The sequence below is a fragment of the Pituophis catenifer genome, unplaced genomic scaffold, assembly GCF_029215685.1.
Source record: "Pituophis catenifer annectens isolate HBS135680 unplaced genomic scaffold, rPitCat1.0.hap2 SCAF_14, whole genome shotgun sequence".
Classification (NCBI taxonomy): domain Eukaryota; kingdom Metazoa; phylum Chordata; class Lepidosauria; order Squamata; family Colubridae; genus Pituophis; species Pituophis catenifer.
This window is the reverse complement of record NW_027256894.1, coordinates 1,269,600-1,338,018: the sequence shown is the minus strand read 5'-3', so window position 1 is coordinate 1,338,018 and position 68,419 is coordinate 1,269,600. Positions and strand designations below refer to the sequence as shown.

Here is a 68,419-nt window from a genome sequence, read left to right as displayed (position 1 = left end):
GCGGCCGGGCAGCGAGGCCAGGCGGCGGCGGCGGCGGTGGAGGCGGCAGAGCGGAGGTAACGTGCCATCGCGGCGGGCGGCGGCGGAGGAAAGGGAAGGCGAGGCGAGCGGCGCCGCGAGCGCAGCAGCCCTGGAGCCGCCCCCGCCCCCTCCCTCCCCCCGCGTGGGCCCTCCCCCGGGCGGGGCGTCCCTGCTCGGCGGCCACGTGCGCCTTTGTTCCCCGCCCGCGCCGCGTCCTTCGCGCGCCCGCCCTGAGCCCGGGACGGTCCCTGGCCCAGCCGCCGCCCGCGCCCCCCCTTGGAGCCGGCCGGGGCCTTTCGGCGGGAGGCGAGGCGCGGCGCGGCCGGGGGCTGGCTGGTCCCAGCTGCTGCCTCCGCTGCACGAACGGCCGGGAGGGAGCAGCTCTGGGTTCATCCCCAAAAGAGCTGGCCCGGGAGAGGCAGGTAACAGCCCCCCACGCGGCCCCCAGAGCTTCCTCCTGCCCGCGGTTGCCGCGCCTGGAAGTTGTGCATCGGGACCTCAAGCTGGTTGGGGACAGACGGACCCCGAATGTTGAGGCCACTTCTGGAAATGCGGGCCGGGGGTCAGGACTGTGGTACTGGAGGGGGGGCTTCTCCCCTGGAGCGGAGAGAAAGCCCCTCCGGCGCCACTAGTGGCAATGGGGAGGGCCGGGGGCCATTGGGCAATGGGGCTGAAAGCCACCGGATCATCTGCTCTTCATGTTTTGGCCAGTGCTGACTGGACCCTCTGGCCTCCCAGACACAGCCGGCCCTGCTGCTTTTTCTTGCGCTTTCCCAGTCTGAGGGCTGCAAGTTCTGCAGAAGGCTGTCCAAATGCGATTTAGGAAAACCCGATCACTGCTTCGATTGCCCTGGGGGTTTAGTGCGAAGGCCTTTATGATAAAGGCCAGGGGAGGGGCAGCCAGCAAGCCTGCTTGCAGGCCAGGCGACTTTGACCTGCTCCTCATGACCACAGCGGCAGAGTCCAGGACAGCATAGTGGCCTTCCAGAGGGACTTAGCCAGGGAGGCCCTTCCAGACCAGAACTCATGGCAGGCAATTCCCACTTTCTGCAGAGATGAGTCATATCATGGCTAGTAACTGCCAGAAGAAACATTTCTGTGTTGGGGTGCTTTGACAGGAAGAGTCCAGAGTGGGGGAGTTAGAGGTCAGCCCCGCTTGAGTCCTGTGTCCTATTCTGGGCTCTGGAAGAAGGTGGAGCAACTTTGCTGAGAGCAGGTAGCGAAGGGGCCAGGAGAGGGGATGAAGTAAGGAGGCACTCTTAGGTTGTTGCAGCATAAAAAGGGAGGGAGTTTATTCTCTTGCTCCAGATGGGCAGGACCAGGATCCAGAGGTCAAAACTGCAAGGAAGGGGACTGGGCCAGAGGTCAGCCTCACAAACCGCCAGCAGTTGCAGAGGCTGCCCCATGAAGTGGTGAGGCAATCAAGACAGGCTGGATGCTCGTGCTCAGATGGATCCCACACCAAGCAAGTCTAGATGGCCTCTAATATCCCTTCTAACTCGATTCTGTCTGTTCGAGAAAAGAGGGTACGTATTTGTTCATTCCAAGTGTGTGTATAAACTTCAAAAAAAGGGATCTGTGTGGTTTGCAGAAGCAGTAAAGAATAAATTGTAAGATATAGTTCTGTTAATAATCCTCATTATAAAATCACAATCATCACAACATTAGCAGCCACCAACTGCATTCCACCAGGTGCTTATGTGAATCAGGACGGTGTCTCTGGGGTGCTGAAGGTCAACTTCTGGCCTCGTTTCTTGGAGCCAGTAGTCCCAGAGGAGGGGGCTCCAGCCATGGCTCACCTGCGAGTCCCTTCCACTCGTCCCCAGGGGCACCTGGCAGGGTTGTTCTTCCTGTGTGCCCAGGGCAGGCAAACGGGTGTAGAGTCAGCAACTCCACTGAGGTCCAACTCCTCAGTTCAGCACTGGCATCTTGAATTACCCCAGAAACAGACCAGGGCTAATGCAGCTCCAAAAGACTGGAGTTATATGGCAATGCAGGGATTTCCCATCAGTTACATGACCAGCTGCATCCAGCTGATTTTCAGGGCAGTGCCAGCTTGTCAGGTGACAAAGCCATGAAGCTGGCCAATCCCTCCTGTTGCAGGATGGGTCATACCTGCTGCACCAGCCGAAGCTCAGCAGACTGAGTCCAGAAGTTTACTCAGATTGCAAACCAGCTCCTTCTGGGGGAGCACAATTCCATCAAGAGCTAAAATTGGAAATAAGTCACCACCTCTTCCATCCAGAGATCTTCAACCTCCTAACACAAGTCAGGACTCCAGAAGAGATGTGTAACTGGATTTCATCTGTATGTTGCCTCTGTTTAATAATCTCTCCCCAGGGTAAAGCCTCATTGCTTGAATTCGCCACACTGACTCAGCTGCTTGTGGAGGAATGAGCTACGACGTCATAGGGAGGGAGCATCCAACTCCAATAGATGGCCAGAGGGTCAATGGTACAGAAAGCCACCAGGAGATCTTACAGGACTCAGAAGATTGTACTGTCCCATCTAAACCTAGAACTACTTTTACTGAGATTGGTTATAATAACTTTTGTTTTTTTTTAAATAAGATTTTTAAAAAACGGACACTAGAGGGCATTAAAGATTACAATTAATTATGAGCCATGGTGACGCAGTGGTTAGAGTGCAGTACTGCAGGCTACTTTTGCTGACTGCCAGCCGCCTCCAATTTGGCAGTTCGAATCTCACCAGGCTCCAGGTTGACTCAGCCTTCCATCTTTCCGAGGTGGGTAAAATGAGGACTCAGATTGTTGGGGGCAAGAGGCTGACTCTGTAAACTGCTTAAGGCTCTAAAGTACTGTAAACCGGTATATAAGTCTAAGTGCTATTGCTATAAAAGTGAAGAGTACTTAAACTCAATTTACTATTATAGAATAAAGCAAAATACTTTTAACATTGAACATATTGAAGGCTATTTTTGAACAATAGACTTGGGAGTTAACTTTAAGAGCGTCTACCTCTATAGACAGATGGTGTCTAAAAGATGTGGAAGTGGAACAACTTCTACCCAACAATATCAAGACTCATGGATAAAAGGTGTTTCACTGGACCTGCAAAAGAAACCAACTGATGTCCTCATAATTAGAAGGGCTATGCAAACAACAAACCAAGAGAGCAGCTTGAATAATTTTCTTATGGATTTACAATAGAGGCTTACTAAAAGTTTGAAGAATTTTGTGAAAAGGAACAAAAAACCCGAAAAGGTATCAAGGACATTATTTGAAGGGATTAAAGCTCAAGATTATTAGAAAAAAAAGGAATGAATATAAAGTTGGTTTATTTGATCAAGGTTAAAATACGTATGTTATCTCTAGTATCCTTTGGACCTTTGCTGACACGAAGACCAAAATGACAAGGTTTTATGGATGTGTTGATAGATAACACGGGATATGGGAAGAAGAGAAGGTTTATCACCTTCTCTTAACTAAAATTAAAATTAAAAGTAAATAATAAAGGTGGGAAGTCAGTTTATATATATTTCTTTTTTACTATATTATTTTTCCTTTTTTGCATTTTATCTACTTTCAACTCTTCTTTTTTATTTTTCTATCTTTTCAGTTTGTATTAGTTTTCATTTTTACAATCTTTTAATAAAATTACTATATATAAAAAGATAACAGTTTTAAGAGCCAAAATTTACAACTTTGATTTATCTTGTATTTCCTCTGGCTGGTTACATTTCAGTGAGTTAGGGTGGTGCCTATCAGATTTGCTTTCAGATTATCTGTTTGTTGTGGACTTAAAATATTTGTCACCACTCATTATCTTAGCAATGGATCTTGCATATCTTCAGCAAGACATCTTCCCTATCTCTACAACTTCACATTCAGTTCTTCACTTCAATTCAACTCTCTTTTCTATTATTTGTCAGGCACAAACAACCAGATCTACATGTGAAGAGTTTAATTAGCTGTTTTATTGCTAAAGCCTATTTACAGGAATCTTTTCAGAGTTGCGTTTGGGTAAGACTAGATAAAATTCAAGGAGAGTCAGACTTTGCCCACTTATGCCCACATAGGGATTCCAGACTAATTTCCTGCTTGGCTCTCCCTGTGGCTCAGCCAGTCTCCTACTTCTGCTCCCAATTAATATCTTTTCCCTCTGGTAACCAATCCACCCAAATATTTTTCTGCCATTTTTCACTCATTGACTTCTCCAAATGAGAGTAGAATTCCAGTGGCAACCAGTCAGGCTTCCATCTGCATTTCTGAGTGGCCCTCGGTCCTCTGATGCTCTGCACAGTATCTTCAACTCCCCTTCGGCTCCTCAGATCGTAGCAAATCTGCATAAGATGTGTTTTGCTTCTGCTTTTTTGGCATTGCTCCCACTGCCAACAGTCTCCAAAAGTGGAGCAGCTATTGCGCATCAAATGGCAACAGTACTCTTTCTTGCGGTCTGCAGCTCCCCAGTCCCTGGCAGCCCCGAATACCAGGGCACAACACAAAGCCGTCCTCTAATGATGCTCTCTAAGCCACTACTCCAGTTGCCCACAATGTTCTGGGATGGCCCAACTCTAACGACTGCTCCCCATCTCTCCAGTCAAGACAGCTGATTTAGATCCACCATCACAATGGCTGACTTTTCTCCTCTGGAACACTGAGTGATAAATTGGGAAAATATTAGTGTAATACCAATCTATACATAAAATAATATATTATAATGAGCACATTAAGGCTGGAAGTTGGAAGATAAAAATTCTGTATATATAATTGTATTATTACTGTGAGCACTGAAAAATACGTCAACCCAGTCATTACACTGTCCACAAAAAAATGTTGGTAGTTAAAGAAAAACTAAATAAAAAATATACCAAAAAAAAGATTTTCCTTTAGTATCACCAATCCACATCCCTTCACAGACCTCTTAGTACTAAGAAGATTCCCTGACTATCTTACACAGTATTTAAACTCTAACTTAAAACTGGCTACACTTACAACCTAAGATTAAAAGACTTTCTTTCCTTGGCAACATTTACATGTTTAATGTAATGGATTGCATATTTTGGATGCACCAGGTGCTTTGTTATGTGCTCATCCATTGTTCCCTTTCAAAGATACATCTACAAACCTCAATGGGTCTCCCTTGGTTCAGAATAGCAGTTGCTCCCTCTGGGCCTTGGGATACAGCAGGGGTGTCAAACTTGATTTCATTGAGGGCCGCATCAGGGTTGTGGTTGACCTGGTGGGGGCGTGGTCAGCTCAACGGCACTCGTGTCGGGACACTTTTGGTGGGGTTGGGGGGGATCCATTGTCTCCAGCAGAGGAAGGCGAGACCAGGGCAAGCGCCAAACCCTTGTCCACCAGTGGAGCCTCGCCGTCTCTCTCTCAGGTCACACAGAGGACCCCCAGACAGTGGTGAAATCCTCCGCGGTTTGCCACCGGTTCGCTGCCCAGGCATGCACAGGAGAGTTAGAACCCCACAGCCCAGCCCAACCCCCCTTCCCTGGCCTCGCTTACTTCCTCCACGAGGCTGCTGCTGCTGTGCTCGCTCTTCTTGGCCAGATCATTCATGGTGTCTGTAGGTCTGAAGGAGGCCCACTCCCTCTCCACACAAGGAGATCTGGCTTTCTAACCAAGGCATCCTCAGCTATAGGATGGGAGACCACAAGGAGAGGAGGGGGCAAGGGAATGGCAAAAGGGCCACAGGGGCTGCTGGTGGCCAAGTGCTAAGGCAGGACTTCCCTCAGACCCTCTCATAATCTTCCTCCCTCCTCATCCCCATCTCCTTTCTTACTTTTTTTTTTTTTTTGGAGTGCTTGTTTCTTTCTGTCACCTATTACAACTTCAATGCTGTGTGCTCAAGACTGGACAGCACATGCCCCCCCCCCCAAACTGCCACCAATTGCATAGTGCCCTGCCCCCCCCAGCTCCTGCCCCCAGCCCCATGGAAGGCTGCAAGAAGCTCCCATCCCAGCTTCTCTTACCTCTCCCATTCCCAATGTCATGTGCCCCAATGTGCACCCCGAAGGATGGGGCTGCAAGGGGGAAAACCCCTGCGTGCACGCACATGCACACACACATAATGTACTTGCCAGTGGGCAGAGGATTCCCATTTTGACCCCTTCCCCTGTCATTGCCTCTGTTGTCTCCCCCCTTGCAGCCCCACGCTGTGACATTGGGGAGGAAAAGAATGGGAGAGATAAGAGAAGCTGGGATGGGAGCTTCCGTGGGGCTGGGGGCAGGAGCTGGGGCGGCAGGGTGCGATGCAGTCAGTGACAGGTTGGGGGGATGTGCAATCCACCCTTAATCCCTTGAGTACACACCCGGACACAGAAACAAAAAACACCTGCAGGGGTCTGGGGGAGCTGAGCTGAGAGCCACGGAGAGGCCCATCAGGCGCAGAGGCAATGATGGGGGGAGGGGTCAAAATGCCCACCGCTGCCTGCCTGTTGCCAGCTCTGCCCGGAGACTCCGCCAACTTTAAAAAAAAAACTGTAGCAGCGGATTCCCTTCCCCCACCCCCTTTTGCCTCTATGCCTGGACTGACTACTCCAGATACCTAAAGGGCAGTTCTGCTTCTGCGCTCCCCCAATGCCAGAAGCCACACACCACCATGTTCACCTGCCGTGTCCCCCACACAGCCCCAAAGCCCCTGCCTATCACCCATCGCACGCTGGCCACCAGATGCACCATGTGTCAAGTGTTCCAGAAAACCCCCAACTCCAAGTAAAACTCTGAAGCAAGCATTTTTTGAAGTTCTATTTACTAGAATAGGTAAGCTGGCTCATGTGGGAAATCTGAGAGGTCCAGGTTTTCCCTCATAAATCAAACCCCCCAAAATCATTCCCTCAGTCCTCAGTCGATCACATGCTCCAATCAACCGCCGTCCCATCTCGAGACCTCACTATGACCACTCCTTCTCCAGATGCAGGATCACCCTGACCTTGACCAAAAGGAAGAATGCTATTATGTCTACAGACAACCCCTCTACTAAATCCCCCCTCCTACTCTCCCAGCATGGAAGTTTCCGACCTAATATGGCTTCCAAAGCTGACACCATGGCTTCTGCCTGCCACCCGATTGGCCTAAAGGTCCCATTCCGTTCCCATGCAGGGGCAGGGGAGGTCCTGGCAAAAGGGAAGCCTTGCAGGCTGTGAGGCCAGGCCGGTGAGCGGGGCATGAAAGTGCGGGAGTAGCGCTGATCTATTCCACAACTTGGTGTGGCCATGTGGGCCAGAACATGATCAGCCTTAGATCCAACCCGCCCTGGAGCCAGCGAGGGGCAGCACTGCTGCTTCACCCCTGCCCCCTGGGCATGCACACAAGAGGCAGCGAGCGGCTGTGTCCTGGGTGAAAGGGAAGCGCTCAGAACACACTCAGCCTACAGGGCAATAGCACTTAGATTTATATACCGCTTCATAGTGCTTTACAGCCCTCTCTAAGCAGTTTACAGAGTCAGCCTCTTGCCCCCAACAATCTAAGTCCTCTTTTTACCCACCTCGGAAGGATGGAAGGCTGAGTCCACCTTGAGCCGGTCAGGATTGAATTCCTGGCAGCCAGCAGAATTAGACTGCAATACTGCATTCTAACCACTGCGCCACAATGGTTCATGCAGGAAGGAAGGGAAGGAGGGAGGGAGGGAGGAAGGAAGATAAGGAAGGAATAGCAAAAGCACTTAAGACTTATATACTGCTTTCCAGTGCTTTCCAGCCCTCTCTAAGCGGTTTACAGAGTCAGCCTCTTGCCCCCAATAATCTGGGTCCTCATTTTACCGATCTCAAAGGATGGAAGGCTGAGTCAACCTTGAGCCTGGTGAGATTCAATCTGCCAAACTGCTGGCAGCCGATGATCAACACCCGGAAGCTCCAACTGGTCCAGAATGCAGCCGCACGAGTAATTATGGGAGCAACATGGCGCTCACATGTAACACCTCTTCTACGCGAGCTGCACTGGCTTCCGGTGGCCTTCCAAGTGCGCTTCAAGGTGTTGGTTCTTACCTTTAAAGTGCTCTATGGCTTAGGACCTGAGTACTTATGAGACCACCTGCTGCAACCGATAACCTCCCACCAACCAATACGCTCTCACAGAGTAGGCCTACTCATAGTACCATCATTAAAACAATGTCGTCTAGTAGTTCCAAGGGAGAGAGCCTTCTCTGTGGGAGCACCTACTCTTTGGAACAAAATACCCCCTGGAATACGAATAATCCCAGATCTTCGCACTTTCCGATGTGCCCTGAAGACCTTTCTGTTTCAACAAGCAGGCTAGCATAAACATCTAAATTCTATGCCAAGGTCTTAGCAGATACACCAAGTTGACTCAATTTATTATTTACTGTTTATAAAAAAAAATAAAAAATTATATGTATATGAAATCTTATTCTGTTCACTGCCCTGAGTCCTTCAGGAGAAGGACAGTATAGAAATTCAATTAATAATAATAATTATAGCATAGGGTTGTTGCCATCGCTGAAAAGATTAAAAGGTATGAAAACCGAGTAACTCAGTTCAAGGAAAACTCACAGTTCAGAGCAAATCAGCACCAGTTTTATAAGAATTTAGAAAATGGAAATGGAGTAACAACAAATGAAAAGCCTGATAAAGAGAAAGCTCTGAAATTCTGGAAGAATTTGTGGGAAAACAACAAAAAGCACAACAGAAATGCAAAATGGATCAAACAGGTTGAGGACTCTATTAAAATGCATAAAATGGAAGATGTGAAAATAACAAAAGCAATGGTGCAAAGACAGTCAAGAAAAGTGAAGAACTGGAGTGCACCTGGACCGGATGAGCTGCATGGCTTCTGGTTAAAGGCACTTACAAGTCTGCACAAAAGATTGGCAACCCAGATGAACCAGATCCTAAAAACACCTGAAAATGATGGATGGATGACAACTGGAAGGACATTTTTGATCTAAAAAGATAAAGAAAAAGGAAAGGACCCTGGAAACTATAGGCCAATCACCTGCTTGCCAACAACATACAAGCTTCTTACTGGTATCATTGCAAACCAAATCTATGGATACCTGGAAAGAAATAACTTGCTTCCTGTAGAACAGAAAGGATGCTGCAAAAACTCAAGAGGAACAAAAGATCAATTGCTGATCGACAAGCTAATCCTAAAGAACTCAAAGAAAAGACGAACCAACCTGTTCATGGCTTGGATAGACTATAAGAAAGCATTTGATTCAGTTCCCCATAGCTGGATCAAGAAATGTCTGGAAATATTAGGCATCAGCAGCAACATACAAAAATTCATGGAATCTTCAACGAACCTCTGGAAAACAAAACTTATGGCTAATGAAGAAGAACTGGGTGAAGTTGAAATTAAACGAGGCATTTTCCAGGGCGATTCCTTTTCACCCCTACTTTTTATACTCTCAATGCTACCACTGACAATCATTTTGAAGAAGATGAACTGTGGATACGAACTTGCAAAGAAAGGACTGAAAATCTCGCACTTGATGTACATGGATGATTTGAAGCTGTTTGGTAAAACAAAAGCTGAACTGAATTTATTAATTGAAAACACAAAAGAATTCAGCCAAGACATTGGTATGCAGTTTGGAATTGACAAATGTGCAACAATAGCAACCAAAGCAGGCAAGATCATAGAAGAGGATGGAATAGAACTAGAGAATGAAGAAATGATAAAGGCAGTAAAATCAGAAGAAGGCTACAAGTACTTGGGGATTTTAGAAGCCTCTGACTTAATGCATAATAAAGTCAAGGAATTAACTTCAGCCAAGTACATTCGACGAATTCGTAAGATATTAATGTCCAAATTGAGTGGAGGAAACATCATAAAAGCCATAAATACCTGGGCTATACCTGTGATTAGATACTCTGCAGGAATAATTGACTGGACCCAGATGGAGTTAGACAATTTGGACAGAAAAACAAGGAAGCTTATGACAATGAATCATGCCTTGCACCCTAAAAGTGATGTTGACCGATTATATTTACCAAGAGCAGAGGGTGGTCGAGGACTCCTACAAGTAAAGCAGACTGTGGAAGAAGAAAAATGCAGCTTGAATGGTTACATCCAGAAAAGTGAAGAACCAATGATTAAGGAAGTAAATAAAGGAGGCCTTTTAAAGACAACTAAAACAAAAGCAGAATATAAGAAAGAAGTAATTGAGCAGCGAGCTGAAAATTGGAAACACAAAGCTCTGCATGGCCAATACTTGAAAAGTATTGAAGGCAAAGCTGACCAGAAACTAACTTGGAACTGGTTAAGATCAGGAGTACTGAAAAAAGAAACAGAAAGCTTTATTTTGGCAGCTCAAGAACAAGCCCTAGCCACAAACTGTATGAAGGCAAAAATTCAACGTTACCACCAACAGCAAATGCCGCCTCTGCAATGAGAAAGATGAGACAGTCGACCACCTGATCAGTGGGTGCAGCAAAATTTCACAAACTGACTACCTACAACGCCATGACTGTGTTGCTAAAATCATTCACTGGAAATTGTGCCAGAAGTTTGGATTTGAGTACAGCAAAAACCACTGGGAACATCAGGTTGAGAAAGTTTTAGAGAATGAGAAACTCAAGATCTTGTGGGACTTTAGGATTCAGACTGACAGGCACTTGATCCACAACACACCTGACATAATAGTTGAAAAGAAAAAAGTATGGTTCATTGACATTGCAATACCTGGTGATGCACGAATTGAAGATAAGCAGCAAGAAAAAATCACAAAGTACCGGGACTTACAAATTGAAGTTGAGCGACTGTGGAAAAAGAAATCGTGTGTTGTCCCGATTGTAATTGGAGCCCTCGGAGCAATGCCCAAAGGGCTACCCCGCTATTTAGAAATTCTAAATTTGCCAGACTTGAACATTTTGACTCTACAAAAAACCACCTTACTCGGAACAGCTTACATCCTCCGACGATACCTTAACAGTTCCTAGGTCCTTGGTTAGGACTCGAGCTGCTGAGCTATTAACCAGCCTCAAAGGCTGTGAATCTCACTAAAGATTAACCAATAAATAATAATAATAATAATAATAATAATAATAATAATAATAATAATAATATGCCAGGCTCCGTGCACACTCGCCACCTCCTCTGCACATGCCCAGGGGGTGGCCTCTTGCTGGCTCCAGGGTGACCCCGCAGGGCCCTGACCCAAGAGCACACCAGCCACTCTGAAGATTTGGGGCAAAGGGAATCAGGTCTCTTGAAGGAGCGGGCAGCATAACCCCAGTTGAGCCACATGCACCTCCAAAGCAGCCGATGGGCCAATGTCCCTCCATGGGGGCCAACTCCCGGGCTTGGGTTATTGGGGTTTGTTTTTGCTAATGTGCATGTTGATACTTAATTTAGAAGGTGCAGGATGATCACCAAAGAAGACTACCAAGAGAGACACAAAAATTTCAACAAATCTTTAAAAAAGTTTATTAAGAAATTGCCCCTAAATACTTACCTGTCAGGAGGATACAACCCCAATCATCCAGGTGAGTAGAGAACAGCAGAGAAGGTTCATATTCTGGAATTTGACTCACGAGAAAGTTTGGAAAAGAGGGTAAAATAAACCCTACAGCCCTCTTCCCTGCTCCCCCACCATTTGTAGTCGTCACCTTGATGCTAGAATAGCAAGGTGAAAACAATGTTTGTCTTTACAACCATTGGAGGGGAAGACAGCAAGCAAGGAATGCTTTGGCGCCAGCCTGCTCCCCTAGCTTAGAACACCAAAGGAAGCCTTCGGGGTAATCTTGCTCTGGATCAGGCCAATTTCAGATAGCAGGACTAATTAACTAATCTGGCACAGAAAAGCAGTTTAGGAAGAGATCGCTTGGACTCTTCCTTCTAGAAAGTGGGAATAAAATACAAAAAAACAGGAGCGGGGCAATCAGGCACAGGATGGACTCTTGCAGCCAGCCCTGCCTTCGGAGCCTCAATCGGGCAGGGGCAGCCACTGTGGCCCCCTGTCCTTTACTCACAACTCACAACTTACAACTCACCTTGCAAGAGCTTGGTAAAAAGCTCTGTCAGGCCTGGAAGCCACCTTTTGCATTGGGCCGAACCCACCTTTTGCATTGGGTCAGCTGGGATCGCCAGAGACTTTTAAAAGCATTTTTTCGGCCGAAGAGGTTGCAGGAAAAAATGCTTTTAAAAGTAAAAAAAAAAGCCTCTGATGATCATGCTGGGCAGGGCGGGGGCAGGGATTTTTGCTACCGGTTCTCCGAACCACCCCCCGCCATTGCTACCGGATCGGGCGATCTGGTCCAAACTGGGAGCATTTCACCCCTGGGTAGTCCTCAATTTACCACCACAACAAAGCCCAAAATTTCTGTCGTTAAGTGAGTTTTGCCCGATTTTATGATATTTCTTGCCACCATTGCTAAGTGAATCACTGCAGTTGATAAGTTAGTAACCCAGCTGCTAAATGAATCTGGCTTCCCCACTGACTTTGTTGTCAGAAGGTCACTGCAACCACCATAAACATGAATCAGTTCCCAAGCGTCTGAGTTTTGACCGCATGACCCTGGAGATGCTGCAATGGTCATGTGAAAAATGGTCAGGTCACTTTTTCAGTGCTATTGTAACTGAATGGTCACTAAATGAACTGTTGTAAGTCGAGGACTACTTGTAAAGGATCCACTCTGGCTGTCATCTGCTTTCCTGACTTAATTCAAGATGTTGACCGCCTACTCTGGAAGCTTTAAAAACAGGCCTTGTGTGTAAGAAGAGCTCAGGGGTCTGGGTCCAGAGGAGAGGCTCTTTTGCCTGTAAAACATCTGGGGTGGGGTGGGGGGGCTTCCCTAATTCTTGGACGTGTTCCTCTGATTCCCAGTCTCGCTTCATTGATGCTTAGGGAGATGTGAATTAAAAATTGTGTTTAATCAGGTTCAATAAAAGGCTTTCTATGCTATCATAGCATTCTAATATTATCTTGTTATCTGTTTATTATTGTTTGAATGGGAGAAATCCACTGTACATTTATCAACATCTATTGATTCAGAAGAAGGTGACAGTGAATAGACTTGAATTATGAAATGCTTCGTATTATTATGGAATTGGTGGTGGGATGTGATAAAAGTGGTATATGAGGGAACTAAAGCCTGTGGAACTGTAAAATAAATGCTTAGCAGGTAGCTCAGCCTGGAGCCCAGAACAAGAGAAGGTGGGTGATCTTTCCTTGGTTGTTTAAGGGGTTAATGGCTGAACATATAAAGAGGGGTTTTAAAAAAATCTATATACAGTGTTTATTGTTAATATACTGAAATACAAAGCAAGAAGGCTTTGTATTATTTTTACATAGAAAAAAATAAGCTTGTGAAGACAACGAAAGTGTCTTGGTTGCAGAAATGACTGTGTGTCTGAACCTGAGTGACAGTTTCTGTGACACAACAAGAAGTTTTGATCTAAATGGCTTCTTACCTAAAAGACAAATTAGAGATAATATGAGGATAATTTTGAATACTTTAGAATATTATGAGAAACATCCAGAAAAACAAATGGTGATGATATTTCTAGATGCTCAGAAATTATTCGACAACGTGAATTGGCAATTTATGATTAATCAATTACAGATAATGACTTTGGAGAGAGATTTACAAACATGATAAAAACAATTTATGATAAATGGCAAAGATATTGATGAATGGAGAAATGACAGAGAAAGTTAACATAGCGAAAGGAACAAGACAAGGATGTCCGTTATCACCATTGTTATTTGTGTTGACCTTAGAGGTTCTAAATAGAAATATTAGACGGAATGAAGAAATAAAAGGGATGAAAATTAAAAAAGAAGAATATAAACTACAAGCATTTGCAGATGATTTAGTGTTTATATTGGAGGAACCTCAAACAACAGGCCCTAAATTATTAAAACTAAAGAAGACAATGGAGAGATGGCAGGTTTAAAGATAAAGAAAAAACAAAAATACTGGTGAAAAGATGACAGAAAAGCAAAAAAGAGACTTAAATGAGAAACTAGCTATACAAATTGTGAAGAAAGTGAAATACTTAGGAATACAATTAATGTCAAGATGTGTAATGATAAAAGAAGATAACTACTATACCTTAAAATGACAAATCGGGAAAGATTTGGAGAAATGGAAGAACTTACAGTTATCAGTCATGGGAAAGATTGCAACAATCAAGATGAAAATACTACTGAGACTTGTTTTTATTTCAAACAATTCCGATAAAAGTTGAAAAGACTTACTTTGAACACCTCAATAAAATAATAAGAAAGTTTATATGGCAGGGGGAAAAAGCAAGAATCAACATTAAAATGTTGTAGGACGTGAGACTATGTGGAGAATTTGGACTGCCGAATTGGGAACTATATTATCAGGCAGCTGCGTTGACTTGGATGAAAGAGTGGATTGAATTAAGAAATTTAAGATTATTAACTCTAGAAGGCATGATTTACAGTTGGGATGGCACACATTTTTATGGTACGGTAGAAGTAAGATGCATATATATTTTTACAGACATTATGTAAGAAATGCATTGTTATTGGCGTGGGAGAGGGTCAGAGATAAATATTATTTGAAAATACCAATATGGTTATCAACAATGGATGCACTAATACACCCAAATATTATTAATTTCAAAAATATTTTTAGATACAAAGATATACTAACAGATAAAGGGGAACTGAAAGGGAAACAAGAATTAGAAGAACAAGGGATTAAGATGGATTGGTATACCCACATGCAAATACAAACAAGGTATGAAAAAGATGCGAAATCATATGGTTTTTATTTAGAAATGACAGATCTGGATAGGATACTCACAGGAACAGATGATAAAATAATCAAAAAAATATATAACTTCTTACTTAATATTGAATTGGAGGAAGAACAAGTAAAGGAAACGATAGCTTGGGCAAAAAAATTTGAATATTCAATTGAATTAGATAAATGGCAACAGCTATGGGAAAGGAATTATAAATTAACAATGTCTACTGCATATAAAGAGAATCAATATAAAATGTTTTATAGGTTGATCAGGTTGATCATTCTGCATTGCAGTAACTGGATTTGATTATGCCAGCTGATTGAAATAGCTTGTTGCTTTTCCTAACTTCACCAACATTCTATACTCGCAGCACAAATTGGACTTTGCTTGAACTTCCACTCAGTTTGGGGGTTGTTACTCCATCATGTAGAGCAATATCTGAATATTGTTCCAAATTTGCAGATCTAGAATTAATTTAAGTTTATCGGTTTAAAAGGGGACAACCCACTGATTCCTAAGGGGGAAAAACTCATGAAGAATACTTTTGAGTCATTATAATTTCTGAATTCCAATAGTGTCTTCTCTGCTGAATAAAATTCAAGGCCCCTGATGGACCTGGGCTATGTGTTCTGACCCAGCCTTAGCAGCAGCAAGAAACTCTGGTCCCATGATTCTCTTTTCAGGGCCTGGTGCAAACAGAGCAGAGCAGTGCCCCACTGGGTCACGGCTGAGAAGAGCAGCCAGGAGGCCCAGAAGGCGCTCAGCTGGACTCTTCCTTCCAGGTGACCTGAGGGAGGGGCCCCAGGGGTTGCCTCCTCTCTCCTTCCTTTTGTAACAGGTAAGTATAGGTAGAGAGTTGAGGCCTTTGAACTATCAATAATTCTATAGCTAGAATTGAGGCCTTTGAACAATGGTGCTGGAGAAGACTCCTGCGAGTCCCTTGGACTGCAAGGCGATCCAACGGTCAGTCCCAGAGGAGATCAACCCTGACTGCTCTTTAGAAGGCCAGATCCTGAAGATGAAACTCAAATACTTTGTCCACCTAATGAGAAGGACGGACTCACTGGAGAAGAGCCTAATGCTGGGAACGATGGAGGGCAAAAGAAGAAGGGGACGGCAGAGAATGAGGTGGCTGGATGGAGTCACCAAAGCAGTCGGCGGGAGCTTAAGTGAACTCCAGAGGATGGTAGAGGACAGGAAGGCCTGGAGGAAGGTTGTCCATGAGATTGCGATGGGTCAGACACGACTTCGCAACTAACAACAACACAGGCAGAGAGAAAAGGCACTTCACCCTCAAAGTTTGTGAGGTAGATGTAAAGGATGGGGCGAGACCCCTTCCTTTTTTTAAAAGGCCTGGGTGATCCACTGCTCAGCACCCCTTTGGCCCCTGTCTCCTCCCCCCAATTCCCCTGCTGGTGCCAGCTTGGCTCGCTGACCCAAGGGTCAGGGCCATTCTCCTAGGCTCCAGATGCCATGGCTACTGCTGGGAACTCGTTGCTATGGAAACAGTGGGAGTGTTGCCTGCAGGGAAGGGGAGAGACTTACACCATCCTTCCAGCTGGCCATGGAGGATGGCTCAGCAGGGTCCTGCAAGGGGCTCCGTCAGCCCTGTTTCTCAAAGCAGCTGTTTCCACAGCTTGTAGTGATCTGGTACAAGCCAATCAAGTTGGCAAGGATGCACTCCTAGGGGGTAACAGGAACCCCCTGTCTATGGAAGCCTACCTTCCATGGAAGATCTGTAAATTGTGTGGGTCAGGAGGGCTGAGAAGATATCTGCAGACCCCTCACATCCTGGACATAAACTGTTTTGACTCCTTCCCCTCGGGGTGCTGCTATAGAGGACTGCATGCTAAAACAGACACAGGAAGAGTTTTTTTTCCCCTTCTGCCAAGACTCTGCTGAACACTTAATTCCCACAGTTTTATCTAATATCTATGCATACTTACTCATGTAGTATGGCTGTAAAATAAATTATTTACCTTTACTATCTTCTTTACTCTCTTCTTTTATTAGGATGATGATGATGATGATGATTCTGTTGCTTTGCATGTACACCGAGAGCTTCTTCATCAAGAGATAAATTCCTTATGTATCTAATCACACTTAGCCAATAAAATATTCAATTCAACTTCTGGGTTGCAGCTGGCCGCAAGCAGGTGGAGAGGCAGCCTCTTAACTCCACCTGGCTGGCTGATGCCAGGATTCCTGGCTCCCATTTCAGCTGGAAGAAATCCAGAGAGCAGCTCCAGGTAAGGGGGCAGGTGCAGTAAAGATCCCAGGAGGCCTGGACTCTGTCTGGGCAGCAACAACTCTTGGTGACCCTTCCTGGTCTGTGCCTGGCACCAGCGGGCATTACATCTGTGGCGGGCGGGGGGAGCTCCTCCCCGGCCAAGATGGGCCAAAGCTGGAAGTCTTGCTTGCCTAAAGGACGGGGTCTTGTGGCGAGGTTGTGGGAGCCAGAGGCTCCCCCCCCCACGCTGCCATTCTGATGGGGAGGGCCAGGAGGCTCCTTTGCAACCTTTTCCTGTTTCTGGTTGTTCTGTCACTTTGATGTACCTGCGAGGGAGAGGGAGGGGGAGGGATTGGCTGGGGCCATCTCTTTTGTCTCAGCTGGGAAGGAAGGCCAAGTGGCACCTGAGAACAGCTTCTTATCACCTTCTCAGCACCTGTGGATTGGCTCGCCTGGCCTTGCTTCTGACTGGGCACAGGGGAGGGGTTTTTGCAACGTTTAGTCTAAGGGTTCTGAGCGGGAATTTCAGATCCTGCCTTGCTTTCCTCGCTATCACTTTCTCCCAATAAAAGTTTCCTTTTGTTTCAAGAGTTCGGCTTTCCTGCCGAGAGGCCAGGCCTTACAGCCGGCTCCTGGCGTGGTTCCCGAGAGCGCCTCCAGTGGCGTGCTTAGGTAGCGCATCTGCAAAAGGAAGCAATCGGACAATTCGCAACTCTGGGCGGCTGACGCTGGAAAGAATCGAGAGCGCTCCGGGGGAAAACGGGCTCCGAAGGAATAAGAAGGGGCCGGACTCTGCCCGTCCCGAAGGGCTCTTAACAGGCGCTCCGCAGCGGCCTCGCTTTCGCCTTCTGCAGCCCCGGGTTCTGCGCACGGCTCACGGGTGAGCGACTAGCGGATCTCGAGGGGCCAAAGCCACGAGGCCGGCCAGCGGCCGCTACGGCGGAATCGCCCTGGGAGGCGGGCAGGTGCACGCCAGGTCCCCGGCTCCGCCCTCCCCGCAGGGGCGGCCGGGCGCGGCTGCTGCTCAGGTACGGGCCTGCCCGCCACGCCCCGAAGGCGGAGGCGCCGCCACGCCCGCCCCGGCCAGCTGGAGCAGCGCGAGCTGGGTTGGGCGCCGCACTCGCCGATCCGCCGCGGCCGACCTCGCCGCTTACCGGGCCCCCCGCGCCATGGGGCCGTCGCTGCTGCTGCCGCCGCTGCTGCTGCTGGGCTCGCTGCTGCCCTCGGCCGCCCCCGGGGAGGCGGTGCCCCGTCTGAGCCTCGGCCACGGTAGGCGAGCCGCGTCCGGGCGGGCGGGGCGGAGTTGCGGCCTCAACCGAGTCGGGGCGCGAAGGAGGAGCGGCGGCTGCGGCGGGCGAGGGTCGGCCGGACTATGCGCCCCTTGCGCGTTTGCAAGCCGGGCTCCGGCAACGGGGCTTGGCGGGTTGGGGCCGCGGGAGGTGAAACTCTTAGCGGCGGCCCGGCCTTTCCCGCTTCTCGGGGCTTTGGGGACCCCCGGCCCGGCCGCCGTTTGGGGACGCGCAGGAGTAGCAAAGGGGCAAAAGGTCCCAGATCTTCGGGAGGGGAAGCCGCTGGTCCCGCTTCCCACTCGGCGCAGCCTTAACACGCGTGTTGAGGAGCCTGGATTGCCCCCGCCCCCCCGTGTGCATTTCGACCCTCCTGAGGCCCGTCCACACAATCCTCTCCCGGCCGTGGCGCGAAGGGGGCTCTGGCCTTTCCCGCGACGGCGCCTTCGCTACCGGCAGGCCTGAGGAAGCGCCACCCGCGACTCCCTGCTGAGCCTCTGCCGCGCTCGTCTGGGGCAGCGGGACTACCCACCCAGCCCGGTCGGCCAGGAACGGCCGAAGAGGCCGGGCGGGCGAACCGCTTTGCCTCGCTTTAAAGGGAGCGGAGAGCAAGAATGGCGGGCGGTGAGGTCTTTGAGGGGCTTTTTAATCGGCAGCCTAAACGGAGTGGCCTGTAACTGCAAGAACAAGACAAAAGAGGGTTTTTGAGAAGGACTGCCAAAAGTACAACTTTTATTCCATGAAAAAAGAATATATAAAGTCTCCAGGTTTTCTTTTTCTGATGAACTGACATGAAATATTTTTCAACACATCAATGGAACTCTGTATTTCAGGCAGTCAATTCTTTCCAGAGGAATCCCATACAAAGCCCAGGTTAGAGTAGAACTGTAAATCCACAGAAGCTGAACCCGAAGAAGGCTGCCTTCTCAGTCTTCCCAAAATGCTCAGCGGCAAGGACAAAACACAGTTAAATATCACAGAGAAAGAGCAGGTTATAGTTGCTTTTGTCCTGTCCAGGTCTCCATTTCTTATGCACTTGGACTATCCGCCCAGGACCAAGAAGAACAGGCTATGAAGTGTTTACTTTAATGCACTCCCTGAATCATCATGCAACAAAGTGCACACCAACAAAACCAGACTTGAAACAAAAGGTTCTCCTGAAGGGGTTTCTGACCTGCTGGTGGTTGGGATGGGACACTTAAACCCCGGGGCCCCATGATTTGGGGGAGTGGGGGTGGGCAGGCTGCTGCCTGTTCTTGAATTGCAGGCTGGTGTTGAAGCTTGTTTCCCTCCAGGATGTGAGGGGGTGGGGCCAGTGGGAGTAAAAGTGGCTAGTGCAGCTTCAAGTGAGTGCTTGCCCATGTCACACCACAGACAATTTGCATGATCCAAGGAGAGTTCAGACAATATTTCTCAGGGAAGACAATTCCTCGCTTCTCTGAAGAATTCTCCACAGCCACTTTGCACTGTCATGAGTTCACTGTAATGCCAACATTGCCTTGTTGCTAAAAGATGAGGACTCTCCCTGCCATTCATGCAATTATACAGTCTAAGATTGGAGTCCAGCCCCTCGCCCAGGACAGGTGTCCTATATTGCAACATCCTGGCTGCTCTTTAAACATCTCTGGTGAAGGAGAGTCTACCGCTCCCAAGGCAGCTGATCACTGTGCAGCAGTAGGTCCTCCTGGAAAGGTGTTCTGATGCTTCCTTTGTGGTTAGAAACCCCCCCCCTCGTCTTGTCCTGGGTCTGGGAAACTCAAAATAAGTTCTGCCCATCTTCTGTGTTCCAGATACCTCCCTCTTTGCAGGCATCTGCTGAACTTGCTTGCTCAATGAGTATTCATTGAGAGACCATTTGAAATTACAAGGTGCTGTACAGGTGGCAGTGATCATCAAAGTTACTGCAGCAGTACCAAGGTCACATAATAAACATTGGGGCACCTAGCAGCTGCCTGCATTTACCTCCTCAGTGGGTGTTTCAACTTCCTGACTTGCCTCTCTCCCCCCATCTCTGCCCTTTGACTTGTCCAGCCACCCCCAGTCAACCGTTGCTGTCTTCTTTCTCCAGCTGCTGCTGCGGCCTGCCTGGCCAATACAACTGCTGGCCTTTTGTGATGCCTTTGCACAATCCTCTACTCAGTACTTTCCTCCACTGAAGTGGAGCCATTGAGAACCACTTTTGGGTAGGGTCACTTAGCTAACTGAATCTGTTTAAGAGGGATACAGGTAGTCCTCGACTTACAAGGTGACCGTTCAAAGTTACAATGGCATTGAAAAAAGTGATTTATAACCATTTTTCCCCACTTACAACTGTTGCAGCATCCCCACAGTCATGTGATCAAAATTCAGGTGCTTAGCGACTGACTCATATTTATGACAGTTGTGGGATTCTGGATCGTGTGATCACCTTTTGCAACCTTCTGACAAAGTCAATGGGAACATCTGTGTCAAAGGTTATAAAATGGAGCAAAATTCACTTTAACTATTTTGCTTAGCAACAGAAATGTTCTCAATTGTAGTTGTAAGAGGACGACCTGTATCATCTAAGCCATGTTTTACCCTGTTTTGAAGGAGAACATCATGGAGGTTGTGGGAAGTTTTGGTGAGATTCAAATACCTCTGTGTCATTCCCCTGATCTGATTTATTAATCTAGCCACTTAATAAGTAAGCCTGGCCCAATTCGTTGGAGAGAAGTCCATGCTAGCTCCTGCCTGTCCAAGTGGACACAGACCTGCTGCTTGATCATCTGTTTGAAGACTTTGCCAAGATGGGCATCAGGGTGGCAGGTTTATAGTTTCCCAAGTTGTCTCTTCCCCGCTTTTGAAAATTAAATTGACATTGTCGTTATCTGGAACCTCACCAGACCCCCCCAGGAGTTTTCAAAGACGACAAAGAAGGGTTTGGTGATTCCTTCAATAACATGGGAGGGAGACAAGCTGGCCCTGAAGACTTGAGTTTATATTGTAGTTAATTTCTCTCTTGCCCTCTCCTTGCCTGCAGAATGGCATTGGCATTACCATCTAGGACTCCATTTCCTTTTTATTAAATTCTAGCCCTCAATCATGCCACAGCGTTTCACTGATGCTGAAATACAGTGCTTGCCCTTCTAGGTGTAGTCAGACCAATCCAGAATAGAGAGGAACTTGATCTTGATCTTAATGCTCTACTTCCGTTGAAGCAGTCTGGGGTTGTGCTGGCTTGTAGACTGAATCACATTGCATCATATTGTTGACTCGTCTCCAATTGGTGATCCATCGAATCATTAAATGATTTTCGTAAGTCCTGCTGTCTGTTGTGGCCCCTTCATAGCCCTGTAGTCATAGAATCATAGATTTCTCATAACATCCCCCAGGTCTTCTTCTTTTTTCCAACTGAGCATCCCAGATTCCTTCCGTCTGTTCTCATAGGCCAAGTCCTCAAGATCCTCTATCCTCTCCATTGCCCTCTGTGAACCTGCTAGGCAGAAATCAAATACCTTGATTACGGTCTTTGACCAGCCAGACTTTGCTAAAAGCAGAGTTGATGATCACAGTGGAAGGAAGATCCAGCAAGTACAGGTAGCCCCCGACTTAACAACCATTCTATTGGCCATTTGAAATTACAACGGCACTGGAAAAAGTGATTTATGATCATTTTCCACAGGACCATTGCAGCATCCCCATGGTCATCTGATCAGAATTCATCCGCTTGGCAACTGGGTTCATAGTTATGACATTTGCAGTGACCCAGGGTCACGTGATCCCCTTTTGCAACCTTCGGACAAACAAAGTCAATGGGGAAACCAGATTGACTTAACAACTGCGTTACTAACCTAACAACTGCAGTGATTCACTGAATAACTATTTGTTTATTTGTTTATTTGTTTATTTATTTATTATTTATTTATTTATTTATTTATTTATTGGTTCGATTTATATGCCGCCCTTCTCCGGAGACTCAGGGCAGCTTACAATGTGTTAAGCAATAGCTTTCATACTTTTATATATACCTGCTTAGTAGGGCTTTCGGCCCCCTTAAGCCGTGTTCTTTTTTTATACAAAGTCAGCTTATTGCCCCCACAATCCTGGTCTTCATTTTACCTACCTCGAAAGGATGGAAGGCTGAGTCAACCTTGAGCCTGGTGAGATTTGAACTTGCAGTAATTGCAGACAGCTGGTGCTACTTAACAGCACTTTAGTCTGCTGCACCACCAAGGCTCTTATGCAAGAAGGGTTGTAAAATGGGAGAAAACTCACTTAACCATTGTCTCGCTTAGCCACAGAAATTTTGAGCTCAATTGCGGTCATAAATCAAAAACTACCTGTACTCTACCAGCTCTTCATAATTTCTCTGGATTGAGATTGCCTACAAGTGCTCCAGGCAGCTACTCCTCATGAGGAGATCACAAGATAGCTGTCATCTCTGGATGTGGAGTTCTGGGAGATGAGAGAATAACCAGCTTGCTCAAAGCGCCGTGGCACCTTTGAAAGGTTACTGGGTTCACATACTCCCTTTTCTAATAACTTTTGGAAATTCCTTGTTAACTTCTTTTCAGCTGTTAGAAACCTTTGGATTTATATATTTTACAGCTTTGGGCAAGTTTCCTTTAATCCTGAGCACGAGAAGTTTTAAATACATGTTTAGGACTTACTTTTTTTTCCCTTTAAGACCTCTTCTCACAGCTGACTTGCACTACTGATTCAGTGCAGCTTATTGTCAATGATCCCAAGATCTTCTCACACTTATTGTTTGTTTCCAAACCATGAATACCCCACCTTGTATATACACGTACCTAAACTGAGCACTTCTTGCTTCTTGTTAAAGGATGTCTCATTCCCTTTAACCCAAGCGTGGACAATTAATTTTCCCATGAGAAATCATTGTGGAGGGTCACAGTTGCCCTGCCCCCTTGCTGCCCTGTCAAACCCACACCCATCCTGCTCCCTTGTCAATGCTGCTACCCCGAAGATACCGCTCTGCCCACTGCCAATGCTGCAGGCCGCACAGGGACAGCTGAATGGCTGGATGTGGCCCCCGGGCAGTAAATGCCCAGGTCTGTCTTAGCCTGAACTTCCAACATTAGATTACAGTCTTGATATATTGTGCTGGGCTTTGGCCATATGTCCCAATTTTGTGTACAGGTAGTCCTCGACTTGTGACCAGTTGTTTAGTGACTGTTAGGACTTACCTATAAAAGGGGACTTAAGACCCGGATCCAGAGTTCCAATGCCCTCCCCCCATGATCCCATGACTGCGTTTTGGGTGCTGCATAACACAGCTGCATAGCTATTTGCAGCATCCTGCAGTTATATGACCACATTTTACAATAATTTTGCCAAAAATCAGCAATTGCTCCCAGTTTTCAGCAAAACTTTAATAATAATAATAAACAATGAGTTTATGTGAAAACTGCAGTGTTCGCTTTACAACTGCTGCATTATGGTCATCATTTGAGAACTACCTAAAATTCACAGATGTGATAAGCAGCCCTTATTCTGGTCATGAATCGATAAGTTAAGTAATAGTGGCTCAAAGACAAATAGTTGTGGGAATCCCTTGGCTCTGCCTGCCCTGCTCCACCTGGAGCCTTCCGAGTACAGTTGTGAGTGATGCTATACAAAGCAGTTTGTCTGTGAAAATATCCTGTGGAACCTTCTCAAAAAAATTGCTGGAATCAAGGTAGATAATATCCTCCTTTGGTCAGCAAGATGGGGGTGTATTTGTCTCTGTCAGAATTCCTTTTGCTACTTTCGATATCTTAAAATTTTCTCAGTCTTGATCCATCTTCTAAAATGTTTGTGATCTTTTTTGTCTTTGTCATCTGCAAATGCTATTATCCTATTTTCCAGTCCCTCATCCAAGTCCTTGACAAATGTGTTGAAGTGCAAAGAGCCTAAAATGGCAACACTCTCGTCTCGTTCATAGAGCTGCCAGGCTGTATCTACCCATCTCATGTAGCAAAGTCCAGCCCATGTTTTGCCTTGTTCTCAACTGGGATCACTTGAGAGACTGTTAAAATCTTTGCTGAAGTCAAGATATGTTATACCTGTTGCATTCACATGAGCAATTAAACTGGTCACTGGGTCAAAAAGATTGAGTTGGCCTTACTTATTGTTGAAACACCCAGGCTGAATCCTGCCAAGCCATGCCTTCTGTTCACAACTGAAAAAAACCGGGAGACCTCCCTCCTTGTTCTCCTTTATCGTTAGAGGAAGAGCTGAGGATTCGGCCTTCTTCCTGCCTCCGCCTTTTCCTTGTGCCTTCCCTTCACTCCCAACAGAGCCCCAGAAGCCTCTCCGCTGCTTCCACCTTCCCTGCTTCAGCCTTTGGTGCTTGAGCATCTGCAGTTTACACCTGTTTAATTCTTACCTCGAATAAAACGAGCAATTTAATTAATTAAATTGCCTTGGACTGTTCCTGAGATGCTTCGCATTGGAAGGACGAGCAATGAGTTCCAGGTCTTATTTTTTGACAGTTCTCTTTACCTAAAGAATTTCTGCCCGTGAAATGTTCCCTTCCTTGGTCTGTAGCAGTGCAATCCTAGGAAGCCTGTGAGTTAGAAAAGCAGACAGGTGGAACATCGGTGGTCAGTGGATTCAGCTGGCCTTCCTCGTGGAGGGACCTTTGGCTAAACACCCCCAGTTATTCTCACGAAACACAGGTGTGGTTGGACACTTCGTGGTCACCATCACACAATCTGGATCTAACCATCCAGTGCTGCTATTGTGTGTGTGTGGGGGGGAGCTTCTGGAATCTGGTTGGAGGTCTTTTTTGATCTTGCTCCTGGTGCAAATCTTTGCCTCCTGGTTGAATTTGGTGTGGCTGAGGCTGCCAGTTTCTCATTGGGGCTGTGGAGAGCAGTGAAGGCCACTGTTTGCATTCTGTGCCCCTGTAATAGATTAAACCATCATTGAAGAGGCCCCCGCAGGAAGCTGGGAGAGAGATCCATTTCTTGCTGTGGGAATCCGGCCAGCTGCAGGGTGCTTCCAGGATGGGGCTGTGCCACCGTCCTTTGGCATGCACAAAGCTGCCTGACTTGCCTGGCTTTTGCCACCCATGCTGGGAGAGCTTCCGGCCTGGCGTGCCAGCCCTCCCTGGAGCAGAGCAAGCTGGAGCCCATCCAGGCCTGTCACCAAGCACAGACTTGCTGCAGACAGTCCCAACAGGTTCCAGCCCAAAGCAGGATTGGCGTAGAGCAGGTCTGCCAAGGTCAGTGGGCAGGCCTCCCCTTCCAGGTGAGGCAGTGCCGAAATCCCGCTGGGTGGGACTCAAGCAGGCTTCAAAGCTACCATGTTGCTGGCGGAGTCTGCCCCTCCCCTCTGTTATTTTGAATGCCAGGGAGTGATACCCTCAACCACTCCTTGCCAGGTGGCCGTGAGGCTCCACCTGGAGCAGAGGCACCGTCCTGCAGTGTGTGGATCCAGCTCGGGGTGGATTCCACTTACCTTTACTACCGGTTCACAACGGGAGTGCACGTGCGCAGTTGCTTCACTCACGTATGCGTACTTCTGTGCATGCGCAGATCCTCCATGACGACGTCCGGGCGGGTGGGCGGAACTTCCCATCACCATTACTACCAGTTCACAAGAACTGGACCGAACCGGGAGCAACCCACCACTGATCCAGCTCTGAAAAGCATTAGAGGCCCAGCTGCCATCCCAGCCAGTTCCTGAGCTACTGCTGCTCGGCTCCGCTTGGCATCTGGGCTGGCTCAGTTGATCCGAGGCCAAGACCACCCTGGGGCTTGAAGCGCTAGTCCAGGCATCCCTTTTGCTGAATTAAGTGATGAGCCAGGCCATCTCTGAGGAGGAGAGGGGCAGCAGGCCATGTAGGCCCTGCCTGAAGCCGACACATATCATCCCACAGGAGCCTGCAGTGGGGCGAGCAAGAGCTGGGGCAGGGGCAGGGGCTGCATTTTGTTCAGCATGAGGGAATATAAATAGTGTCTCTTAAAATAAAAAGTCATTTTTATGTTAGCTCAACTGCTCAGAGAATTTGAGGTCATCTGTCTAGATCTTCCCTCTTTTGGTCTAATAATTCCAGAATATTTCCAAGCTTAGCTGGAGTCGTTTTCATTGATAGCTGCTTCTTATATAAGCAAGGGGTGCAGGACTTGGGGGTTGGGGGTCCAAAGGATGAGACTTTGCCTGATGAGTGAGGATGTCTTTTACTCCTGTTGTTCCTGGCACACAAGGGCAGGGGGTTGGGTGGGAAGAAAAGAGACCCTGTACGTCACCAAATGATTAGGGGCAAAAGCAGCTCTCAAAAACCCGTGAAGTAATTCTCCTCAGCAGTATTAGTATTGGCAAAGGCTCCTGTGGACACTGTGTGCGTCCCTGAAAGTGAAGAGCAGCAAAGAAAATGCAAGACTTGACAGTTGTGTCCAGGGAGACAAGCAGAAGCTCCGGGGAAGGTCAGGAGCCACCATCTGTGGACACAGAAAGTAGCCCCAGAAGTCTTGGGCACAGGTTGTAGCTGTCTGGATCTCATGTAAGCAGGAGGAAAAAGTTCCTCCGAAGGAGAGCCCTCCTTTGCAGAGAAGAATTTACCTGTGGAAGTTGCAGGTTCGCCATCTCCGGAAGTCTAAAAGGTTTTTCTGCACTTTGCAGAGGGCTGGACTAGATGATCCTTGCGGTCCCTTCCAACACTATAATTTACTGAGGAAAATGGCTTCAGGTGGGGGAAGAAACCTGTGAGAGAGCTTTGGGGTTTTGACCAGCTCTTCTAATCCATCATTTGGGCAGATTTTTGGAAGGTGCTTTGCTTTATTTGAACTATTGATTTTCTGTTTCACTGACAGAATAATCTCTCTCTGGGTTACTGCCCTGATTGCCCCTGCGTTATAGTGCCTGTGAAGTAATTTCATAAGCCTACCTGTCCCCTGGGAGATCAATAATCCTATCATCAGAAACACACAATAATAAGAATTAAATTAAACTAAATAAATAGTAAAACTTGGATGCCCAGACCTGGGGCTGGTTTCTCTACCACATAACATGTTGGGTGGGGGGAGGGGGTGTAGGAGAGAGATGGGCAGGAATCCACCCATCTCTGCCCATGTGAAAGAATGTGAGGTAGCATTGCGGTCTGGCCTCGGAGCGAATGTGGGCCGTGGGACGAGGGAAAAGTTCTGAGGGCTAAAGTCCAATTAGGGGATCCCCTTGAATTGCTCTCTAGTTTCCTCGGAGCCCTGCACGAAGGGGACCCCATCTCCTCTCTCAAAGGTTCTTCCTCAAGCCTCAGCCTTTGGGGGCTTCTAAGGCTGCCTCTCTGCAACCCCCATTCCAAAAAGAGGCAGGAGGCCTTGTTGCGGGGGGGGGGGGTGACATTCTTGAGGGTCCACCCTGAGGGCTTTGGTTCCCTTTCCACAAGGCTAAACGTGCCCCTCTCCGCCCCTCTTCCTCCACAGGCTCCCTGGTGGCCCAGCCAGGGTCAGTTTTTGTTTTCCTGCCTTCACTAGACTTGGGTAGCCAGAGCGGTGTCTTCCATTGCCCCTCTTGTCATGTCTTGGCAAAATAGTTGCAGTGGTGCTTTTTCTTTTAACTCTTCTTGGCTTCTCTTGTCAGAGGATCCAATGGCTCCAAGCTGCTGCTGCTTTCCTCATCAGAACCCCTACTGGATAATGCATCCATTCATAGGCAGATGAAACACACCCATTGAGTGGTTCCCTTACAGGAGAGGCAGAGTTATTCAGAGGACAGAAGAGCAGCAAGGAATAGGAAGGCCAGGAGAAGTTGCAGTATGAAATAGGAAGAAAAAGTGGCAGTTAAAAGGTAGTGAGCACCAACAGCCTTCGCTAGACGTCCCCTTTGTGGTGGCCAGGTCTCTTCCCAGCCAGCCTGTGGCTAGTCAGCATCACTGGCCTCCCTCAGGGAAGGGCAACCATTAGGGGGTCTACTTGGGGTGCTTTCCAGCTGGGCTTCAGCAGCCTCTCAAGAGCACCAGCAGATGAGGAGGCCTTGGAAGGGTCTCGGAGAGTTTGGGGGAGGAAGAGGAGTGCCGGACAAGGCCAGACACGGGTGCAAGTGGGGAGAAGGGCTGGAAGGCTGCTCTGCCCTCGTTGCATCTCAGGCTGTTATGCAGCCACTTGGTTTCAGCCTGGAAGAAAGGAAGGGGCCGGAAGATGTTTCTTCGGTGGTTAGCTGAACTCTTCCATGGTGACATGGATCATGTTTCTTCAGATCTTGACCCCAATTTAGCAGAACAAAATTAACGTTGCGAGGAGACTTGGGACTCCTTTAGCTCCTGTGTTCTGATGAAGTGGGCAAGGCTGGATTGGGAAGGCCATCGGTCTCTGAAGTGTCAGTCTAGGGGCTCCTTGTTTCCCTGAGGAAGATATGAAGCAAACTCCTAGAGCACCAGGTGGATGAAGGTTCTCAGTCGTCCAGGTGGAGTTGTCTGGAAGTTGAGTCATGGCAACTTGGTTTTCTTTTTTGGTTTGCAACATTTAGCTGCTTATCCTAGTGGCTTCTTCAAACTGAGAAACTTGGTTAAGGGATCCCACAGATGTCCTCCAGGGAGGTCTCATTTCTCGTCTAATCTGGAGAGGCAGAGAGTCGTTGGGCTGTAAATGTTCCAACTCCTAAATCCTGAAGTGTTAAGTCTCCCTGGTGTACAAACTGCATATGTCTGGAGGACATATATTGGGTCCCCCTAACCAACTTGCTTGGGCTGAAAAAGCTACTTGGGTAAGCATTGAAGCGTTTTAATCTCCCCGCTCTCCCAAAAAGTCCAGGTGCCATGACTCAGCCTCCAGACCTAGGGCACCGCTAGCATCAGGTGATCAGACTGAGACAGGTAGGAGCCCATATGCAGCCCCCTCCCCTTTTTTTGTTGCCCTCTAGTCAAAGTTGCTCCCAGCCACTGCTTGGAGTAGACCCTACAGTTTTTTTGACAAGGTTTTTTGGAAGTGGCTTTCCCTTGCCTGTTTCTTCCAAGATCTGAGAGATTGTGATTGGCCCAGGAGCTTTGAGCCTCAGGAGGACCTGAGACGCAGGATCTGCCGGTTTTTAGCCTAGTGTCTTTAACCACCACAGCACACTGCCTCTCCACATATGCACACAATGGTAATAAGTGTGGTGAAACATTAATATTCTCTGCGTATTTCCTTACGTGACTGATGTATGGTTGGGGGAATACAAGTTAAAAAAAGGGAAAACAAAAGCCATAATGCCAGTAGTGTACAAAGAGCCGAGATCCTCAAGCCTTTTGCCCCGTGTGGTCAGCCAGAGAGATGACCTTGGAGAAGGTACCCGGAAGCCCTTAGATTGCATTAAACCCCTCCAGCAGGCAGGCCGTCTGCTGGCTCCTCCTTGACCAGCTGGACGGTCAGAGGGAAGGGGAGGAAGTTCAGGCAGGCTTGCAAGCGTCTGTGACTGGAGCCTCCCTCAGCCAAGCAGAGACCTGGTCGGTCTGTGGAATCAGTTTCCTGCTTTGGTCTGGCCTTTGAGGCTTTGATGGCCTGGGATGAGCTTCCTCCTAAGGAAGTACCAGCCTCCTGTGCAGTCCTGGCACTACCCCATCGAGTCAAGAATCAGAAGGCTCCATGGAGAATGCGGCAGGGTGGGAGGGCTAATACATTTTGAAGCGGAAGGGGGCCGCCATCTTCCAGAAGAGAGGCAGTGGTGGGCCCACACATAAAAATGCCATCCATAATGAATCTGGACAAATTAGTCCAGATTGGTCTTCGATTCAGACAAATCTAGAGCAATCCCCCGGGAAGATTGTTGAGGATTGCAACTTCAGACAATTCTACAGCAAATGGGCCTATTTCAGCCGAGTTTCAGGCTTGGACACAAACATGACAACAATTGTAGCTGTGGAGGAGGAGGTAGGGAGGGTGTGTGAACCTCCTGGTATTGCTTGCTCTCTCACTGGTGGTGATGGCTTCCTTGGGGATAGTTCTGCTTTATATGCTTTGGGGCTTTGTGCCCAGCTAGTAATGGGGACGGGTGGACAGAGAGTGAGCTCTTGGTTCCTCAGTTGTGAGGTGCTGCAGGGCTCCTATTCCACATTTGCAGGAGGCCACTGGGGAAGGTCATCTGTGGATACAGGGTGAGGCATCATCAGTATCCTTTTCAAATACAACTTGATGTTTTGACCTCAGTTCATTGAAATGCTGTCTGGGTCCCTGGAGGCTGTTTAGGTTTGATAGAGGAGACAGGTTGAGGCTCAGTCCCAGCATGATAGGCCATCCCACACACACGGTGATTCTGGGCAGCTTCCAGCACAAAAAATCAACACATAAGACACCACCATCCCCACTGCATGGCAGCAGTAAACCCAACCACACTAGCCACTTGCTTGGCTCCATATCAGCCTGGGGTTCCCAGGCCTGATGACAGAACCGTGTCTTCAGGGCCTTTTGGAAAAGTAGCAAGATGGGGGCCAATCTTATCTCTGGGGGAATGGTCTTCCATAGGGAGGGAGCCGCCACTAAGAAGGCCTTTTCTTGGTCTCACCAGATATAAATATAATCCAAACAAAAGCTGTTTGGGGGTCCTCCATAATTTTTAAAAGTGAGAAGGGGTCCTGACAGGAAAAAGTTTAAGAAACTACATTCTAGGTAGAATCTCACTGTCCCTTACCAAACTGGTTCATAAAGGAAATCTTAGACTTGCAACTCTGGCTGATGTGGCAGCTATGCCCTTGAGGGACTTTACACAACATCTGGTGGTGTATCTCATAAATTCCGCCTAAAACCAGATAAAATAGATGGACCAACAAACAGAATACTCATAATTGCTTGTGTGTCCTTGACTTCTTCAGCGGAGCTGTTGCAATGTGCTAAACGTTAAAGGCTGCCCTTGAAGATAATTCAGAAGCTACAACTAGTCCAAAATGCAGCGTCTTCTGGTGCTTCTTGTTGTGCCTGCATCACATTGCTGGTTAGCAGGAGCTTCTGGGCGCATTTCAGAATGCTGTTTGTTGCTGCACAACAAACTCTTGCTGCTATTTCAAGCACTGAGGTGCTTCTGGGTTGAAAGGATTCGCTGGTGACATCACTGTTGCCCAGGGAATGCCCCGTTGGAGGCTCATTTTATGTCTGCCTTAATGTGCCGATCAAAACGGTATCTATTTATCCACCTATACTTACTTACCTATTATCTACCTGTTTTGCACACTGCTAAATGAGCAGGAGCTGGAGTGAAGGACATGAGCTCATCCCATCACACAGCAGCACCTGGGTTTTGAACGCTTGCAGATTCACCCCTGCGTTGTAACCATGGGAGCCACAACACTCCTCACTGTTTGTTTAAAGGTTCAGGGCCTTGATATTTGTGGGACTACCTTCTGTTTAACTGATATCAATTAGGGTGGGTGATCGCTGCATTCTTTCACACAGGTGTTGCCATTTGTGATTTGTCTTCTCTAGCACCCCCTCCTCCTTTGGGTTAGCACCTGACTTCTCCCTTTTGGGGGTCAGAATGTCTGCAAAGACTGGCTATTTGAACAGGCTCTGGGGTGACGTTTTTTAAAAAATGCTGGTGTTGATTAGGTTATATTCCTGAATCTTAGCCTTGTGTTTTATGGATTTGGTTTTTTGTATGCTTTGTATTCTGTTGTTTCTAACCTAAGTTAGTTTGTGATTGGAGCAGTCTAGAAGTTTGGTAAAATAAATAACTAAGAAACTTTCACCCTGTCCCCAGTCTTCTCTTTTCGATGATAGTTTTTGTCAAGGATTATGGGGGGAAATGGATTATTCGGATCCAATGCAGTCAGAATCCAGACTTAGATACGAACAGAAGTGACTCTCTGCTCTTGTGGATTATTTCCAAGAGATCCTGAATGGAGAAAGTGTAGCAATCTTGTTCCTTTTAGGTTTCTCTTTTGATGCCATTGATCAAAAGATTTAGGGACTCTGTTCGGCAATGCTTCTGCTTTTTGCTAAGAAGGGGTTCCAATTGATATTTCTGTGGTGGAAAGGAGTGTTTGTCTGTGGCAAGACTGATGTGGAGGCCACTGGGCTCGGTGTTTTCTCTCATTGTGTTTAGCATCTATAGAACTGTTGGGAGAGGCCATCCTTGGTTCGGGGTGGGTGGGTGGGTGGGTATCATGCATATGCAGATAACATCCAGTAATATGCTTCTACTGTGGGCCAGGCAGGAGATGCTGTAGACAGCTTAACCTGGCATCTGGTGGCTGAGAGAATCTGGATAGGATGAAACAGAATGAAATAAAAACCCCAGCAAGGCAGAGTGGCTGTTTCTCCAGAAGCCAATTGGTTTTCTATTTGATTGATTGATATGTGCCCTCTTGGCGGTGTCAGCTCTCAATCACAAAGATGCATTATTATTCAGATCCATCTTCCTTCTCGCTTAATATTATCTAGCAATATTTGCTGCAGCTCATTTGGTTTCTTAGCCAACAACATGGCCTCCTCTGCATGTGAAAGTAACAGCCAATACATCTCTGCGGTCACCATAAGGATTCCTTGTACTTTATCCACAAATAAAAGGCTACAGGCACATCATGCCTCCTTGTCTTGGAGCCTTCTCAATGTTTATCCTAGGACTGCATTGACTTTTTTGGCAGCTGCAGCACACTCCTGGCTCATATTTAAGGAGTGGTCCATTGGGACACCTAGTTCTCTCTCACAGGCACTACTGTTGAACCAGGTAGTGCCCATCCCGTACCTGTGCAACTGGTATTTCCTGCCTAAGAACAGGAATTTTTCTCACCACTGAGCTGCATCTTGTTGGATAGAGCCCATGCTGAAGACCATCAAAGTCCAGAATCTTGAGTCTATCATCCAAAGTGTTAACAATTCCCCCCAACTTGGTGTCATCTGCAAATAGCAAGAGCACTTATATACCGCTTCACAGTGCTTTACAGCCCTCTCTAAGCAGTTTACAGAGTCAGCATCTTGCCCCCAACTGTCTGGGTCCCGTGATGAGTTCCTATTCTGTTCCCTCGTCTATGTCTTTTATGAAGATGTTGAAGAGTGTTGAATTTATATTTACAATAATATTTACTAAAATAGTTTGTCACAAAAGCGTCTGCCTGTGAAGGCTCCTGGACTGGGACCGAAAGGCGAAAGTGGAAGCAGTAGGCGCCATCCCATATTTGGGTAGACCAGATTGCCCGCTGTCACCAGAAAAAACACTTAAGATGTTGAAGAGTGCTGGGCTCAAGACAGAACTTTAAGGTACCCCAATGTATGCTTCCCTCCATGAAGATGCAGTTCCATTGAAGGCAATTGGTCAGCCAGTTGCATATCCATCTGGTGGTGATGCTGTCTAACCCATATTGTTCTATCTTATAGTAGAAGTAGACTGTGGTCTACTTTGTCAAATACTTTACTGAGATCTAAGTAAACTACATCCACAGCATTTTCTTGGTCCACTAATTTAATCACTTTCTCACCGGAGGCAGTAAGGTTTGTCTGGCATGCTGGCTTTTAGTAATTGCCTTGTTTTTTTCTAGGTGCACTTAAACAAGCTAATTCCCCAGTATCGTTTACATTCCTTCTTGTTATCCTTCCAATTGTATAAGAAATAATAACAGCTATTACCAATATAAATCTCTAATTTTTTCCTTCAAACAGTTCAACTTTGTCTCATTTTATCACCTGTATTTTTAATACCATTTACCCTTCAGGTAGCTTCTTCTTTAGTCCTTTTCTCTTCCACTTCCAAAATAATCCTCCATTTCCCCCATCTAAGTTGGGTTTTCTCTGCTTCTTTTTTAAAAAATATGCTTATTGCTTAATTTTTTATTTGCAACTATTGTTTTCTCTCTTTGCATATTATTACAGCAACTTAATTTCATGATTCGTCTCTTACCTATCTTGTTTCCTTACACACGGTCTCTAGCATTTCATAATGCCACAAAACTCACTTTTTTATACTTCCCACACAAGAAACGCCACATGGCTGTAGTTGTTCGAAATGTTATTTTTCTCCCCTATGGTCCAAGCAGCTTCCCGCCTTTTCCTTTCGGTCCCTTGGAATATTAACTTCTAGTGCTTTTCATGACTTATGCTTTCTCATTGCCCTTGTGTTCTTCACTCATTCTCTCAAATTTCCATCGTGAACTATCAAATCAATTGTGCTTTTAGAATAGAATAGAATTTTAGACTTACATTAAATTCTTTGCCATACATACATGTAATTGACATGTTTAAACCATGTATTTGATCAGAGCATTTTAATTCACATCTGCCACATATGTCTCCTGTCTCTTAGCATCACAGACATGCAATATATATTTTAAAATGATATGAATGCACCCCTTCACCTTTTGGCATATGTGTTGCTATCATTGCTCTCTTTGGCATCTTTTCTGTGCTGTGGCTGCCAACTGAGGAACCCTTAAGAGGATCCATTAGCAGCCTCCATTGCACATGTGCCACAGGCAGCAGCTTTGTCCGCTAACCGTGAGGAGACTCTGGGCAAGCCTTGGACACAGCTTGGTCAAGAGACCAAGTCATAGCCAGTTGTGCCCCACGCATGCTCACGGGCAAACCAGGATATTGGCGGCGGAGACCATGTGACAAGCCAAGCCTTGTGGCTGATCAGAGCCCATCAGTTGGGAGGCAAACACAGATCAACAACACAAGATGCTTCTGATTTGGGGTGGGGGACTTGGGACATAATAAAAGTGAGCGATGCTGAGGTTTATGGGGAAGGTAGTATGTGGTACAGAGCTTGCTCACCTCTGAATGTGATGCTCGATTTGCACGCAGCTTCTTGAATGTCAAACAGATGTGAATCACAGTGGAAACAATGCTACCCACTGTTGGTTGGAAACAGGCACGTGGTCACTGTTGGCAGACTAGATGCCCAGGAGGCTGCCTGGGCATAGCATCCACTCATGGTCCTCTCTCCTCCTGCTTCCCATTTTTGCTCCCCTAGATTCTCCTCGGAGGCGGCTATGGAACAACTTTCAGATGTCTGGAGTCTCCAACTACACCACAATGATGCTGAGCCCAGATGGGCGGGTCTTGTACGTTGGTGCCCGCGAGATGCTTCTTGCTCTGAACACCAGGGCCTTCTCTCCCGGGCCCCAGCACCAGCAGGTCAGTTCAGAGGCCCTGGTCTCTGGGTCTCCTTCCCTGCTTCAAAAGAGGTCCTGGGTGGTGTTCCTAACTAGCAACATCTAAGGCAGAAAGCCAGGCTTTGCTCCTCAGGCTGGAAGGAGCAGCCGTGCCATATTAGCAGAGGTGAGAAGGCTCTTCCCTCCCAGCCTTCAACTGGGTGGCTTCCCTTGTCTGCTGTCTCATTACACAGCCACCATATTTGAAACGCTGAGGGTGACGGGGAGGGTCTGGTTGTGGTTCCACCTCCAGCAGTTGCCTATATAAACAAGAAAAGATTGGCTTTGTGGCTGGCCTCGGGGCTGCTTCCTTCTCAGTGTCTGGACCTGGAATTGAGCATGCCAATTTGCCCGTGACTGGTGTTGCTTGGTGAGGTATGAGGGGAGCACCGGTGCCTCGGTAGCTCACGGAACCAGCCAGAAGCGCTACAAGAAAAGGGTCCTCCTGGAGAGGCCAGGTGAGTGATGGCAGCCTGCTTTCCTTCCTGCAGCTGATCTGGCATGCCGAGGAGGAAAAGAAACAGCAGTGCATCTTCAAGGGCAAGGATCCTCAGGTGGGTAATGCCAGTCGGGGGCATAAACTCTGGCAAGAAGAGCAGTGCTCAATTCCACTGGGAGTCTGGGGCCCATCCGGGCGTTGCCTCTTCCTCCCAGTGCAGCCAGAGCAGCCCAAACCCAGTAGGAGCTTCCTGTGGCCTGCCTGGTCCTGAGTGAAGCCTTCTCCTCTTCCTCCCTCCCTCCCTTTGCAGAGAGACTGCCACAACTACATCAAGGTCCTCCTGCAGCTGAATGAGACCCATCTGTACACCTGCGGGACCAGCGCCTTCAGCCCCGCCTGCACCTACATTGTGAGGACCGTCCCCCCCACCCCACCCCCAGCCCTCGTCGTTCTCCTTTGGCTTAGCAAGGCATAGCCTGAGGCCATCACTAGTTGCAGATGGTTGAATGTTTGGTGGAACAGAACATTGAGGCTAACTTTATTTAAATCAGAGCCAGTTTCCTTATTACGCTTGTCCTGCCTACTATGCATTAACAAACTCAGAGTGTATCCCCCCCTCCCTGCCTGAAATGTTTCATGTCTTTAATCTATCTTAAAATAATAATCTTCAGAGTAAGGCATGTTTTAGCCCCAGGCTGAAGTGAGTCCCTGGTGAGGGTTTTCACAGTTGCCCTGGACAGCTGTTGGGAACCACCCAGCCTGGCAGGGAGGGGGGATCAAGCACAGAACTAGTCTGGAGTCACTGCATGCAACTGCAAAAGGACCCAAACCAGCCCTCCCTGAATTCCTTGGAACCGTATTTAGTTGTTCCCTAGAAAGGCTGCCAGACTGGGGAGATTCTTGTATCGTAGGCAGAACATGGGTGGTTGGTTGTGCCTGACAACAGCCTTGTGCAGGATCAAGCCCTCTTCTTCCAAAATGGTGGGAAGACCCAGCCTGAAGCCGCATTCTGGACTTGCCTGCTGTGGGCACAACTGCTGGGTTTGCCTGGCTCTGCAACCTCCCCATGTGGGCTCCCTGCTAGAATTTGCACCTGGGGTCTTCCCCAAGACAGAAATTGCATGGAAGATCTGTTTGCAGTGCAGGGGAGAGGACAGATCTATGCAGAGTTGGCCAGCTCAGGCTGGTGGGGCTTGTGGGTCTGCCCTTTCCGATCGGGGACTCACCAGTCTTTGCCTCTTTCTCGTGCAGAGCCTGCCAGCCTTCCAGCTGCAGCAAGACCCTTTGGGGAAGCTCTTGCTGGAGGATGGAAAGGGACGCTGCCCCTTTGACCCGGAGTACAGATCTACAGCCATCATGGTTGGTAAGGAGCTTTGGGGTTCTCAAAGAGGCCACCCTGAGCGCTTTTGGGTGGAGGTAGAGGGGCTGCTGCCTGCAAGGATGATCTCCCCTGGGCTCATTGACTACGGACAATATGGCGGGGGGGATCTTCTGTCCACTCTCTTGGTGGGGAGATCCAGGTGGTGCAGGCAGAAAACTTCCCATGGCCCTATAATGCTTTCTCTCAGATGGTGAACTGTATACGGGTACCGTAAGCAAGTTTCAGGGCAACGAGCCCACCATCTTCCGCAGCCTTGGCAGCCGCCCGCCCATCAAGACGGAAAGTTCCCTCAACTGGTTGCAAGGTATCTGATGAGTGGATTGAAGGAGGAGGAGGAGGAGGAGGAGGATGGTGGCACCGGGGTCAGGGGGGGGCTTCACATTTGTACAGCGCTTAGATAACAACCCTGGCACTCAGGAGGGACAAGCATGGAGCAGGACAGAGAGCTCTTTTGATGGACTTAGAGGTCCTTGCCTTTCAGTAACTTTCGTAAATTCTGTTTGGGCTCTGATGTTGGATGTTGAGGTCTCTGCTCACTGGCTATTCGGCATGGGGCAGCTCTGAGGTGATCTTGGCCAGGTTTGGATGAGTCTCCACCAGGGCAACTTGTGACTGTTTCCTAGATGGAGTCCCAGAGGCTCTCCGCTCTTGCCATGAAACCTAGATGGGCAGGTCCATGAAGGTTCTAGGATTTGAGCAAATTACTTCTTGGGCAATTGCTGCATTCATGTTACTGCTGATTGCCCTTCGTTTTATTGCAGTCACTTGTTTACAACACTATTATATTGCTTCATCTATTTTTTAAGCTGCCCTTAGTACCCTGTCAGAAAATTGTACCTAAAACATGAGGTATAAACATGAAATTAAATGAAATTAAAAAGCAGCCAGATTAAAACATATAATTATAGCAGTTTTGAATTTGCTTGCGGCTCCCCTTCATACAAAAATATGTATTTTCATGTGTTGTTTTGGCCAGGTATCTAATGCCAAAGACGCCACTTTGCAGAAACTACTTGTGCGTATTAGGAACAAACCTGCTGGAGGTTGTTCAGTTTAGACATTTCCAAGTCTTTGTTTATGGTGAGAAGCTTGCAACATCTTGAATCCCCAGGGACCAGGCTCAGAGGTTTTGGTAGACTTTTAGGCATTCAATACCATCATTCCAGAAATTATTCACACTGAAGTGATTCAGCTTTATGTACCTGTTCATATTTGTAGATGGACTATCAGCTTTTTGAGAGATAGGAAGCAACAGGTGAAGCTAGGGAAAATCACATCAATCACCCAGACAATTAGCACAGATGCCCCTGAGGGCTCTCCATTACTCTGTTCTCTCTCTCTATCAGTGACTGCATCTCTAAGGATCTCTCTGTTAAAGTAGTGAAGTTGGCAGATGATACAACAGTCATTGGCCTCATTTGAGATGGTGCTGACTCTGCATATAGATGGGAGGTTGAACAACTGGCCTGTGGTGCAGCCGGAAGAATCTGGAACTGAACATGCTTAAAACTGTAGAGATGAGAGTGGATTTTAGGAGGAGCCCTTCTATTTTACCACCTGCTACCACCTGTTACTATATTCAATGGCATTGTATCAGCAGTGGAGTCCTTCACATTTTGGGGTTCTATAATCTCTCAGGATTTGAAATGGACATCTAACATTAGAACCATCATTAAAAAGGCACAACAAACAATATGCTTCCTGCACCAGTTCAGGAAGTTCAGATGGCCAGGGAGCTGCTGATACAGAGAAATGATTGAGTCTGTCATTTGTACTTCTGTTACTGTCTGGTTTGGTACAGCAACTAAACAGGTCAGGTAGAGACTCCGATGGATAGTTAAGACTGCAAAAAGAATAATTGCTTCCACTGAGGACCTGTATACTCCATAAGCCAGGAAGAGGGCTGAGAAAATATCTACAGCCCCCCCACATCCTGGACATCAACTGTTTCACTCCTCCCCTCGGGACGCTGCTATTGAATGCCAAAACAACCAGACACAGAGACAGTTTTTCCCTTTGTGCCATCACTCTGCTGAACACCTACTTCTGTCTAATGTCTATGTGTATTTACCCATAATATGGCTGTGGTATTATTATTTATCTTTATTTTCTTTATTCCCCCTTCTATTGCTATTATTATCATCATTATTCTGTTGTTTTGAATGTAGACTAGAGCTCTGCACCAGAGACAAATTCCTTGTGTGTCTAATCACATTTGGCCAAATAAAGTATTCAAGCAGCTGAGTTCTCTCTAGGGGGAAGTTCTTCCCCAAAGGAATAAGAGAGAGAAGGCGGAAGGGGGAGGTTCCACCACTTTACCTACTTCTGCCAACGGAGTGCATGCCCAGGGACTGGCACTTGGGGCTGCTCTGAAGGACCCTGGCTGGTTGAAACCCTTGGCAGCAGCAATAGCAGCTTTGTCTGTGCAGCTCCCCTCCTCCCCCCTGTTTTTTCTGTGGCCCTTAAAGGAAGTGGAGAAAAAGAAGGGCCTGACCCATCTTTGTCTTGGGCAGAGCCATTCTTTGTGGGCTCAGCCTTCCTGCAGGAGAGCAGCAGCCCGGAGGATGAAGAAGGCAAGATCTACTTCTTCTTCAGTGAAACCGGCAAAGAGTTTGACTTCTTTGAAGACACCGTTGTGTCCCGTGTTGCACGTGTATGCAAGGTGAGGGGCATGGGGGGGAGACAAAATCTGTTTGTGCCACTTGTTCCTTTTTGCCCTCTGCCTCTGCAGTGCCAAGCTGGCTGTGGTGTCCTGAGCCGGCTGGCAATCCTCTGAGTGCTGAAAGGCAGCCAGGACACCCCTTGGAAGACACCCAGATGCCTTCCAGGGAGATCTCAACTCTGGCATCCGGAACAAGGACTGAATCCTTTCAAAGCACAATTGGGGGAGGTTGCCAGCTCCTCAGACAGCTCTGGGGCTCCCCCAGAAGGGGCATTTCTCTTAAAATCAGTGTGTGGTCAACAGGCAGCGGATGGAAAGCGACCGTTGCTCCTCTTGCTAGGACTCCTTCAGGGAGCAGGGAAGTGCAGCCCTGGAGGGAGACGAGAGAGTCCCTCTTCCGGCTGAGGCTCCTGGCCTCCGAGTCAACCTGCTGGAAGGGTCTGTCTGGTGCCCATTTTACCTTCCTTTCCTGATGGGAGCAGGTAGATGAGGAGAACCTGCTGTCTACTGAGTGATCCCAGGATCCCTCAGAGAACCTTTTGATCCCCTCCCAGCAGGATGAATGCCTTCTCTTCTGAAAAGGAAAAATGGCTGTTTGGCGCAAAACTCCGCCCTGCCTCTCTGTGCTAAGCTTTCTCAGAATCTGGTGTTTGGGCTGCATGGTCCTGGCCCTTGGCATCAGCAGGTCCTGGCAGCTGTCATTGTTTCCTCATCCTCTCTGTCCTGCGCCTGGGTGCCAGAGTTTCCCAGGGGCTCAACAGTCTCTGTTAAAGGGAGGAAGATTGGTAGGGCTCACCTGGGCTGGAGGGGCAGAGCTCAGTGACTGAGGGACCATTCAGAGGTGATCTCTCTGTCCAAGGGAGAAGGAGGCACAGAAAGTGGCTCTGCTGCCACTCAGCTGGGGGAGTGGCAACCTTTGACAAGCCTGCTTTTCTTCCTCCTGTTTCTGTTCTTTATGACTTCCTCCTCGTCCCTCCCTTCCCCCCTCCCAGGGTGACTTGGGCGGAGAGCGTGTGCTCCAGCGACGATGGACAACCTTCCTGAAGGCTCAGCTACTCTGTTCCCACCCAGAGGACGGCTTCCTCTTCAACGTGCTTCAGGACATGTTTGTGTTGACGTCAGGCAATGGCTGGACAGAGACGGTGTTCTATGGGGTCTTTACCTCTCAGTGGTGAGTCTTGGGGGGATTGGCACCAAAGCACCCACAGAGGGTGCTGGCCTTGGCAGAGGGGCACATCATCACTTAGGCTCAATATGCAGGCGAATGGTGGAAAGGGTGTTCTCCGGGCACCCATGGCCCACACTGCCTCTCCTGCCCTTCTCTGCCAGGGACAGGAAAGGCCCTGGGGCTGCAGCAGTGTGTGCCTTCTCCATCTCCGATGTGAAGGAAGCCTTTGATGGGCTCTACAAAGAGGTCAACCGGGAGACACAGCAGTGGTACACAGACGTCCATCCTGTGCCAGAACCCCGCCCCGGAGCAGTAAGTGGCTTCCACTGCCCATCTCTCTTCATTTCCTCCCTCTTCGGTTAGATTACTAGTAAGACAGACCGTCAAAACTGAACAGAATATTACTGATTGCTCCGGGTATAGACACACACATACACACATATACACAGGTAGTTCGTGCTTACCAACCACTTATTCAGTGAACACTGGAAGTTACAGCAACCGTAAAAGAAAATTGATGACTGGTCCTTGAAATTGTGGCTGTTGCAGCATCTCCAGAGCAAAGGATTGCAGTTTAGGCACTTGGCATTTACAGTGGTCACCAGCGTCCCAGGCCACATGTAATGGTGTGTGGGAGACGGGGAGACTTGCAGGGTTCTGTTAGTGTAGCTCTACAGTTAAGTAGTTAAGTAAGCCGCCCTGAGTCTCCGGAGAAAGGCGGCATATAAATCAAATTAAAAAAAAAAAAAGTAGAGTGAACTTTGTGCTTTGATATGGCCTATAGGATAATCAATAAAGCTATCTATCAAAAAGTAGAGTTAGCTTCTCTGGTTCTGTTTCCTGTCTGTCTGGTAAGGCTGACATCAACCTTGCAAGTCTGAAATTATGGTTCCTCTGCCATCTCCTTTATAGTGCAAAAACCTAGGAAAGGTCTCTTGACCTCCCCCCCCCCCCCCCCGTTTGCTGCTGTGGGCGAGCCCTCTCTTCTATTCCCTAGGGAGCCTCCTTTCCTGTCTCCGAAGGTCTTTCACACATACCATTACATCACGGAATTTGTCACCTGCACAGCCAGCTTCCCACAAGCAAAGTCAACAGGGAAATCAGGAAGTTGCAAGTCACAGTCATGTGACGTTGTGCCTAACAACTGTACCATAAAGTGAATTGAAATCTTTTACTGCCAGCTTGAATGAACAAACATTTGATTACAGTACAAAATTTTATATATTCTCAAATCTACTTGATTGTTTTAGATCATAAAAGCCAAAACAATCAACTAGATTTGAGAATAAGTAAAATCTTATAAATATGCTTCCATTATTGAGTCCAAACAACAGTGAAACCATGTGGCTTGAGTAGAGAGCCTAGAATTTAGCTGTTGCATGGGGATAGAAGAGAAGCAACCTGGAACTAAGGAGAAATTTTCTAACAAATTTTCTAATTGATCTCTCAATTGTTCCCTTCAGAAGTTGTGGGTGCTCCATCACTGGAGGCTTTTAAGAAGAGACTTGTCTGGAATGGCATAGATTCTCCTGTTTGAGCAGGGGGTTGGACTAGAAGACCTCCAAGGTCCCTTCCAATTCTGTTATTCTGACATTCTGGTTTTGGGGGCTCATTGTCTAGGGCAAAGCACTAGGCAAGCACTCTTGGTTGAATGGCCAGGTATCCCATCTGTTAAGGGTTGGATTAGTTGGGAGCATGAGTTGCCTTGTAAAAGCAGCACCCCATGAAGGCCTTCTAAGGTTTCACCAGAGGCCCGGAGGCATCGTCTGGGCTAAAAGGGGTCTGGTTGTACAGATTGCAGAGGGAAGGGTGTGCTGCCAAAGGCCTAGCAACTTTTGGAAAAGGGTCATGTATTGGGAGGGTTGTTTCCATTTTGGGTAGTCTTGGGGCAGCTGCATCCCTTTTGCGCTTTGCCCCATCTCATCAGGAGACATTCCAAAATGGAGCAGCCTGCAATGATCATTCTCACTGTTGGAATTGGAAGATGTGCCATGCTGAAAAGGACAGGAGCCTGATAGGAAGCAGCTATGTAAAAGCCAGCAATCATCCTTGGCATCCATTCCAGCTGGGCAGTCTTCTAAGATGTTACGAGAATTATGTGACAACAAGGACCTGGGTGGCTTCTGTTGCTCCCACGTGGAGCATTGTGATTATTTGCACCATCACCCTTGAAGGAGGAGGGAGCAGTGAGGATGGGTGTTTTCAATTACTGTGGGTGGCTGGTAGAAGCTGGTTTCCCACCTGGTTTAATTTCTCCTTTTATTTCTTCTTTCACTCTCTGTCCTTTAGGGAGGACTCTGCTGAGGGCTCTCATAGTCATCTTATTTCCTACAAAGGCTTCAAATTAATTTGTCAGTGTTATCATTGGTTGATGCTAATTGATCAGGAATTGAGATCACTACTAAATTAAAATCAGATCAGCCAGCAAAGTCCTTCATGGATTCAAAGCAGGGGTGAAATGCTCTTGGTTCGGACCAGATCACTTGATCTGGTAGAGATGGCGGTGGGTGGTTCAGAGAACCGGTAGCAGAAATCCCTGCCACCACCACCCATGCCCAGCTGAGCCATGTGATGATCAGAGCCTTTTTTTTTAACTTTTAAAAGCATTTTTTCTACAAATGCTTTTAAAAGTTAAAAAAGAAGTCTCTGATGATCATGCGGCTCAGCTGGGATCATCAGAGCCTTTTAAAAGCATTTTTCTATAACCTCTTTGGCCTTTTCTTCAAGCTCTTCATGATCTCTCATCTCCAGTTACCTCATTATTCTGAGCAGTTCTTCAAATATATCAGGAGTACCATAAGAACGTTTGCTTGGTCTCCGGCCTCCTCTGGTGCTGGATTCTAGCTTATCCCTGCTCCTTGGTTTAATGTTGTGTCTTGGGATGGCTTAGTTGGGTGTGTGGCCCATCTTAAAGTAAAGACTGTTAAAGTCAAACTAAATTTAAACCAATTTAGTCAAATACATTGGTAGCAAAAAGGAGAAAATCTCATGGGGAGCTCAAAAAGTCAGTGCTGTCACCTCACATCTAACTAAACTCTGATGTTGTGTGGAAGCCGAGCCTGAACAGTCACTTTCTGCGGGTACCTTAACTGGGCTCCTTTCTCATCAGGATTGAAGTGCATGACTGAAATAGGGCCCCTCAGCTCCAGATGGTAAAAAACTTCAACTGCTCCAAAATGTTGCATCAGCATGATTAAACAGGATGCACCAGAAATGTGATTTCCTTGTGGAAAAAAAAAGGTTCCAAGATAAAATGTAGCTAAAATGCCCAGTCCTGTAGCCCTTGGGACCAAACGCCTCCCCAGCCTTCCGCCCTTCAGGGGGAGCCAGCTCAAAGGCCAGAGCTGGGGGGGGGGCGCTGGGCCATCTGAAATGCAAAGGAAACTGCAGCTTTCCTTCACAGAGGGTCTCCCTACCCACCATTCAGATTACTGGTGCAGTAGATTTTTACTCTTCACCATCACATTTCAGTAAGCCAGCCATGCGCCCTGGCAGCTGTCAAGAGCAAGTCAATCCGCTCTGGAATTCAAAGCTGCTGGTGCTGCTCTGCTTTTTTGCCATAGGTGTGCAAATGCTTGTCTTCGCCTGCATGTATGGGCAGAATAATTCTGTGAGCGTCTAGACATCTTGTGTTTTAAAAACAAGAGTTGAACTACAGATTTTGTAAATTCCTGTGCTGCTCCTACCTTTTGCATTTGGGTTAAACTTCCAAACTTAGCAGTCCCCAAATTCTAGCCTTTTTTTTTTTTTTGGTGATTAAAAAGAAAGCAAAATTCCTTCTGGAGAAAGTCTCTGTTGGGACATTTGGTTAAAACAGTTGAACGCTAGCTAGGAGCCTCGCGGAGCAGCGGCCCAAAGAGGAACTCCAAAACCTCTTGGTTTTCTCCCCAGAACAATCCGGAGGGAGGGAGGGAGGGAGGCCCAGGGGTGGGCGAGGGCTCTGCTCGAGATCCCCCATCCCAGGGCTCACCAGCAAACTCCTGCTCTTCCCAGTGCATCAGCCACAAGACCCGCCAGATGAAGATCACCTCTTCGCTGCAGATGCCGGACCGGGTTCTGAACTACCTCAAGGACCACTTCCTAATGAACAGCGCTGTGAGGAGCCAAGCCCTCCTTGTGCAGCCCCGCTCCCGTTACCGGCAGCTCAGTGTGCAGCGTGTCCAGAGTCTGCAGCAAACATACGATGTCTTGTTCCTGGGCACAGGTGAGCAAGACTGGCAGAAAGGTGGGGAGGAAAGCCAGATTCATTTATTCTGTTGCCGCTGCTGCCTTGGCTTTGTTACGGCTTGAGACTGATCAAGTCAGCATATGAATGGCTTTGTGAGTTGGTGGATACGGAATTTGAAGAAAATGGGGGGTCAATGCAAGCCAAGGAAAGACAGCAGAGGTGATCCAAACCTGGGCCTTTCCCATCTTCTTGGAGCTCAGATGGCGGACCGGGCCAGCCAGAAGCAAAAAAGACCTCTTCACGGGGAGGGAGGAAAGGGGGTCATGGGGGCAGCCCATGGGCCTCTCACAGGGCACCTCTTGTGTCTTGTAGATGACGGCCGCTTGCATAAGGCGGTGATCACAAGGCGAGGAGTCCGGATCATTGAGGAGATTCAGCTCTTCCCTCCTGAGCAACCGGTCCTGGAGCTGCTGCTGGACTCTACCCAGGCAAGAGCGGAAGTCAACAGGGAGACCGGGGGTCCCTGGCTCCAGTTCTTTGCATGAGAGAAGCAGCTGGCTGGCCAGCCTCTGCGCTAGGTGTTTGGTGGGCTTCTGAATCAGGGCCACCCAGGCAGCTGCTGCCACTGCCTTTTTCTTCTGCTTGGGAAGGATGCATTTCTGGGTCCCTGCTTAGTTCGCAAGAGGCGGATGCTGCTGGCCCCCCTACCCCCAGCCCCTCCTCATCACAGCAGAGGCGTCTTTCCTGATGCTAGGTCAATGCCTCTGCCCTCAGGAGGTGGCAGAGTAAACGGTGGCACAGCCTCTTCCAAACGTTCATAGATAAAGATGCCGGAACGTCTCCTGTTCTCCCTGCAGGGTCTGGTTTATGCTGCCTCATATGATGCCCTGGCACAGGTGCCCATGGCCAATTGCAGCCTGTATCGGAGCTGTGGAGAATGTGTCCTGGCCGGAGACCCTTACTGTGCCTGGAGTGGAGGGGCTTGTCAGCTGCTCCTCCCCAGCCCTTGGCCGCTCCAGCCAGTGTGAGTGCTTCCCGGACCCGGCCACAGGCTGGCTTCCAACCCCCAGCCCATGCTGCCCGATCTTTTGGTGTAAGGGAACCAACCCCCTACTTTCTCCCCATCCTTTGCTGCTCTTCTTCCTCACCACATGCTGCACTTACAGGGGCACATGGTCCTCGGGGTACCCCTCCTGCTCCTGCTCCTCCTTTCTCCCAGGCCTCACCCTATTTCTCCCACCAGGACCTGGATTCAGGACATTGAAGGGGCTGAGACAAGTCAGCTTTGCCAGACCAGCGGTGTGGAACTCAGCCATTCAGCAGGTAACGCAGCACATCTGCCGGGGTTGGGATTTGAAAGTTGGGGGTAAGAGGGGAGGGGAGTGGAACTGGCCCTCCCCTCCTGGCTCCGAAGCCAAAGAACATCATGCAGGGATTGCTGTTTCCTGTGCTGGACCAAGTTAGCTGTTGAGAATGCCGGTTCTATGAAGCCAGCTCTGATGGACGCTCTCTCCCCCAGGAGAACAACCCCAATGTCAGCAGGTGGTGCTCCAGCCCAACGTTGTGATGCCGTTGCCCTGCCCACTGCTGTCCAACCTGGCTTCCCGGCACTGGGTGCACAACGGGGCTGCCCTCGGCGCCGCTGTCCTGGTGCTGCCCAAGGGAGAGCTGCTGCTGGTGGGGAGCCCAGCCGAGGTGGGCCGCTATGAGTGCTGGTCTCATGAGGGCAGCTTCCAGCAGTTGATGGCGAGCTACTGTGTGACTGTGGAGCCAAGGCTCTGGGCCAAGCTGGTGCCTGCCCAAGACCCCCTGAAGACCCTCAGCACCTCCAGGAGCATCTCGGGAGAGAACATCTCAGTGCTGTTGGAGGGCAGGACCTACTGGACCGAGTTCCTTGTGATGTGTGGGCTCTTCAGTATTGCCGTGACGCTGCTGATCCTTTTCACGCTGCACAAGCACCAGGTCAGCCTGAAGGTCTGCCTCAAGCAAGGCCGATGCAGCTGGTCCCATCCCAGGACTTCGCAGGACGGAGAGGCCCTGCCCACTGAGAATGTGCCTCCCCTGGCTGCCCTGAACGTGTCTGGTGCTCTGGCAGACCACAAGGGCTACCAGGCTCTGTGCGAGAGTCTGGTGGTGAGCACGCCTGGGCACGAGTCCCTAGCCTGCCCACGCGTGGCTTTTCTGGAGTCTGATCGGCGACCACTTAATATATCTAAGACTTTTGTGGAGGTGTTGGGTCCTGCCCAGCGCCCTCGGGTTCGCCTTGGCTCTGAGATCCAGGACTCGGTTGTGTGACCTTCCCCGAGAGGTGCCGTTCTTGTGGGCTTGAAAGGAGCCGGGCGGAGTCTTCTGGTGTCACCATACTCTGGCAGAGGAACAGGCAGAAGGGCAGCCCTGCTCAGTTAGGGAATAGGGTCAGGCCCTCTAGTTCCTGCATGGCAGTAATGCCATGTAGGGTAGCCACCCGATGTAGAAACCAGGTGCAGCCTCATGTTCTAGGCTGTCCTTCAGGCTCAAGCAGTCCAGTCCTTACAAGCTCTGCCAGGAGGGGACGGAATGGGACAACTGCCTGTGGGCTCCTTCAGGGTCTCCAGGCACCTGGCGCCCATTTCTTCGGCCTTGTGGGTGGGACCGTTGCTGGGAGGGTAACTTGTGTGGTACCAAAGAGCCTCCTGGAAGTCACCTGTGAAGAAGATACTCTGGTTGAGCATCCTGTCTTTGGGAAGGAGAGACTGGGAGATACGTTGGTCTGACTTCTAATGAACTGTGCACTAGGGAGGCGATTGGTGGACCATTTCGTGTCAGAAAAACTCCCGTGTGGTTTCTTTGTAAAACCAGAGACTTGGTCCTGGGGAAGGGAGTGGGTAAACATCGGGGAGCATCCCCCAGGGTGTGCTCCAGAACAACAGAAGCTACAGCCGGCTCATAAAAGAAACCTATTTCAAAAATCTTGTCTCCCGAGATTTGACAAACTCCAACCATCACACTTTAAGAGGCCTTTCTCCCCAGTGAAATATTTAATAACCCGTCTGTTTTACACAGGCTTAATATCTTGCCTTCCAGGGGAGGGAGGAGCAGTGATCCACGACTCTTGGACCATGTTTGGGTGAAGCCATTGAAACAGTTCCTGTGCTGCCTTTGAGACCTTAGCTGGTGCTCTGAATAATTGCCCCATTACTAATGTTTGGCTGGCCTGAGGGGGGAGAAGCCATCTTCGCTGGTAACTTGGGTGCAGTTGCCCTAACGTGGGGCTTGACTTTGGTTCAGGAGTTTGTTGATTGATCATTGTTTGTGGTCTGTGACCATAAAACCATCTCCCTTGGCCTGTTCCACCAACTGGATGGAGCGGCTGCTTTGTGAAAAGGCCAAGTCCCCACCCACTAAAGGTGTTAACTCCTGAAGGCCTAAGGACAGTCCAAGAGGACCCATCAGGATTCCTGCAGGGAAAGTTCCTTGCACCGCTGGAAGCAGGGATCTTCGTGTGCTGTTTTGGGCTCCCAGAGGGAAGGGAGCTGGGCAGCTGCTACAGCTGTTGGCCAAGGACTGAGCAATATAGATGAACTTGTTCTTTGGAAGTGAAATAAAGATGGAGGAACATGAGTGGGTTCCATTTATTGAGTTTTATTTAGTAAAGTGTAGAAATCAGACAAAATCATGTCACGACTGTGTTTATCAAACTCCAGAGGCTGGCTGATGGCTGGTGCTCTTCCCCATCACTCAGAAAGCAAGAAAAATGGTGCAGCGATTCAGACCTTCCAATATGTCCAGCAGGGTTTAACTGGAAAAGTCTCTGTTGCTCCAGAAGGCAGAAAGCAGCAGGGGAGACATCAAAGCCCTGCCACAATTTGCTCTTGAGTTTTGATCTACAGCAGCTACCCCAAGCCATCGCACAGAACCGCCAGGTGAGGCAGAGGCAGAAGCAAAGAAAACCAGCCACAGCTCCCAGTGCCCTTGCCCCACCCAGCTCTCCCTATAGAAACACCAGCTGGCAGAGATGACTGCAAGGCCAGTGGCTCCAAGAGCTAGATGGGGTCAAGGTTTAGATTCCTGTTGCTGTGAGAAAATGAGCCTTTTTCTGAGATGTGGAATCTTCTAGCAAGTTGTGGAAGAAAAGAATCAGAGCACAATCTTGAAGGAGCTGGAAGAAAAAGGAGGACTAGGTTCCTTCTAAAGCACAACTGTCCCTCCCAAAAAACAACTAATTCAGCCAAAGGTCACCCCCCTCCCAAAACGGGCAGTTACCTGGTGAAGTCTGGAGAGCGGGAAATTATATGCTGGAACTCGGAGAGGTTGATGGTCCCATCTTTGTCAATATCTGATTCCTCTAAGATCTGCCCAAACGGGGAGGGGGCATAGTGGGTCAGAGTTGGCTGTGCCCCTTCTGGCTAGCCCTCCTGACATGCCCCTCTCCCAGCACTCACATTCTGAATGAGCTGCTCCATCTCCAACAAGCTCAGCCTGCTGTCTTCTCCTTCTCCCGTCAGGGAGTTCACCAATTTCTCCAAATCCTTCTTATCGAGAGTGCCGTCATCATCAAAATCTAGGGAGAAGACGGGGTGAGAAGCTGCGCTTAGGATTCCCAAAGCTAGAAGCCTTCTCAGCTCGGGTAAAGGCTGAGCTCCAAGTTCATTCAGGTGTGAGAGAACAGCCGCCCCTCAGTTGGCAGGTGAAAGTGGATCTCCTCTGGTAACAGGTGCACATTCAAGGATCCAGAGAAACAGCCACTCCCCCCCACCCCATGTAATCCAGCAAGTGAGGGGAGGAGGAGATTCAACCAGATTAACTCTGGCCGGTTTTAAGATCCCTTGCCTTGCTTGTCAAGAGAGACTCCAGGGCCAGGCATGCCAAAGCAAGAGGCCAGGCGAGGAGAGATGCCACCCCACCGGGCCCTAACTGAACTGCCAAGTCTGCGTTCCCAGGCGGGCAGGCCCACAACAGGCCACCCGAGGCATCGAAGCCCCCCGGCTACAAGGCGCCGCCCCGCCCCCAGCCCTACCGAAGAGGCGGAAGGCGTAATGCGACTTGATTTCGGGGGTGGCCGAGTCGCTGAAGACGCTCAGCAGGTCCAGGAAGTCCTCGAAGGAGAGCGCCTCCTCGCCGGCCTCCGCCGTGGAGAAGATGCGGCACATCCTGGTCCGGAAGGGGTTCGCCTGCAAGAGCCGGGCGGGGGCTTCAGTGCCTGCCGGCGGAGGGCGCCACCCCCCCGCCGCCCAGCCCGGGAGAGGGGGGGGAGGGGGGCTCGGGGCGGCTCACCCGCAGCTCGGGCAGCGTCAGGAGGCGGCTCTCGGGCACGCGCGTCTGCAGGGCCTGGCCGCGCGCCTCCCGGGGCAGCAGCTGGCAGAAGCGCTTGTGGGCGCTGCAAGGCAAGGCAAGGCAAGGCGGCCGTCAGCGCGCGCTTAGAGGCCCGACGCGGAAAGGGCGGCGGCTGGCTCGGCTCCTGCGGGGCGCTTCCGGGACCACTCGGGCTCTGGGGCCCCCGCCCATCCCCCCGCCCATCCCCCCGCGTACTCACAGCAGGATCTCCTGCTTGCTCAGGAAGGTCAGCTCCTGCGGGGGAGAGGCGGTCAGGGGCCGCGCAGGCAGGCAGGCAGGCAGCCCCCCCAGCCCCCCCTCGCGCCCTCCCTCCCGGGACTGTTACGCACCTGGTATTCGCCCAGCAGGTCGCGGGGCAGGCGGCTACCCGAACCCCCCATCCTTCCCTCTGGCAACCGCGGCTCCTCTTCCTCCTCCGCCTCGTCCCGCCCCTGGGCGGAGCGGCTGCCAGACAGCCCCGCGGCGCCGGCAGGAAGAGCCCGCCCGCCCGCCGGCTCGGGGAGGCGGAGCGCCTGCGCTGCGGGAGCCGGTTCTACTGCCACGCGGAGCCCTCCGGCCGGCCGCCCGTCTTTCCTGCGGAAGTCCCGCCGCGGGACCCGCAGCCGGCTTCCCGCATGGCCACGGCGGGGGCCGGGCAGGGCGGCGGGAGCCCCGCGGAGCCCCCCGAGCTCTTTTGCTACGGGCCGGAGGAGCTGGTGGTGCGCGGGGTGGAGTGGCCGAGAAGCGGCGCGGGGGCGGCCGGCAGCCCCGCCTGGTCGCGCTTCGACCGGGCGCTGCGGGAAGGCTGGGAGGAGCGGCTGCGGCGGGGGCTGTTCCGCTACCGCCTGGGCCAGCTGCAGACGCGGGTCCTGCCGGGCAGGCTGGGGCTGGTGGCGCAGCTGAACGTGCAGCGGGCGACCGAGAGGAGGCGGCCCCAGGAGGTCCGCAGCGTCCGGCAGAGCTTCGATCCCGGGCAGTTCAACTTCGGGCAGATCCGGCGGGAGGAGGTCCTCTTCTGCCTGCGCCGGCGCGGCCCCGGCCTGGCCAACTCGCCCGGGACCCTGGTGGCCATCAACGTCAGTCCGCTGGAGCGGGGACACGTGCTTCTCATCCCCGACCCTGCGCTCGCCCTGCCGCAGATCCTCACCCCGGAGGCCCTGCTGGCGGGGCTGGACGCCCTGCTCCTCAGCGCCCAGCCCGGCTTCCGCCTGGGCTTCAACAGCCTGGGCGCTTTCGCCTCCGTCAACCACCTGCACCTGCACGGCTTTTACCTGGACTGGGAGCTCTCGGTGGAGTCCGCCCCCGGCGAGCCCCTCCTGCCCGAAGCGGGCCTCTACCTGCTGCGGGAAGCCCCGGCGCCCGCCTTCCTCTTCTACTGCGACGACGGGCGGCAGGTGGAGCCGCTGGCCCATCGGATCGGCCGGGCCACCCGCCATCTGAGCCAGCGAGAGATTGCCCACAACTTGTTCGCCACGCGCGGGGCTGCCCCCGAGGGCCCCCGTGGCTCCAGAGCTCGACCCGGCATCCGGGTCATTCTTTGGGCGCGGAAAGCCTGCTTCGGTACCAAAGAAGAATTGGCCTTCAATGTGGCAGTTTGTGAACTGGCAGGACATCTGCCCACCAAAACTGTCCAGGAATACCAAGGCCTCACCGAGGCCTCAGCCCTTCACAGGATTCAGCAATGTCTCCTCCCAGACAGCCAGTTAGCCCAGCTTCAGCAAGAGCTTGTGGACCTCCTCAGAGAGTTGCCCTCATCACCTCCATGGCCTTCCTGACAAGTGGGCTGGAAGAAGCCCCCTTCAGGCCCAGGCCCCAGGGTTCCACCCCTGCCAGGATGCCGAGCTACCCGCCGCAATGTGGGGCTGCTCAGGAGGAAGCCAGGCTGATGGAAGTTGGGGGTCTGTTTTATGTTTATGTTTTACATGCCGCCTCCCAGGGTTGTGTTATATATGGCCCCCCAAATGCTTTTTAAAAAATCAGTTCAAATGCATTGGTGCTTCGTTTTGCATAACACACTTTACCTCCAAAGAGAATACATAGAGTGTGTGTGTGCATTTTTCGATTGTATTAAAAATGTATTAATAGTGTTTAAAACCACTCATGGTTCTGTTGAATTGGAGCAGCATGCAAGGCCAAATAAATACATATACTTTATTTTTATGAGCTCCCTTTTATTTATAGGGAAAAGGCAAAATTGTATGCTGTCAATTTATTTAATGAACTGAATTTCATTTCAACTAATAGACTGCAATACCAGAAGGATTGGATCAGAAGAAATAGAAGTTGGAATTAACATTACAGGAAAAAAGCTTTGACAATCTTAGGATGAAAGAGGAGAGAGTAAAAAACCAGTTGAGTATTGAATCTTCTGAATCAGAATAGATCTGGAAGGGACCTTGGAGGTCTTCTAGTCCAACCCCCTGTTCAAGCAGAAGACCTTATACCATTTCAGACAAGTGACTATCAGTACTGGCCTAATGCAGATACACTGAGAAAGTATGTCTTGGAACAGTGCCATACTTTTTCTCTCTATGCTCAAGACAAGGGTCATGAAATACAGAGGCATCAGCTATCTGGGAGGAAGGAAGACCATATCAGACCCAGAACAAATCAGCAGAGACACCATACACAAAACTATGTATTGTCAAGGCCACATTTTTTTTCCCAGGCTGAGAAAGGCTGAAGGAAGAAAAATGGATGTTTTACATTATGGTGCAGAAGAAAACAAGATCAAATCACTCCATGCTATTTGCTCTACTGGAAGCACTAATAAAAACGCTGAAGCTTAAATATTTTGAAACTTAATGTGAAGACAGTAGAGAAGTTCCTGATGTTTGGAAAAATCTAAGGCCATTAAAGCCAACAGAAGACAGGGCACCCATGATAGAATCTGGGTACCCTGACTTCTGTTGGCCTCCCTATCAAGATAGTTCCCATTGGTTGGAATTGACTGATAATAGCATAAAAGCATAAAAGATGGGCATTATGCAAACACAACCCTTTTTTTAGACTGTTTTTCTTAGTCCAATTACAAGATGCTAGATTTACATTAAAGATTTTGTGGCTAAAAACTTCTATTTCCTCTGCTGCTTCGCCGTTTCAACCCTGCCTTCTGTTTCTCTTGGTCTTTCTAATCTCGGGGGCCGAGGATCCTGCTCTGCCTTGCAGCGGACAATCCGTCCAGCATTCACCGCAAATCACCTGGTCCTCGCCCGCGCCGCATTGGCAAACTCCAGCCGCGCTCCGCCTAATCCGACCCACTGGGCCGGCCGTCCTGTTGCTCCCACCGGCTCCAGCACGGGGCCTGGCGGCTCTTTCCTCCGGGCGCCGCGACGTTCGCCCCGCCCCTTGCGGCCGCTGCCCAACAGGGGCAGAGCAGAAACGTCTCGGCCGCAAGGGGCGGGGCGTGGGCGGAGACGTCAAACCAGCTCGTCGCCCAGAGATGACGAAAGGGCTATTGGCACCCCGCCTTCGCGTCCTTCGTTGCCGTGGCGCCAGGGCCCCGTGCGCGCTCCGTAGGCCGCCTGACGGGCGGGGTTCCCGGTCGTCATGGTGACCGCGTCGTGGCCCGAGGGAGCCTCAGGCGCCGCCGCTGCTCCAGGAGAGCCGCCGGGCTCGGTGAGCAGGGCGGCCGCGAACGAGGCTTCCCCCGGCCCGTGCGCGGGGAGCGTGTCCCGGCTGGGCTGTGCGGGCGGCGGCGTCGCGCGGGAGGGCTGCAGGCTCGCAGTAATAATGGCTGCGCTTGTCACAATCGCTGCCGCCGCGCTGACGGCCCGGCTGCTGCTCTTGCCCAGGGGCCCGAGAGGATGAAGATCGGCCGAGAAGAGAGCAGCGAGTCCGAGAACGAAAGCGACGAGGAGGACGAGGAGGAGGACGGCGGCCTGTCGGACGAGTCTGCCAACGAATGCCTCAAGAGGCCGGAGGCCGAGCAGAAGGAGCCTCCGCGCGCCTCCCCTCCGGACAAAGGCCCAGAGCCCGGCCGGGAACAGCCCGGGGCCGGCCCGGAGGAACCCACGGCGGAGGAGGGCGAGCCGGAGGAGCCCCGGCCGAAAAGGAAGAGGAGGCACCGGTGCGCTCCCGGAGGACGGGCGGGAGGGGGGGCAGCGCCCCGGGCCTCCTCCCGCGGCCGGCCGGGGCTTCTCCTTGCGGGAGCCCAGCAGCGCCGGCTGCCCCCTCTCCCGCCCGGCGCGACGTCCTTCTCTGTTCTCCTCCTAGGCTGCTTTCCATCAACCTCGCGAACTGCAAATACGAAAGCGGTGAGTAAAGGCGGCTTCTTTGGCGCTTTCCTCTGCACACTCGGGCACAGAGATTGGCACAGAGTCAGAGCAAAAGTGAAATAACTAGAGGTAACCTGATTTTCTCTCCTGTATCAAGAATGAAATCTCTAGGGTTTTCTGGGCTGGGGGAGTCGGCTTTTGCATTCCAAAGGAGGATAAAGTCTTCCTGTATGAGCTTTGTGCAGGAATGCAGGAATGAGCCAGGGCTGTCTAATCTGGGCCAGGAGAGCCACTGGATTCCTTGCCAAGAAAGGGAGGATTCCAGGGACTCCCTTGGAGGGGTGAATACTCTGAATGATCCTTCCTGATGCTCAAGTGCCTGTAGCTTCTGGTCCTGCAAGCAAGGCCAGAAGATCATCGGATGCCTCTTGGAACCAGCTTTGTCCATCTGTTTACTTTGCTGCAGTTAGGCGTGCTGCTCGGCGCTGTGGCCTGAAAGAAGTGGGGGAGGATGAGGAGTGGACTGTTTACTGGACTGACTGCTCAGTTTCACTGGAGCGTGTCATGGAAATGAAGAGGTTTCAGGTACCCAGCACAGCCAGGGTGAAGGGAGCGGAGAAAAATAAGCGCTGATTTCAGTTCTTTTATAGCTTGGGAAGGCTGGCTGACTGCCAAGTCCTTAAAGCGGGGAGCCTTTTCCTAGAGCTGAGGAGTTGGGAGATGGAAAGGGAGAGGGAGAGGCACTAGGATCTGGGATATCCCATGGCAGGGCTTATACTGCCCATTCCATGTAGCTCCCAACAGTGGGAAAAGATTAGAAGAGCCTCAGAAGGATGAGAATAGGAACTCACCAAAGAGTAGCCAAAGTAGCTGGGTTCCTATCTATAATATTTCCACCCCCACCCCCACAATACTTTTATGCAGCAATTCACTTTGTTTAGTTATTGGGTGAAATGAATAAAAAGTTGCTAATGTGCCTTTATTTTTTGCTAGGGAGGTTGAGGTTTGTTTTTTTTTTACATGCATTCATAATTATTTTCTTAAATGTTGAAGCTGTTTGGGAAGATGCATTCCGTGACTGAAAAGTGGGGCAAAGCATTCTGCAGAACAACAAAACGAAAGCTGTGCCAGGGCACTTCCATTTCCTCCTCCTGCTTTTGCTTCATTCCAGAAAATCAACCACTTTCCTGGCATGGCCGAGATCTGCCGCAAAGACCTGCTGGCCCGCAACCTCAACCGGATGCTGAGGCTCTTTCCCAAGGAGTACTGCATCTTCCCTCGCACCTGGTGCTTGCCAGCTGAGTGAGTGAATGAGAGGCGGCGGTGGTTGTGCCAGCCACAGGGAACCTCTCAGTTGACATGGCATGGGATGCTGGAGGCACGTGAGTCGGTTACATGCCTGTCCCTGTGTTGTCTTTCTGCAGCTACGGGGACTTCCAAGCCTATGGGCGAATGAGGAAGAACAGGACATACATTTGCAAGCCGGACAGTGGCTGCCAGGGGCGGGGCATCTTCATTACCCGGAACCCCAAGGAAATAAAGCATGGCGAGCACATGATCTGCCAGCAGTATATTACTAAGGTAGGCCCAGGAGCCTGGGGGCCAACAGTTGTCCAGCCCTGGGACAGAGAGCAAGAGCCCCAGACAGTTGAAAATGTGATCTCGGCTATGGGTCCTCGGGGCTACAATCAGTCAGCTGGGAATTGTTCCTTTCCCTCAGTCTCTCATCCTCTCTTTGTAGCCCTTCCTCATTGATGGCTTTAAGTTTGACATGCGCATTTATGTCTTGGTCACCTCCTGCGACCCCCTGAAGATCTTTGTCTATGAGGAGGGGCTGGCCCGCTTTGCCACCATGAGGTACATCGAGCCCAACAGCAGCAACCTGGTAAAGAAGCCCAGGAACTGGCATTCGCTTTGTAGGAAGATAAGCTGTTGGTGTCTGATGGGGCTTTGGGAATGACTATGGAGAATTTGACATGGTGAATCCTTGGGCCTGCAGGGCTCCCTGGGCTGCACAGGGGAACAAGGAGAAGGTGAAGCAGGTGGGCAAGGGGAGAACTCCAGGGGCCTTCAGGAGTGAAGAATCAGGCTCCCCCTCCCAATGTCTCTCTCACAGGATGACATCTGTATGCACTTGACCAACTACGCCATCAACAAGCATAATGAGAACTTTGTGCGGGATGACAACACGGGCAGCAAGAGGTATTGCTTGTACCCATTCCCTTGCAGGAGAGGAGGCAGCACTTCTGCTAGTAGGGACTGGGGGGGCAGATAGGGGCCCATTTGTAGGAAACTCCACTTTTCTTAACTCCATGAAACAGCTGCTTTGAAAAAAGTAGTTGATTTGCCCCATCTGTGTGGCTCCTGAGGTGGGCAACAAGGCATACCTGTGTCCTGATGGGAAAGGCTCTGTCAAGATCTCCATCTCAGAAGGAGCTGGGGGAAGTCTCTCTGCCCAGAGCAAATGGCTGTACCCACCCTGGACAAGGCTGGGAACAGTAAGCTTCTCTTTGCACCCCTCTGTGACTGGGAGGGATGTGGCTGCACTCCAAGGGAAAGTCAGACTCCCTTGGAAGGGCCTAGAGTTCCGGGGGGGGGGAGGGTGCTGTTGCTGAGTGATCCTGGGGCAGTGCTGGAGTAGAATTGCTCCTGCAGCAGCTCTTCTCTCTCTTCTCACTCAACAGGAAGCTGTCCACCCTGAACACTTGGATGCGGGAGCACAGCTATGACACAGCTGAACTGTGGCGGGACATTGAGGACATCATAATCAAAACACTCATTGCTGCTCACCCAGTTCTGAAGCACAACTATCGCACTTGCTTCCCCAACCACATCTCTGGTTGTGCCTGCTTTGAAATTCTGGGCTTCGACATCCTCCTTGATCGGAAACTCAAACCGTGGCTTCTGGAGGTAGATATCCTTCCCAAAGTCATTCGACAGTGAGATGGGTGAGATATAAATTAAATAAAGTGTCCATCTGAAGCAGGAAGAGTTGCCCTTTGGTTTACCTGCTCTAGCACCTGTTGAATTTTGAGGAATGAAGTCGTCCTCAGAGATTTTGAAAGTTGGGGATGAAGTAGGGCAATCTTTGTAAACATCCATCGAGCAGTAGAAACAGATATTTCAAATTAAGAACCATCCACTCAGTTTCTGTTGCCAGCCCTTCCCTCATCCCAGCAGAGAATTTCTTGAGCGCTTCTCTTTGAGACCCAAAGGAACAGTTTCCTCTGCCTGAAGGGATACCCGTCTTTTGTTTTTAGTAGTGTCTATGGAGATTCTCAGTCATCCAGGTCATGGTTCTTGGATGAGAAGCTTCTTGGTCAGAGCTGAAGAAGCTTCTTGGATGAGAAGCAAACCGTCTTCAAAGAAAAACCAGAAAATCCAGTTGCCTCTTGAAAAAGCACCTTTGGGATATCCTTAGTAGTATTCTCTCCTAACCTAGGTCCTACGTACAGCCTTACAAGCTGCTTTTTTTAGGAAATTAAAAAAGAAGAGATATCAAAGAGATGTTGTGATTCCCTTGGTTCCTCAGGTCAAAATGAATGGAATGCTGCCTTGGGGGCGGGGTGTCTTTGATCACTCTTTCAGGTCAACCATTCTCCCAGCTTTACCACGGACTCGCGTCTGGATCGGGAAGTGAAGGATGCCTTACTTTGCGATGCAATCAATCTCATCAACCTGCGGGCCTGTGACAAGAAGAAGGTGCTGGAAGAAGACAAGAGGCGGGTGAAGGAGCGCCTTCTGCAGCCCCACCAGCAGCCCCGAGAAGCCAGGTAGCTTTGTGAGCTCCTGCCAGGTTGGTGGTGGCCTTTCCCAGAGGGCCCTCGCCATTCTCTGTCCAGCCACCGCAGGGGAGACAGTCATAGAGCAAGCGGAGAATCAGAACTGTACACTGTGTGCACAATTACAGGTAGTTCTCAACTTACAACAATTCACTTAGTGACTGTTTAAAGTTACAACGGCACTGAAAAAAGTGACATGACAATTTTTCACACCTATGACCGTTGCAGCATCCCCATTTTCATGTGATTTACATTTGGATGCTTGGTAACTGGTTCATATTTATAACGGTTACAGTGTCCCGGGGTCATGTGATCACCTTTTGTGACCTGACGAGCAAAGTCAATGAGGAAGACAGATTCACTTAACAACCTTGTTACTAATTTAACAACTACAGTGATTCATTTAACAACTGTGGCAAGAAAGGTTGTAAAATGGGGAAAACCTCACTTAACAAATATCTCACTTAACAACATACATTTTGGGCTCAATTGTGGTTGAGGACTACCTGTATTAGGCAAGTATGTTGACCATATCATCATTTTAATGCATATATCTATCTCTAAGCAGTATAAACTGGAATGCTTAGTGGATATAAGCACATTCAGGTGATGTGTATTTGTGTAAATGAGGAAGGATGTGACCTAAAGGGGATCAACACCGTATTATTATTAGGCAGCTTCTTTTCCTCAGGCAAAATGGGCCAAAAAAGAGATTTTACTGACTCTGATAAGACAAAAATTGTAAAAAAGTCTTTCAGAGGGATGCAGCACTTTTTGCTAAGATATTGGGGCGTGATCACAGAACCATCAAATGTTTTGTTGCAAATGATAATCAGGACCAAAAGAAATGTGTTGAGAAAAAAAGACGCGAATTAACTGCCAAAGATTTGAGAAGAATCAAATGTGAAAGTACTAGGAATCCATTATCCTCCAGTGCTGTCATACTCCACAATTGCAACCTACCTGGAGCGCCCAGAAGTACGAGGTGTTCAGTGCCCAGAGACATGGCACATGGTAAGGAAGGCTGAAACCCGACCACCACTGAACAAGACACATAAGTTGAAATGGCAGGAATGGGCCAAGAAATATCTGAAGACAGATTTTTCAAAGGTTTTAGGGACTGATGAGATGAAAGTGACTCTTGATGGACAAGATGGAAGGGCCCGTGGCTGGATCAGTAAGGGGCACAGAGCTCTACTTCTACTCAGGATGCCACCAAGTATGGGCTGGTATAATTGAAGATAAGCTAGCTGGACCTTTTTGGGTTGAAGATGGACTCAAAATCAACTTCCAAACCTACTGCCAGTTTTTAGAAGACTCTTTCTTCAAGCAGTGGTACAGGAAAAAGTCTGTCCACATAGATATTCTCCCAAGAAAACCAAAAACTCACTTTTACTTTCTTAAGCATTCAGGTTGAGGTTTATTAACATATTAGATTGACCAAGAGCACTATAGTCATTCAGTAATAAAATTAATCGTCCAACATACAACTTGCCTAATAATTGTGCACACAGTATAGGCTGCTGTGTGTGTGTGTGTGTGTGTGTGTGTGTGAAGCCCAGGGCAGGAAGGTTCCCTATGGCCCAGCGGGTCTATGGTTTAGGGCCAACTCTTTGTTATCTTTCAGGCGTGAACAGATGGAGAGCAGCCAGGCCGCCTGGCTGGCCCAAGCAGAGAAGTATGAGAACAGCCACCTGGGCCACTACCGGCGAATCTTTCCTTCACATGGCACTGAAAAGTACAGCCCTTTTTTCAAGCACAGTGGATCCCTCTTCCAAGAGACGGTAGCCTCCAAGGCCCGAGAAGAGTGTGCCAGGTAGCTGGAGGGTGGGGGGAGAGAAATGGGGCTTTTGATCTTAATGAAACTGTGCAAGTGTAAGAGCAGCCTGTGTGACTGCTGACTGCATGGCCCTTTCTGCCCCAGGCAGCAGCTGGAGGAGATCCGTCAGAAGCAGGAGCAGAGGGAGAACACAGCTGGGAGGAAGAAACGGGAAGTGAAGGAGAGCTTGCAGGGGGAGTCAGCTGGAGAGAAGGCTCAGGAGAAGAGCAAGGGCAAGGCTGCCCTCACCCGAATGGCGTACAGCCACAGCAAGACCTGGAGCCCCAAGGTGCCCTGCGAGCGGGGTGGGGGTGGGGCACTCCCTTAGCTTGTGCACGGCAAATACATGGACGTCTGCCCAAATGAAGTCAAGGTGGAGTTCCACACAGTGCTGCATGAACTTGGGAGAAATAGAAACTGATCTTGATTGGTGTTACCTTGAAAAGAAGCTGCCAGGTGGCTGAAATCTGATACTGAGGACAGTGTGTTGCCCATTCCCTTGGCTGGCTGGCTGGCTGGCCTTGAGTGATGTGCAGAGGGCCTCAGTGGGGCCTTATGTGCTCAGGAATCAGCAAGAACCCCTCAGCCTTGGAGCTGCTGAGCAGCTGGCCAAAGGGGGGGGCCAGCACAAGCCAAGGAAGTTGGGGCTAGAGCCTACCGGCATCAGTTCTAATCTTAGAGAATCAAAGAGCCTCTGGTTTTGTGTTTAAAAGAGAGTTTAAGAGAGTGTTTAAAAGTTAATTTAAATGGGCATATGTGAATTTTTGAATTAACAAGCTGCCATTCTGCTTCCCAGATGGCCTCCTTACAGTATGACAGCATGACTCCCCAAGCAATAGTGGAGGAAGAGGAAGTCGAGAGAGTCAAGGCCCTCCTGCGGCGAGAAAACCTCATCCGGGGGCTTGGCATTGTTGACCAGCTGACCCGCCTGCTGCGCAGCGCCGAGCCAAAGCCTGTGGAAGTCCAGAGGCCCCACATCAATGTCTCTGAATGCCAGGTGACCCTCTGCACAGGCCTGTCATCCCGGGGAAGGGCTGGGCACCAACGTGGTCCAATGGGGAAACTCAAGGCAGCCTGTAGCTGGGCAGGACCATTTAGCCATGTGATGCAAGCCCAGCTCATGGCAGAAATTCAGAATAAAGCCTTCCCATCTGATGAATGGGAGCCCACAGCTTCTACTTTCAGTCTGTTTTTACTGTCATTATTTTTTTCCAACTTTCAGCCAGAGTCTGCCCCCCATTAACCTAAATGGATTATCTTATGTTCAGGTTTTTAGAACGGTCCTCGGTGTGAAGTATTTGATGGGGCTGTGGGATTTCTCTGGTGGTCTTTGCTTGGGACTAAACTCCCTCCCTCCCTTGGCCTCTGTTTCTGGTCCCCTGTTTCTGTTCCTTCTCCTTCTGTTCTGTGCCAGGGTGTGTTTGCAACCGCCTTAAAGCTGGTGTCTGAAAGAGGAGAGCACAGACAGAAGCAGAATCCCCTAGAGCTCTTGCTTCCATTAAGCAATCAATTGTTTAATTTGGAAGGGCCCAAATATGCTGTTAATAATTTTCTGATTTGTGGTGTGCCTTTGAGTCAATGTTTGACTCTTATTTTTTTTTTTTTAATTGATTTGATTTATATGCCGCCCTTCTCCGGAGACTCAGGGCTGCTTACAATGCGTTAAGCAATAGCCTTCATACTTTTGTATATTTATACAAAGTCAGCTTATTGCCCCCACAATCTGGGTCCTCATTTTACCTACCTTAGAAAGGATGGAAGGCTGAGTCAACCTTGAGCCTGGTGAGATTCGAACTTACAGTAATTGCAGACAGCTGATGTTAATCACAGTGCTTTTAGTCTGCTGAGCCACCAGGCCCTTGGCAACTGCCTGGACTAATCCCTGCAACTTTCCTGACAAGGTTTTTCAGAAGTGGTTTGTTACTGCCTCCTTCCTCGGGCTAAGAGAGAGGGACCGACCTGAGGTCACCCCGCTGACTCCTCACCTCCAAACCAGCTCTCATTTCCCAATCTGAGGCATTAAACAACCTGCCTCCTATAGGGCAGGGCAAGTCATTGCAGAAAATCTGCACCTTTCAGAGCCTGGTGGGTACTGGTGGATGGCGCAGGAAGGTTGTTTTCCCAAAACTTCAATTTGATGCTTTTGTCTTCCAGCCCCATTTTCTCCAGGATGTGTTCAACAACCACAACACCCAGGACTTGATGACCCTTGTTCCCCTCTCCCTCCTGAGGGGCTCAGCTCAGGAGCTCGGCCGCCAGATCCTGCAGCAGCAACCCACAGCACGAGTCCAGCTGCTGGGAAACCAAGGCTTCATCCCAACTATCCTGGGAGCCCTCTCGGGCCTTGGCCCCCCTCGCGAGCCACAACTCCACTTCCAGCCATCCAGGAACCTCAGCTGGCTGGGCACAGCCATGGTGGGCGAACCTTGCACTCTGGCGCGGATGCTGAAAGCAGGAGGGCGGCGCTTTGCCAGTGCCAAGAATAAAGCAGAAGGCAGTGAGTGTCTGGCTGGGAGCTGGGGATCCCTGCAGGGGCCTTCCCTGCCTGACAACATTCCAGGGCTCAGGAGAGCACAAGGGCTCTAGCAAACGTGGGCCAGGCCAAGAGACTTGTCTGGGCACCCATGTAGCCTGGGACGCTTCCTTGCCCCCTTCAGCCCTGTGCGGAGGAAACAGTGTTGGCTCTGCAGTTTAGATCAGGATTAGACAGCCCTAACCCAGCTAACGGGGTGGAGGGGGCGGGGGGGAGGGAGAAGCTGTGCACCTTCCTATAGTCAGTCCTGGCTACAAGGCCATTCTGCCCCTGAGAACCACCTCACCTCCGGCAACCATTTTGGCCACAGAAAAGGGGCAGAAAGGGAGTTCTGGACTTGGAGCTTGTTTGGATCTTGGGGTGCAGAAGAGATTAGGGTCCATTTACAGAGTTGCAGAAATCCGGTCTGCTCCTGGCCAAGACCTCCAGATGCCGTTTCCTTTTCCAGACAGAGTTTCATCGAGCAAGAGACCCCTGTACATGAGCCCCGGCTCCTTGAATTGCCTGTCCCACCCTGGAAACGTCGCAGGCACCATATACAGCAGCTTCCCCTTCCCATCTGTTGCAGCTCCCCTCAACCGTGCTGATCTGCATGGACTGGCCATCAACTCGGCTTCAGCTCCCCTCATCCGGCGCGGGAGTCCCCATCGTGCCACCACTGTGGCTGCTATGCATTCCAGCCAAGCCAGGTAGCAGCCCCCTCACTTCTTCCCTCACCCTGAGTTGGGGCCAAGCCTGCGACTCCTAGCCAGCTGGCCTTTTCTTCCTTCAGGAAGGGGACCTGACCCGAAATCTCAGCGGATCCTTGGAGCCCAAAGAGTTGGGGCTGGGGGGCGCCTATTACTGATCCATGTGCCGGGAGGCAACAGCAGAGAATGAATCTCTGCCCTGGTGCATCCAGACACCTGCATCTCTTTCAGCCATTCTCCCCAAAACTTCCACCTCTGCAGAGCCGTGTTTCCCCTCCAGCTAACAGCAAGTTCTGAGAACGGTTCTGTGCACTTGGGCTGCACCCCTCCTCTGCTCTCTCTGCAAGCCAGGTTCCCGCTGCAGATGCCAGTCAGCCTGCCTAAGCCCTGGGACAATTCTTGAAAAGCCCTGTGGGCTGGGAAGAGGTTTCTTTTGTAGCCAACTTTGTATTAAAGTTTTATACAGTTCTACCCACGAGGGTCTGTCCGTCCTTTCACTTACAAGCTGCATCCTCCTGTCATTTTTGGGAGGACTCTGAGGCTGGGTCGAGCCAGGTGCCTATTTAGTCCTGCAGAGCTTGATATGGGCAACAGGTTTTTTTGTTTTTGTTTTAATATAGCTACCGTCAGCGTTCCAAAAAACTACACATTCCAGAAGCTACACTGTGTGGGTGCAAAAATATATTTGCACCCACACAGCCCCATGTGTTTCACACTTGTTGGCTTTACACTTCATGATTTAACTATCCTTTCAAAGCTTTCCATGCTGGTAACCTTGTGGACACTTTGCGAAGAGAACTACCGAATCTTATGCTGTTTATTAAATGACTGTTGCTGCTAATTTGTGCCTCAGTACTGAATGTAGGATTTGCAGGACAGATACTAAGGAAGTAGAACACCAAGTGCATTGCCAGGACAGGAACAAAGTTTGAAGAAATTTGATTAAGAAATTGTCCTGGAACAGGACAAGGATGCCCGCTATCACTTTTACTATTTATATTGACTTTGGAAATCTTGAATAGGAATATTAGGCAAGATTCAGAAATTAAAGGAATGGAGATAAGAGGAAAATTACAAGCATTTGCATCTGATTTAGTCAGATGCAATCTTTAGATACAAGATTTAGTATTTATTGTAGAAGAACCATTGGAGACAATTCCTAAACTATTAAAAAAGATAAGAGGAGTTTGGAGAGGTAGCCGGATTGAAAATAAATAAGAGAAAAAACTAAAGTTATAGTCAAAAACCTTATACAAAAACAAAAAGAACAAGTGGCAGAAAAAGTGGACTTGCAAACAGTCAAGAAGGTTAAATACTTGGGAATATACCTAACAGCAAGACGTGCAATGATAAAAGAAGATAACTATTATCTTTTATTAACAAGATATATAATTATTTAAGCAAATAAAATTAGATTTTATAATCTAATAAAATGGGGGGGTGGAGCTGACGTCGCGATGATACAATGGAAGATTTTGGTTCTCCGAGATCACCGTTGATATCTCCACCACTGGACGGTTCAGTCTGGACCTCACTGTCCCGTAGAGACAGTGATAGAGGGCACATCCTGTCGATCCCAGGGACACCGCAAAGTCCCTGGTTGATCCAGGAGAAGCCCTTTTTTCTGGCGGTGAAGAGGCAGCCATTAAACTGAAGTTGGGACAGCTCGGAAACGGAAGAGAATGAGTGAAAGTGTGTCAGCTTGGTGAGAGATTTTTAAAATAGTCTAATTAAGAACACCCTGGGGTGAAAAGATAATTAAAATTGAAGATAAAAGAAGTTAAGTGGCGGAATTGAGCCTGAGTCTAAATTAGTGTTTCCTACATTGCAATTTACTTTTATTTGTGGATGCTTATGGAGGATTTTACTTTTAAAATTTGACTGGACTGGATCAGACTGGAAATTTCTTTCTTATCTGCTTAATTATTAAATTTTTATTGCCTTTTTAGTTTTATATTATTTTGGTTTAGTCTTGTTATTTTTCTTTTCTCTACATTTTAATTTTTCTATTTTGTTTTACCGCTTATTGGACATAGAGGGAAAGTGGAAGGAACAAGAAATACTGCCATCTAGTGGATTGAATCATTTTATTTTATTTTTTATTGGCAAAAAGAAAGTAGCAACTGTGTTACATTTTCAAGGACTTTGAGCCTGCTCATAGATAAGATAGAAGTGCATCAAAGACTGTTTACAGGATTGTTTACTCAGGTGCACTTCTGGGAAACTATTATTGACAGGCAGTTGAGACTTGAAAGTAGAAGATTGCAGTGACTCTGGAAAGAGAGCTGTGAAACTTGGTGAGACTTACAAAAGAACTTTTGGATACTACACAGTTGTGGATTTTTCTTTTAGACAAAGTTTTTTTTATTTTTATTTTTATTTTTTTGATATTATATTCCACCTCTCCCTCTTTTAATTATCTTCGACTGGATTGTGTTTGCTTTTAGAAGACTTTTAATATTCTTACATTTTTGATATATATTTTTCTTCTGCTTTCTTTTTCTCTTTCTCTTTTTCCTTTTTCCCCCTTTTTGATGGGAGATTATTAATGCGTTCAATATCTTTTTGTTTAATTGGAATAAGGCATACAAGAGCCTGAAGAAATTATTTTTGGTTTTTTTTCTTTTTTTCATTTTATATTTTTTATTTTTTGGATTGGAGATTGTTAATTTGGTTTTTATCTTTCTATTCAATTGGATTAGGGAACACAAGAGCCTGAAGATTTTGCTTTCTTTGGATCTTCCCTTTGCTTATTTTATTTGGGATAATATCTGTCATCTAAAAAAACAGATTAAGGTATAGAAGAACCTGAAGATTCTATGATTGTTTGAACAGTTTGGAACTATTCTATAGTCATGAGTAAAAAGGCAGTAGCTATTAGTTTTTCTGCATCGACTCCATCTTCTTCACCATCGGGAGAACAACGATCAATACAGACGATGTTGCAACAGGAAAAGGAGAGGGAACGTGAGAAGGAAAAGGATGCGACAACGCAGATGATTTTGCAAGGAATACAAGACATAAAATTAAAAATAGTAAGCATTGAACAGAGAGCAGAAAAGATTGAACAAAGAACAGGAAAAACAGATGAAAAAGTGGAGAACATACAACAAATGATGAAGAAATATGAGGACAGACTTCAAAAAATTGAAGAAAAAGAAGAACAAAGAGACAAAAAAATTAGAGATATGGATACCAGATTAGATGAGGTTGAACGTGATAAGAGTGGAATAGGATGGGAGGTAGACAAATCAGAATTCTATTTAAGATTTCAAAATATAGAAAAAAAAGGAGAAAATTTGGCAGAAAAAAATGATAGAAATTTTAGCAGAAAGCATTGGAAATTACTAAAGAAAAGATAATGGATGGCATAGATGAGATATTTCGAGTATATACAAGATATGCAATGAGAAATAAACTACCAAGAGAAGTTCATATAAGATTCACCAAGAAATCAATTAAAACACAAATATTGCAGATTACAAAAGAGAAAACACTGAAATACAAGGGCAAGGAAATTGTGGTTCTGAAGCAAATACCGAGAAGAGTGAGGGAGATGAAAAGAGAATATCAATTTTTGACAAAAATATTGCTTCAGAAAGGTGTGAACTATAAATGGCTGATACCAGAAGGCCTGGCGTTTACATGGCAATTGCAAAGATTTAAAATAGACTCAATTGATAAAGCCAAAGCATTCTATGCTGAATATCTTAGAGAGAAGGAAGTAGAGTTAAGAAGGGAAGAGTCATTGGTTGAATTACGAGAGGAATGTCTAGCAATGATTGAAAAGGAAGAAGGCGCAGTAGGGGGCATTGCAGAATATAAAGAACAACGTGAACCGAGATCTACTAGAGCAACAAACTCTTCATATAAAGTATGAACATGGAAGAGAAAAAATTGATTACAATGAACATAAATGGACTTAATACAGAACTAAAAGAAGAAAGGTATTTCATAAATTAGAAAAATTAAAGTTGGATATAATTTGTTTATAAGAAGTACGTATCAAAAAACAATATGAAAAAATGTTGGTACAGCCAAAATTAGAGAAATTGCTTCATTGCAGCAATGTAAGAAAAGAGGAGTGGTTTTATATATTAGAGAGACAATACCAGCGGAAAAAAATTATGCAGATGAAGAGGGAAGAATTTTGATGGTGGAAATGATAGATAAAAATTGAAAGTCTTGAATAAATGAGTTGAATAAACTGATCCTGAAATTTATCTGGCAAGGAAAGAATGTGAGAATTAAATTGAAAATGTTACAAGAATCTAAAGAGAATGGAAGATTTGGATTACGAGACTGGCTTTTTATTACCAAGCATGTGTGACAACATGGCTAAAAAAATGGATAACCCTCAGACACAAGAGACTGCTACTGTATATTTAGAAGGACGTGATTTACAACTGGGATAGCACGCCTTCTTATGGTATGAAAATAAAATTCACAGATACTTTCAAAATCACTATATAAGAAATTATTATGTGTATGGGAAAAAATAAAACCTAAGATTTATTTGAAAATCCCAGAATGGCTCTCAACACATATCCAAATCTAGTGAAGTTCGAAAAAATTGTGACATCTAAAGATATTTGGGACACTGAAGGGAAATTAAAATCTAAGCATGAAGATCAGGCATTATACTATCATGGTGGCCTCAATTACAAATACAATCTACCGGTAGATACGATAAAGACATGAAAAAGTATCCCTTTTATAATCAGTTATTTTTGAACTCTGATGAAAAATTAATTAAGAAAATATATGATGTTTTACTAAACTGTAAAGTGGAGGACAAACAAGTAGACACAATGACAGTGGGTAAAAAACTGCTTATAATATAGAATTAGAGAAATGGCAAAACATATGGGAGAGGAACTATTAATTGACAATGGCAACTTCTTATAAAGAAAATTTATATAAAATGGCACTTACCACCTGTTAGATTAGTTAAAATTTTTAAAAATATGTCTAGCAAACATTAGAAATGTAACCAAAAAATGGGCACTTATTATCATATGTGGTTGACTTGTGTAAAAGCAAAAAGGTTTTGGGCAA

General features: G+C 48.5%; 6 protein-coding genes and 1 long non-coding RNA gene across 7 annotated transcripts in view; 5 read left to right on the top strand and 2 right to left on the bottom strand.

Moving 5' to 3' along the window:
* Positions 1-95, bottom strand: part of IDH2 (isocitrate dehydrogenase (NADP(+)) 2) — a 5,577-nt gene extending 5,482 nt beyond the window's left edge. Inside the window, exon 1 of the mRNA XM_070953748.1 lies at positions 1-95. This exon is cut by the window's left edge and continues 47 nt beyond it. Coding sequence (XP_070809849.1) covers positions 1-68 — 68 coding nt within the window. The 5' untranslated portion in view covers positions 69-95.
* Positions 96-237: 142 nt separating this feature from the next.
* Positions 238-3,496, top strand: LOC139324092 (uncharacterized). The gene is made up of 3 exons (XR_011601045.1): positions 238-443; positions 1,330-1,547; positions 2,362-3,496. It is a non-coding gene; the product is annotated as an uncharacterized lncRNA (long non-coding RNA).
* A 15,312-nt stretch (positions 3,497-18,808) lies between these two features.
* Positions 18,809-48,614, top strand: SEMA4B (semaphorin 4B). Its single transcript, XM_070953804.1, has 14 exons — positions 18,809-18,818; positions 35,031-35,194; positions 35,703-35,765; positions 35,961-36,059; positions 36,902-37,013; positions 37,219-37,335; positions 39,545-39,693; positions 40,686-40,864; positions 41,023-41,173; positions 44,855-45,065; positions 45,402-45,517; positions 45,887-46,053; positions 46,273-46,352; positions 46,549-48,614. Exons 1-14 carry the CDS (start codon positions 18,809-18,811, stop codon positions 47,322-47,324), a joined length of 2,394 nt encoding a protein of 797 aa, XP_070809905.1. The 3' UTR covers positions 47,325-48,614.
* A 20-nt stretch (positions 48,615-48,634) lies between these two features.
* On the bottom strand, positions 48,635-50,958 carry CIB1 (calcium and integrin binding 1). The gene is given in 8 exon segments (XM_070953932.1): positions 48,635-49,167; positions 49,272-49,360; positions 49,451-49,569; positions 50,026-50,179; positions 50,283-50,385; positions 50,542-50,576; positions 50,672-50,907; positions 50,910-50,958. Coding segments are annotated over 8 exon segments (807 nt in total). The 3' UTR covers positions 48,635-49,145.
* On the top strand, positions 50,957-52,292 carry GDPGP1 (GDP-D-glucose phosphorylase 1). The gene has a single exon (XM_070953931.1). It carries the CDS (start codon positions 50,957-50,959, stop codon positions 52,094-52,096), a length of 1,140 nt encoding a protein of 379 aa, XP_070810032.1. The 3' UTR covers positions 52,097-52,292.
* Positions 52,293-54,121: 1,829 nt separating this feature from the next.
* Positions 54,122-54,622, top strand: LOC139323925 (phosphatidylglycerol--prolipoprotein diacylglyceryl transferase-like). The gene is made up of 2 exons (XM_070953497.1): positions 54,122-54,390; positions 54,537-54,622. Exons 1-2 carry the CDS (start codon positions 54,128-54,130, stop codon positions 54,583-54,585), a joined length of 312 nt encoding a protein of 103 aa, XP_070809598.1. The 5' UTR covers positions 54,122-54,127; the 3' UTR covers positions 54,586-54,622.
* Positions 54,618-63,826, top strand: TTLL13 (tubulin tyrosine ligase like 13). The gene is made up of 14 exons (XM_070953496.1): positions 54,618-54,667; positions 55,005-55,123; positions 55,710-55,840; positions 55,963-56,119; positions 56,280-56,423; positions 56,655-56,740; positions 57,223-57,448; positions 58,127-58,311; positions 59,948-60,136; positions 60,245-60,428; positions 60,936-61,136; positions 62,294-62,636; positions 63,121-63,361; positions 63,593-63,826. The coding sequence occupies exons 2-14, from the start codon at positions 55,103-55,105 to the stop codon at positions 63,762-63,764; spliced, it is 2,280 nt and encodes a 759-aa protein (XP_070809597.1). The 5' UTR covers positions 54,618-54,667; positions 55,005-55,102; the 3' UTR covers positions 63,765-63,826.
* Positions 63,827-68,419: the final 4,593 nt, after the last annotated feature.

Bases quoted from the DNA above. Each gene is read 5' to 3' on its own strand.
- SEMA4B (XM_070953804.1), top strand. The intron at 37,336-39,544 runs GTATCTGATGAG...TGTCTTGGGCAG, and splicing joins TTCCCTCAACTGGTTGCAAG to AGCCATTCTTTGTGGGCTCA. The intron at 41,174-44,854 runs GTAAGTGGCTTC...TGCTCTTCCCAG, and splicing joins CAGAACCCCGCCCCGGAGCA to TGCATCAGCCACAAGACCCG.
- GDPGP1 (XM_070953931.1), top strand. From the start codon at position 50,957: ATGGCCACGGCGGGGGCCGGGCAGGGCGGCGGGAGCCCCGCGGAGCCC.
- LOC139323925 (XM_070953497.1), top strand. From the start codon at position 54,128: ATGAAGATCGGCCGAGAAGAGAGCAGCGAGTCCGAGAACGAAAGCGAC. The intron at 54,391-54,536 runs GTGCGCTCCCGG...TTCTCCTCCTAG, and splicing joins AAAAGGAAGAGGAGGCACCG to GCTGCTTTCCATCAACCTCG.
- TTLL13 (XM_070953496.1), top strand. From the start codon at position 55,103: ATGGAAATGAAGAGGTTTCAG. The intron at 55,124-55,709 runs GTACCCAGCACA...GCTTCATTCCAG, and splicing joins TGGAAATGAAGAGGTTTCAG to AAAATCAACCACTTTCCTGG. The intron at 58,312-59,947 runs GTAGCTTTGTGA...GTTATCTTTCAG, and splicing joins CAGCAGCCCCGAGAAGCCAG to GCGTGAACAGATGGAGAGCA.